The sequence below is a fragment of the Diprion similis genome, chromosome 2, assembly GCF_021155765.1.
Source record: "Diprion similis isolate iyDipSimi1 chromosome 2, iyDipSimi1.1, whole genome shotgun sequence".
Classification (NCBI taxonomy): domain Eukaryota; kingdom Metazoa; phylum Arthropoda; class Insecta; order Hymenoptera; family Diprionidae; genus Diprion; species Diprion similis.
This window is the reverse complement of record NC_060106.1, coordinates 16431987-16504075: the sequence shown is the minus strand read 5'-3', so window position 1 is coordinate 16504075 and position 72089 is coordinate 16431987. Positions and strand designations below refer to the sequence as shown.

The window sequence follows — 72089 nt, the reverse complement described above, 5'->3', positions numbered from 1 at the left end:
GAGCTCCACATGTAATAGGCGATTGCTCTTGGATCTCCGGCTAGCAAACGGCTTCGGCGATGAAGTTATTAAACCAACGAAGGAGGCGCCTATGTGTCGATAAAGCAGTGAATCAAGAGTTAGCCGTGACGGCTGCTACGAGTATCGAGTTAGGCCGCCTTCACAACGATCGTTCAATGCCACTGCAGCGAAATTTTGCGAATGCTGGATGTTTGCCAAGATTTTCTGTTATCCATACATACACCATGTGCCCAGTGCAAGTCGATCGGTGTGGAAGCAGCTTTCATCCCGCGGTGATTCTGTCCAGTGGGCAATGAAAATTTAATTGAAACTCTCTCATGGTTTAGAAACGGAGGTTCGATTATTTATGAAAACGCATTAAACAGAAGAGAATGAGATTGAGTCTGAGTAAAATTATAAACTGAGAATGAGAAAATAACATAAAGAAGAATGAATTGAAGAAGGTGTCGATTATCGAATAATTTCTCATTCTTATAATCACGTTTTGCTTCTCATACCGTTCGTTAAATTCACACTTTCAACGTTGCAGAAATGCAGAGAGGTAATAAAATACTTGGAAATATGCTTGCTGATTTAGTAGAATAAGTGTGGCATTCACTTGTACAATTATCGATGAAATATTAGACCCTTTTAATTGTAAAAGACATTACAATCGATACGAAAGAATATCAATATTGTTCACAAGATAATATCGAGATTTCAGTTGTTTTCGAGTCGACTGTCAAAGCAACATATCTTCTTGCATTTGAAAGACCAACTTATCGTCTAAAAGAAATTTCCTTCTTGTTTCAGTAAACCCATAGTTCTGTCATGATTTTCTGCATACTTTTTCTAGACTTGAATAAAAACATATTTCTGTCCTTTGAATTGACACGCCCAATTTCTTTCTCTTACGCATGTTTATTTCGCGTAGACCTCCAGCTCACACTATAATTAACAAAATCTGGTGCAAAGCGAGTAGAAAAACGGTCGAAATACCACAAAATTTGGCTTTATCGAAAGCGGGTGCCAGATTATTTAAAATCATAAACGCTGCTCCCTATGATACCTTATCATCGGTCAATGTTCCGTAATTGATAGAGAAACGTAATTAACCGAGCACTGAATTGTGGTTAAACGATACGGATCTGGGTGTAAGGTGTAGCTATTATTACTGTATTTTTTTTTCACCGCAATTTTCAGAGCCTTTACCTAATCGCGTGCCTAATTAGCTCGTGGGATATGTATTAACGCGGTGTATATCAGGCCTAGATTCGTGCCGTGGGGTAACGGCCCGTAAAAATGTAGATTGATCTGTGCGTCTTTGTGCCCCGAAACAACAATGCATGCTCACTGCAGCGCTGCTTAAGCATCTATATAAACTTGGACATGCAGTTCGCCCCGGTTCGTCACAAAAGATTTATTTCAACAACGAGCTAACGTTTAATTTCTTCTTATTATATGACATTATAAAGCGAGACCGACAGTTGGTGGCGAACCGAAGGCTCGGCACCGATGTAGTCATGGGAGCCGAACGCATTGTCACCCCGTCATGTCTCTCCGACTGTTCAATATAACGCCCCATAAAACAAACGATCCCCGTTCGCGCAGCTTTTACTCTGATAAGACAATTAAACATCAGGCTAGAAGAGTAACCATTCCTATTCATTATTTATCATAAAAGAACTCCTCAGGTCTTCCCGGCTAAAGTTATGCTTTGCGAAACACCAGAAGCGAGTCGATATGAACTCGAATCTGCTAGAACATAGCGAAACGGAATGCGCAAATCTTTTGCGAAATGCCAAGGCAACGCCTGGAACCGTGAATCTATTTCAAGTCTTTCTTGTAGGTATTTTTAGGCTTCACACTCAATGCCTCGTGACCAATGATTGAACAGCTTTCAAACTTCGGTTGCTTCTTTTATTCGAATGATATGGAGTGAAAAGTGGTGGTACAAATAGCTGATGAATTAATTTACGACAGATAAAAGCTCTTTAGCTTTAGCTGGGTGTTTTTCCTTATCGGGATTATTTTTCTTTGCAAGTCTTTGAGTTCCTTCGGTTCGTCAGAGCTTATTTCCGATTAGGTATTGGTCTTTTGACGAATGAAGACTAACGTTCAAAAATGATGTCAAACTGTCGGCTTGTTGAGCATGAACTCGACATCGCTAAATTATACCGAGATTCTCCTTTTCAAATTCAGATAACATCGTCGTTGAGAACAAGACTGGGACTCTGAACTCGAACCGTCCTTACCAAATAATTTCCTGAGCTATATACCGCTGCGATTCAATTGCCCGCTTGCGTTTCATTGTAGTGAAGAATTCCACCTATGGGAACTTAGCGAAGGTCATGGGCCGATTCAACGGGGGTTCCCAAGTCGACTGGTAGATGCATGCAAGTACTTGGATTGAAAACGTCCTTTTCCTTCCCTCTCGGCGCCCTCGAATTAATGATTTAGTCAAGTAGTCATTCCTGCCCGGCCAACGGATCTTGGACAATAATTTGTAAGACAAAATCCGTTAAGGGTTGACTCGAGACGAGATTAAACAAAGGAGAATCGATTCGCAGGGTATAATTCTATGGGACACTATATGTATAAACCGAATGACATGCGGCACGGGGATAAAATTCGGAGCATTTGCGGTTCGGTTCCAGGTGGAAAGGTGAACGCCGGTCGTAGAAAACCGCGGAGTGACGTGAATCCCCCGCAGGACCTCCCATTCAGGTGCATCCTATTCAGTGGCGAACAGGGACGCAGAATAACCAACCGGAAGTCGAAAACGGAGAGGAAACAAAGCGGAGAAACTCGGTTATACGCGGCGCGCCGCTCTGCGCTATGCGCTCTGTTTCATTGCGCTTTTGTCTTGCTTCCTGAGCGAGGATCGCCGTGAATAAAGTGCATGAATAGATCGGATGATCCTGAGGTAGGTCAGGCCCGATCCTACGCGAGGCTCCTTCTTCATCGCCGGCCTCCTGCGAAACGAGATCCTTTCCAACGAAATCTCGCCTCTTCCTCCGATTCATCTCGATCTTGATCTCATTTTAATAGCTCATTTCATCCCCCCCGCCAAGTTCCTTCGCCGAGCGAGACATCCTGTCGTCTTGTCTGCCGCGGGCCAACCCAAATCTTACCGAATCAGAAAAAACCGGGGCAAAAAACACGTAAAGAACCCCCAGACACTGAGAAAAAGCCATTTCTGCGAGTACAGCTCTGTGAAACGATTCCCACGCGAGTAATGAACGTTATGTACGTGCACCAATTTTTAAGTATGAAGTACCGGGTTTTAAATACGAGCTGAGGAGGCGTCTACGCTTCATCTGAACGGCACTTTTCAGCTGTCGTTGACAACCTTTGAGAAAAGATGCGTCGCATAAATTCCGGTATACTTCTTAAAAATAGTCATATTTTTACCGTCAAAGGCAATTACGCTTTTTCACTGATTTTTCGACTTTTTTTATGCGTTCAATTATGCTCTGTTCTATCTACGACGTTTCTTCATTCGCGAGTTTAGTCACCATCCGAGAATTCTCACACGCTTGATATTTTCGCTGAATTTTGCCTACTCAGAATGCTGAATACTGAATTGAAATTTCCGGTTTTGCGTTTCATTGAAGTTTCATTAAATAGCTGAAAGTAGTAAATATACGTATTCACGAAATTTTCATACCTTTTAAAAGTCTGCGAAATCACAAAATCGAAAATATATATAAAAGAAAAAAAGCGAGTTTGCAAAGCTGCAGCCTTGCGATTCCGATGAGAAATAATTTCCGAAGAACAATCGCGCTTCTCTCGTGCAATTTCTCGCATTCTCTAGTTATAGTCAGAGTTTGCTTACAACTTCGCAGCTGGTATATATAATCTACAGCATTGAAGCGAATGCGAGTATTTTGCGTGAGGTGTTCGTATTCGTGCAGTTTATACAGTCAGTTGTATGGTTCGTGATCGACGATTCAAGGCGTCTTCTGTGCTCCTTTCACGCAGCAGAGCGGGAGAGCTGAATTACTGCATTGCTCGAGGCGATCGGCGTGTTTTTTGTTTATAATTTCGTTTACCCGACATGGAATGCAATTAGTCGTGTAAGCTCAGAAAACAAACTCACAACCGGTATTCCCGAGAGCCAATCAAACGTGGTGGACCGAAAGTAGGTACAAAACGCATAAGAATCGAATCGGAATGCGATTATTCGAGCTATCGATTGCAGTAATAAGGCCGTCGCGTTTTCCATCGGGGGCGTATTGCACGAAGCTAACCAAGCATAATGCGGCACTTGTCTTGGACATTTACCAATAAATTTCTCTCCGTCAAGCATTGATTGCCTCTGCATCCGTGATCGCTCCTTGGCTCAGGCCAACCCCTGAATCAATTGTCAACCGATTGAACTGATATCCAAGTATCAATATACCTATGTCTGCATGTGTACACGTAACGAATCAAAACTCAACAGTAACTATAATTAATTTTAGTAAGGAAACGAGAGAATTATTCGTTTTCTTCCTCATAAATCCTCGTTTAGGGACCTGTTTAATGTCCGTCAAATTATAAAGTAACTAACTCAAATTCTGTACTATTGAAACAAGTCTCACCAATAGCTACAGTTGCAACAGAATTTTCAGATATCTACAGCAAAAGTATAACCATAGCGAGAAAGAGTTTCGTTGGTACTTGGATCCGTCTCTTTTATATCTTCCTGTTCGCTACCCAGCCTCCTGATCGATCCATCGGCTAGTTTATGAATGTACTTTCTCTGTCGGTGAACGTTTCGAGGTGGTGGTGGTGGTGGTGGCGGTGGTGTGGCTCGTAAAGGAGTACAACCACGGCTGGTCGAACTCACAGTGCGGGAGTAAAGCGTCGGGTGGAAGCGTGCGACCCGTTGTTGGGGTTAAGAGGCACGCTTCGCCGATAAGGTAAGACAGGATTGTTGTTCTCTTGGCTCGTATGAGTTGGATAATTAATGACTCAATTAGGCATTCGTTTTTTCTTACGCAAAGAGATCCAGGCATTCCCGAAGCGTGCTTTAATTCAGTGCAGAGAAAAATTTTATTTCTTACCGTGATTGGAAAATTTCAGTAAATTAGGTATCGTTACAACAACCCTTTGATATTGTTGGAATGACAAGAATAAGAGGTTCAAGTAACTATTTTCTGCGATTATTGTTGTCAATACTACATTTTCTGATAGTCTTAACGCAAAATCAGTTTGTTTGGTTGACTGTAATTTTTTAGCTAAATATATAAGAACTGGACATTAATTTAATGTTGCACCGGCATCAAGTTTTCGCAACAGGTATAAGAAAAGAATTAAAAAAAAGAATATAGTAACAGTTACTTGATGCTCTGGTTATAGAGAGAAAACTAATTTTCATTTTCTACTCAGAACTATGTTTTACGGTTGCGGTAAAATATTAATAGACTTACGGACTGTCTAGTAACCGCAGCAAAAAATTTCTCTAAGTGTGTAATTCGATCGTATAATAAAAATGTGAGAATAATATCTATATATTGGCAAAACGGTGAAAGGGAAAAGTGTTGGATATCTGCCGCCGATGATGGCGCAAATATAGTTTGGCGCTAACTGCACGATGACGTCACTTCCAGCTACGATTCTGCGCCTAGACACTGGCCATACGCCTTGCTGGCAATCGTACGCATTGCCTAACTTTATACCTAGAGTTAAAACTAGTCAGCCTTCGTTCGTATGTGAACGCTTCGTATGTCAAGAGTTCATCGGCGCAGGCCATTGACATTTGAGTTTCCAGTGATAAAATTTTTCTTGAGATTTTTCTGAATCAAGAATTATTTTATACAAAGTATGGTCGAAAGTAGAAAAATTATCGGGGATTTATTCTCTTACGACGTTCATAACGCTATTCTGATAAAGCGATCAGAATGAATTCAGTACTCTTTACGCGTAAGGAACTAATTACTTTTCATCAATTAACAATTTCAATTAAAAAATGTACCAATAAAAGCTTGTAGAGAATAATTTCACTGAAGAAATGTGCTTGGATCCTGTGACGTTTAACTGAATCAATATTTTTGGTACAGAAAAAATTGTCAAAGCTTTGACTTTTTCACCACCAGTTTGTGATTGTCAATACCTTTTCATGCTAAGGGAGCGTTTGCAGTTTTGAAACCTTGGTCTCATCATTTTTTCCTGTACAAACATTTTTAACGGATTTCTAATTCAAATTATTACATGCATCGTGTTCTGTTTTTTTTTCTGATTTCAAGCTTACTATTTTTTTTTTCCAAGTTTGCACGCAAGTTTTCGAGCAATGACGACGTTCTTCCTATCATTACAATAATTAATGTAGCCATGAGATAAAGTGACGATGTTGAAATCAGCAACAGCTATAATTTCAGCAGTTTCGAAGTATCATTGCGCATGGATCATTGTTGCTCACGTGGTTGTAGAGAACCTTCAGTCTGTACCTCGCGATGAAATGAACGGTGTGAACAATGACAGTATAAGAGTACAATAACTATATGAAGAGAATAAATAGCGGATGACGGCATAGGAGTTTTGCCGGGACTCACGCAGAGTTATTAAATCTTGAAATCATCCTTTATTTCGCGTCTCTTCTCGGTACGTCTCGTGAACGTTGAAACGCGGGAGGAAGCGAGAAGCGAGTTTATACTTAGCGGGAGGAAAAGGAACGCAACCGTGGCAGCGTGACAAACCGAGAAAGCGTGCTCACGCATGAGTCACGAGGAGATTAACGCGCCTCCGATTGTCTCCGATTTTCGCGGATTTTAGCACTTTTTCGCCATCTTCTCATGCGTAAAACGGCTTCGTCTTCATCCGCAGTTTTTGTACCTACCCGCGAAGAATTCAAAGCGTCAAACTTGTAGCAACTCGATGCGACGAAGTGCCGTCGACGCGATGGCAACCGGAAGTTGTTGGAAGGATGATACGGCCGTCCCTTAGCGGCGTAGTTACACCCTGATCTATCATCGAGTCGTGCCGCGTGCTCTGAAATCACTCCAGGTGTGCAAGTGGTTTATAAAGACGTGTGAATGCACGCAGGTCCTCGGATTTTTCCGCGTGTTCGCGTGCCCGTCGTTGGTTTACGACTCCAATTCCGCGGGCGCCCCTCGCAGCCGACCGGATCTCAATTACGTTCAGGGAACTTGGCCAGGAGCAAAGAATGGCAGCAGACAACGGCGCTTTCCGGCTTCCGGAACGGTAGAAGCGTTCGTCTGGCCTGGAGTTCGAAATCTCGGCGAAGGTCGTCCTGGACATGTCAGAATTAACGCGGCGTATTGCGTGGGCAGTGATTAACAGAATCGTTGGTCTGCTTCCGTGGCGCAAGGACTCGGGGCGAAAGCTGAAAGCTGAAAGCTGCGCTGGACTCCTGCGGACGTAGGAATGACAAGAAACGCTATCTCGCCGGCCACGCGATATTGTCATCAGGGCGGCGCGCGGGGCAAAGAATATACGCGATACCATCGCCTGACAACCCTCCTCGGGTAATCTCGTCCTGGCCTTTTGCTGCCGCCCCGCCAATCCCCGACTCTCGCCCTTCCCGATACCACCCTGCCCGTATAAGCCCGTTATCTCGCACGCAAATTGGCTCAAGACTTGAGGAAAGAAGGCGCTCGGAGGCGACCTGTTCTGCGACTAATGGCCGCTCGGGGGTTGAATCAGGCACAGAATTTTTGACGATATTATGGCGGCTGCTTCGACCAAGAGAAATTCGGGGTGGATTGAATTTTTATTCCTGCATCATTTCAGTCTTCAATTGATTTCTTTCTGCACTGAATGTTGGAACGTCTGATACGCGAATTCATTTAAAACACCATGGAGGCTTATAATATACCTAATATCGTATTGATCTTCTACCACGAGGTGTACGGAATTTAACCACAACCATAATTCCTGAAACCTATAATATCCGCCACATTTGAGGTTGGCTTATAGATCAAGCAAGAATCTTCGTGTTGGGATATCACTGGATGGTGTTAATTTAGTGGTGACTGGTGGTCTCCGCACAACGACGCCGCGACGCTACAAACTCATAAGTGACGCCTGTTCTCACCAGCTCATTATATTAAATTTCGTAATAATATATTCAAGTTCGCTTGTGCAAGGAGAAAACCGCATAGACAGGGTGGAGCGTAATATTTAAGTCAATCGAAACTTCTCTGATCACTATTGTAATCCGAGTTATCGTGACTGCCGGAGGAATCACGGTTTTCGGTCGTCTCATTAGACACTTTTTGCTTCCACAAGTCACTCAATTATTACCTCCAACTTTTAAAACCTTCGGTTTGAGGTTTTCTCGGAAACTAGGCGCACGTCTACGTCCAATTTCCGCGACCAACGCGCAGTGGTTCCATACCCATGCCCAAGCCTTGATTCGATTTCTCCAGAACAGTTCTAGGCACAGTCAGCTTTTGCGAAACGGTCAAAGGCTATTGGGTGTCAGACCGTTGGTCATTTCGTTTGAAGCGTGTCGGTTCGATCGTAGTGCGGTGGTGGAGTAAAGAGAGGAGAGAATCGTTGTTATTCGATCTTAGATCGTGCGTTGGAAGATTTATCGTCGGTCGTCCGAGTTTACGGCTAACTCGGTTCCTCGGTCCACCGAGCGGTCGGTTGTAAGTCGGTGAAGCCCGTGACTCTGCAGGGCAAGATGCTCGGTGCAACAGCGATGCTGTTCGAATGTTTGAGAACCGAGACGCCAGATAGCCGGAATGAGCGAGCGAGTGAGTGCCCTGCAGGCCGTAGGACTTCGGTGTTTCCCCGGATGGGACACGTCTCGGTTCCTGAGATGGCGACTCTGCCGGCCTCCACAAACACTCGCCCTACGAGGCGATAAGGTCTGGTCTAGAGGCTCACCGAGAGGTCATAGAACTCGTCGCGAAACCTCTTGACGAGTGTTCCAGCCGCGAGAGGAGACGAGCGGCTGCTTGAACTAGACGCGTTGCTTTATCTATTTAACGGTGAGAAGCGCGAGACTCGGACCCGAATTATTATCAGTCATTAGAACCGACCGACGGTGAAACCGGGCGACCACTACCGTGTACATCCAGCGAGTAGTGCCTACTTGTGGTGAAAAAAGTTGAGGGCTTAGTTTACGACCCCCTCTTCAGGGGAGACACGTTGGGAGCGACGACGCCAACGGCACCGACAATCGAGCCCTTTGTCTTCCTCTTCCTCTAGGTTTCACCCGCTGTCCTCCTGCACCCGGCGAACAATTGCGACCAGCGTTTTCCGCTCTCGCGCTGTCCTCCAGAAGGCGGTCCAATCTGCACGTACCTACCTACCTACCTACTCACCGCAGGATGTGCGTATGCTCGAGCTGGTGCTCCTCCACAACGGCGCTGAATGGCCGTAGTGCACTCGCGGAGTCGTATAAAATAGACGCAACACCCGTACGTGCCTGTAAACGGCAACACCAGATCCCCGGTTAACCCGCTGTTTACATACTTCTCTGTCACTGTACACTATAAAAAATACTATATAATTACGCGGGCTCTTGTTCGCTAGTTCGTTGACAGCATCAGCCGAGTCCGGGTTCCGAAGCTCGTGAGGTCGTATCAGTTCGATTAGATCCCGACCACGCATCTCGGGTCAGCTAATCGTTGCACGAATGGATTTATTGAATTAACACTGAAACTACCAGACCCCTCGAAATAATTGGTTTTACAATTTCATTCCAAAATTCCTACTTCGTGTTGCATTTTATCTCGGTAGTTCTAGTGTTAATATTCTTGCTTCGCAAGTGACGACGTTCAGTTAATTATATTTTGCGAATTACAGATCATGTGGCAATTAGTATCACATAGACATTAGACATACTCTCGTAGATTGTGTGCAAGCCTGTAGCGTCCGTCGTGAGAGGCTGAATGAGAAACCTCTGTTGTGAGTTGAAATTACTTTACGAGAACGCGATTCTTCAGCTCCTCTTATGCCGCTGGAGAGAGAGAGAGAGAGAAAGAGAGAGAGAAAGAGAGTGAAGGCGAGGTTTCTTTCAGGTCCGCATAAGTCCGGACTATATATAGATCCTCACGAGCCTCAGCAGCCACTCTCTGGCCGCACTCGATGTCCTCTTGGAAAGCGGAGTATTGCGCTCCGAAGATTTCCCTCCACGTTGGTAGGTACGCGCGACGTGAAATGCACACGTTGTATAACTGCCTGCTGATCATCCCTGATTGCCCGAGGCGTCGCCTCGCGGTTTGCCTCTCACAAACGATCCTACATTGCAAAGCACCTCGACGTGTAACGGTCAAAGGAAGGAAGGAAGGCAAGCTAATTACTCGCCGGTGCATAACGGCTATCGACTGGTAGATACAGACATACACGTCGCTCGCTTTTAGCTTCCACAAGACGCAACCGTGAGGCCCACAACTCTTGAACGTAGGCGGACTTGTGTCTGGCAGATTTATTGGCTTGGGTGTAATCCATGCCTCGCTAACTACCACTAGCGTGGCGGTCACGAACCGAGAATGTTACACCGGACGATATATCGGATTAGGAAAAGGCTGATAGAAAAGTGAATCGCCTGTCATTGGTTTGGGAAAAGTAGAACCTGCACTCTGTCAATTCGGAAGTGCGTCTCTCGGTCGTCTGCGTCTTGCTTGGTGTGTCAAGTTATCTTTCAAGTGGCCCTACCGAGACTTCTGGATCTCAAACGTCTCCGCTTCGTCACAGTTATGAACAACTCACAACGGTTTCGTGGCGGCTAGTTTTGTGAGCCATTGCTACCGAGTCGATTATTATCAAGCAAGTTTGTCCATGAGGACAAACAAATGTGTACCGCTTTCGATACAGCGTTAAGTAATTTACGATCCGGAGATGCCCTACAATCTTATCGCCGCGCCGAGAGGCTTTCAACCTTCACACCGCTCGCTCGTTTCTCTGATGCGTCATAATCCCGGCTGTCCCGTGGATTCGACTCTGCGAAAGCGTGACCGCTGATCTCAAATCGGGCAAAATGCGGCCGAATCATTTGCGAGGCTGCCGATCCGAGTCGGCCAGGTATAAGGCGAGAAACGCGGCATGCGGAGGGGGACGCGAGGCCAGGCGGTGCTTTCCAAGATCCAAGTTCCCACAGACTTGGTGGGACTCGTTGGCACACAAAAGCTTATCTTCTGAAAGATTCGCGGGCTTCTCGTCCGCGGCACATTCATACATCGGGGTCTTGTGAAGCGTCGACGCTCGGATCCACACCCACGTCACCGTTCTTCGTCTCTTTCTCTTTCCTCTTCCTCTTTCTCTTTCTCACTCCTTCTCACCACCCCGTATTTTTCTCCGGCTCCTCTCCTCCACCTACCGCGCGTTTGTTCTTCGCTGGGAACGCGAGTCGCGAGACAAAACCAGACGGACGAGGAACGGCTGAAGCTGGTGGCGCGAATCGGGTTTAGGACTGTGTCAAATGACAGGAGAGAGGAGACTCACTCGACGCTCTTCGCAAACCTCGGACCAACGAATAAGGCCAAAGGTCCCGTGGGAATGAGAAAAAACACATCTCCCTCACGTCAGAACAGCATCTCGAGATATGTCCATGTTCATATCGTCGTTCTCGCAGTGCTATTCTATATGCCATTTTTTTGCCTCATCTCTTACTCCATAGAACAACGAATAATTTTTACCGGAATCAGTCGAAGCCAGCTAATTATCTGTTTTCAGATGTTTCTAAGGTTTCTTTTACGAGAAAAAATATCGACAATTGAGGACAGAAGATCATGAGTATTGACCGCAGAATTCACCTTTGTTATTAACCGTGAAGAGCATAATGTGCTTTATTAAGGAGATTTAAATGTTGATAATTGGAAAGCGAGAGAGCGTCGATGCCGAGGCAGTGAAGCATTATCCAAAAGCTAGGCCTCAACCTGGATGTTATTGAGGTACCCTAGTCTAACAATCAGATGTAATTTGTGAAACAGTATCAGGAGTCAGACTATCAGCCTTGTCTAAGCAGAAGCATGATGTGCTAGAAAACGGGACTATCGCAACCTTGATAACCTTGATAAGAGATAAACTTGAATATAGCTTTCTCACCGTGAAACTTGTTTCAGTTTGGCCCCAACTCTCAAGTAAAAATTCAAGGTGATACATTCTACGTAGGGATAATTCGAAGCGTGCGTAGAACAGTGCGGGATGAACGTAAGGATCCGACCGGAGGTCGCGGTGCGTTTGTAAGATAAAAGCGAGCCCAGCTGAAGAGTCATTACACGCCGAATTGCGGGTACCTTGAGCCGAGGTTCCCGACTCAAAGTTCGTTTCGGTATTTCTTTAACTTGTTGTTTATGTGCGAGGTGTGAAGTCCCATAATCAGAACCCGATGCACTCCCCGCGCCACCCACGTGGCCACCATCCAGTTCGCTACACTCGGGAAGGCGTTGATTTTCGCACGAAATGCACGTGCGTGTATACATAATATACGAAAAGACAGATGGACGGATGGAAGGACGGACGAACGAGGGACATATGCTGGACATTACGTAATTGTAAACCACGAAGGATGTGGGCGGGTGCGTCACAGGACAGAACAGAACTCCGGGAGTCCCATTTTCTCCAGCGGTCGATCTTTCTCGGCTAATCGAGCGGTTAGTCGAACTTGGTTTGCATGAGTTGGTCTAGTCCTCGCGCAGGCAGATGTTACGTGACGTCCTTTGCTCGGCTAGTTAGCCACCGAGCTGTTATCTGGGCATCGTTAGTAGCTTCCGGAAAATTTACGGTTAAAGTCGGTTTTCCGACCGTTGTAGCCTCAGTTTTGTCTACGATAGACATCACCGGATTCACGGTTTCCGTTTTTGGCCTATAACAGAGAAGCAGCTTCACCTTGAGGAACACGAATAATTCTCAAGCACGACATGACGAGTCCTGGGAATATCCCGATTCGTCTTGACGCCGAATCACCGTTTGCCGAGCTTGTTACGGGGGCGCGTCTTATTCGAGGCGAGAGAAGTGACGCGCGTCCTGTGCACGCCATTACCAACAGATTTAGTCAATAGATGGCAACGGGCGAACATGTGTGAAATTAGCTTAATCTCTCGGCTCCGATGACAATAGAGATACAACCATACATCGTGTCCCACGTACGGGACATTGCCTCTACACGGGTGTCAGATTCAGTCACCCCTGCACCGACACTGTCCTATCCCCGCGTAAATACATTAGGGGATGATCCTCCCAGCGGCGTAAACTCGGCCGGAAATCTCGGCAGACCTAGTTCAGGGATGAAGCTGTGCTCTTATGATCGGAGGACGAGTTTTTCGCTCATCCATTCGTAGAAGTCTGTATTCTGCATAAAAAATTTTTTTATTTTAAATCTTACAATTAAGCCATCTACAATCCGGGCATTAAGAATCCGATGAGACAGTTTCGGTGTCTGGGGGTCGATTGTGTAATTTCACTTTTCACGTTTCCCCCCATCCAAGCATTCTGATTGGCTTGCAAAGTTGAAAGTTGAAGTTTGCAAATGTCAAAAGTGAAACTGCACAAGCGACCCCCTACTGAAGTACCGTCTTCTTAAATATTGGAAAATTCTACGCCGCTGGAGCAGAGATATCGGGGCAACAGCTTCACAATGAGCCAGCTGGCGCGTGCTGGGGTTGTAACCCCTAATGTAGTTATATAGTGTAGTTTGGTACGCACACACGCGTCCGTCACAAGCAAACAATGAGCGTGGCTACGAGCGAGGACTCGTATGTGCGTGGACGTGGATGCCTCAACGCTTTGTTGTCGTGGTTCCCGCGTCACTGCACCCATCCTGCAGGCATCGTTCGTCGTCCATTGCCCGTGAATTCTTTATTTCCGAGGCGACGCCGAGCAACATGTGTACGCGATTCCAAAGTTGACGACACCGCTCTGCGGAGGCTGCTAATTGAGTTGTTCGCTTTCGACGATATTATATCAAGCCGGCTTTGGCCTCCCTACCTCACCTGAAGTTATTACAATTTACTCGGTGTTAGAAACTTATTTTCTTCATATTCTTTTAAACTTCGAAAGTTTCAGCCAAGTGGCGTTGAATTCTGCGTTAAGCGATTCTTTGGAGGAATGTGTGAATTTGTAAAATTGTGAAATTGACCAAAGTACAAAATTGTCGAATAGATGTGTATCTCTTTAGGTATTCAGAATGATATTTTTAAGGTTCTATCGAAGTCATGAATTTGATGATAATAATACTTAGAAAATGATTGGTTTGAGATCAGCTGATTGTGAGCCGAATAGAAGTAAGAGTGATTTTTATTGATTGGTCAGAATTTTATTGAATCCTGGGCTACTGGAAAGAACTCGTTTCTTGGCTGTTCTTACAAATTACGAAACTAAACATCAACCTCATATTCTTTTTTTTTTTCTTCGTAATCCTGTAATCTACAGTAACTTAAAAATGCGGACTGCGAAGATATCAGAAGCGAGAAGATCCCCTGAATAATTGAAAGGGGATAATCGGTAGCAAAGGATAAAATAATCCGTGTAATTCATGATCGGGGCCCTAGATACAGATATCTCGGAGGTTCCTGGGCCCGCGATATTGTTCGGCCTCCCCCGCCGGTAGGGGGCAGGCAACCCCAACGTCATGATTAAGTAATAAAACATTTAGATCCCTCACGACCCCAAACTGAAAAACATCCCTCCGGCCCCTTTTATTCTCTCACTCTCTCTCTGTCTCTCCGCCCTTTTCCGTCCCTCCGTTTCTCTCCCTTTCTTTCTCTCTCTTCGAACGGTGAGCTGCGGGCTGCTCGGTAACGTGACTTCCCCGCACGACACGCACACCCGCAAACAAGGTGCCTTATACACTCGCACCGCATACGGGAGGGCGTGACAACAGATGCGGCCCAGCGCAGATATCTACCCTCGGTCGTTTTGCTCGGTGCGGATCCGGCGGGCTTTCCGATTTTTTAGATCTCAGATAGCACCGCGCATTATGCGGCCCGTTCTATACTTCATGTATCAGATCTCATCTGTATGGTTAGCTAGTAATTGGCCCAATTGAGTTGTCCCGGTTCGCATACTTCGTCGCATTGTCAACGCACTCATCTAAGGGTTGCTTAAGAAACCGGCAGCCGTTACGAAAAGCACGAAAAGCTTTGCTGGTCGACGAAAAAAATTACAACCACATTTCTCGGAAAAGTAAGGATTTCATTTATTCTCATAGAAATTTTCCTGTCACCATATTAATTAACTGAGCGGCAATTTTTGCACTGAAGGAAATTTTTGCCTAGAAAAGTTACCCCTTCCTTATGACGCGCCCCCCCTCCCCAAGCTCGTTCGTGGAGTGAATTATCTCACGCACGTCGCATGCGGTAAAACAGCCCCCCTTATACATGGCCTCTCCGTAGTTCGCAGCGTCCGGAAGTCAATTTATCGAGCCGCCTTAGCCGCTGCGGATTCCGAGCAATTCTGGTTATTTCGGTTGCCGAGTATCTCCGCCCTCGGGACGTGCTGCAGAATTATAGCAAGCGAGTTACAAGGCTCGTTTCGATATCCCGTACAAATTGCAGTCTGATTACGTTAAAGTAGCTCTTCGCTTCCGCACGCTTCGCTGTACAGGATTGCTGAAAACACGCCAAGTTTCCGGTTCCCGAGAACAAACCGAAACTCACCTCCATACGATATGTATGAGCTTGTGAATTCGCGGGCGAACAGCGTTTCCTCTGTTGGTGAAATTTATACGACATCTACTCCCGCCCGGCCCCCTCTTCTCGGACGAGACCGATTATTCCGTTGTGCAAACAATCCCATTGCTGTAAACGATTGCCGGAGGAGCATTGAGGCGTAGGTAGGCTTGGTAGCCACGTGATTAGTCTTCGACTGCGACCCCATTATACAAGAAGACACGTGCCGGCAGCCCCTCTGGGAAACAGTTCCATTGCTCGGCATGTCCCACATCCAGCTTACTCTTCGCCCACCAATATTACAACCAAACGCACGATTCTTAACGACGATGGGGTTCGTATGCAGCAGCATTGACTTATCGTTAGACATTTAGGGTTTAGGATTACACCGTTTACCTGGAAAAGGGAATGGATAGAATTAAAAAGGGATGAAATTCGTGGTTCGTGGTGTGAAGTGTATAATGCTTACGAGCGGATTCGTTTTAAAACTGTTTCGAAAATTGATTAGAATATACAAGAATGATTATAGATTTCTTCATTATTTTCGTCTCCGTGCACTTTCGGCGTTTATTGATTTTTGTTTGCGATCCGAACTCGAGTGGCAGTTTGTAAGACGACTTGGTGCCTTCTGCGAGACAGCGACGAGGGGCGTGGAGAGGCCCCTGAAGGCGTATCTTTCTCTTCGAAATTTTTACCGTTACGCGTAGGGGTGACGTTGGCTGGCATGAGTTTGCGCTAAGGATTTCAAGGCGTAGCTCAAGTGGCATCCGACCTCGTGTAGTATGTCAAGTTATAATATGAATAGAATCTTATTATTGTAGACGTAACGGCACGCGACGTTCGCATCACCCACACGAGAAACATACGTGTGCGCATGCATCTGCAGGGGTGCGCGTTAAACAGAAGAGAGAGAGAGAGAGAGACAAATGGGAATAGTGGAAAAACGGAATTTAATAGAGGAGAGAATCGTTGCTAATGCATGGCACATCGGAAATAAATTCAGCGAAAACACAAGCTCGATACAACTGCTGGATTCGTTTCGATGTGGCTTAAGGAGCACGCGAACCTCTCCGACAATAAAGCTGATTGGTCGGACCCTCGGTCGAATTGCTTTTCACTTGGTAAGTCGTCTTCTCTCCTTTCCGAGTCGCCGGTTCACCGAGTCAATAACGGAAATACACCCTGGAAAGACCTTTACGGAAATATAATCAGCAGATAGTAGATATTGCTGCACGAGAATGGCGTGAGTCGTTTTTCCCCCTGCAGAGATAGACTGACGCATAATTTCCGGTTACGGAGGATCCATCGATCAAACACTTCGCCTGATGATGAGTGCCTCCTCGAAAGGAGAGAAGTTAGCCGCTAATCGCAAGACACAAAGTGCAGTCTACTACCTCCTATCGGGATATAAATAAACCTGACTTTTCTCGCTTATACTCGATACTTGTCGATTCACTGTTTATTTATTTTCTCCTTACCCGTGGTCATAAACTATATATACAAGCCCAGAAAGTTCGACGCTGACGCTGGGAGAAGGGCCCGAGTCTCCATCCACCGAAAAGTATAACTTCGGGTTTTAATTTTCCTCCGTTTCACTTTCGGCCTGCGCGGTAATTATCCTGTAGATTAGACAGAGCATTTCATCCTCAGAAATCGGCGATCTTCGGGTCGGTATTTATCTGGAACCCTTTGATGGACGACCTCCTGGGCGAGAAGTCTGTGGGCCGGTTTCAGGTTGCCCCATAAAGAACCCGGAGATCGCAAACCTGAGCTTCTGTGTCACCGAAAGAACTCGGCGGTCGTCTTTGCCGAGGCATGGATTCATTTCACGCCTGCTTGAGTAAGACGAGCCTCGACTCATCGTCTCGCTCACGAGCCCCAAGACACCAAGGACTTAAAAAATTTACAGTTTATATAAATCACAGGAGTTATGGTCACCACCTAATTTCTAAACGTGTAGGTTATTCGGTCGAAGTGGAGAAAAAATATTGAGGGACAAAAAGTGATTGGAAATAGGAAAATCCACAGAGAATATACGTTAAGTAATTCGTTTCTTTACCGGCAAACATATTTCCAATATTATTCACGCTTGTTTTCGGCTGCTCGCATTTCATGTAATATTATATCATCTCACTCGAATACGAGGACAGTGTCAAAAAAAATGTAATAAATTATCTGTGCAAACGTAAATATAGTTGCGAAGATTATAAATTCCGCCCAAATTGTGGACGTAGAATTATCTCAGAGTTAATTTTAATCATCGACCAACTTCCTGCTGACGATACCGAAATAGGCTGCAGGAATAGTCGAAAAATATTCGGCTACATTTACAATTATACAGATTTTGTCAAGATTTTTGATCGAGTTATTCAGGATTAAGAAGTGTTCTATTTCGATGAAAATTCTCCGCAATCGGTACGTGCGAATGAAATTTTTTGAAAATTCATAGATAATTCTTTGATTTGACATTCAAGTTTCAATTGCCAATTATCGTCAGCTGCTGGGTCTACGAAGTTTTTTGAAAATATTTTTTTCGGGGAAGTTGAGAAGCGGCGAAACTACTTGCGTGAATTGGAAATAGAAATTGGCAGGATTTTTCCGCGTCGAATCGATTGCGGTAATAAAAATGGTGGAAAACCAAATTCCATGGACTTTTATACCCCATAACAACGGAACGCCCCGATCTGGGTCACGAGTGAGATATTTTTTGATAAAACTAACGACGTTCTGGCGAAGCATTGATAAGACGCGGGCGCCGAGACCCTCGGTCTCACGGTTCTCGCCCTTATCCTTACCCAATCCTGCTATCGTGCAGGAAGTAGTAGGCGGTCTGTATCTCTGCGTTGTGATACTTCACCCAGGTCTCCTTCCAGCCCATTCGCATGCCGGGCACGTGAAAATCTGAAAATCTTCTCTCCGGTTATTAGGCGCGCAAAATTCTGCGACGTTTCTTCCTTTCCTTTTCTCATGACGCTGCTTATTTCACGGTCTCCAAAAAACTGCGATTATTGAAATTGCTCGAAGACTTCCGGCGCGCGGCAACTGACGAAAGTGAACTAAAAAAGAATGCGGAGAAGTTGATACGAGGAGCGCTTCGTGTGTAAGCCGATCTTTCCTCCTCCTTTCTTTCCTTCCTTCCTTTCTTTCGTGTATCTCGTCGGCCACGATGCCGCCTTAAGATAATTAGAAGAAGCTGTCCAAGGAACAGCCTACATTCGCGCGTTATCTCCTCGCGTCTGCCGGTTGTTTAGACTGTCGTAGACCTTTTTTGACACCGGGAAGATCTCACGCGACGCAGGTGGCCGTGAGGAGGAGATTAGGAGCGAGAAAAGGGATCAGTCTTTTCGTTCTTCCGCCACCTCGAGCCGCGTTATCGCGAATAACCGAGATGAAACGAAAGTATAACTGCGGTCTTACAGGAGGCGAGAACTGGAATCTGAAAGTGGAAGTGGGAAGTGAGAATCCTCGATTCGTCGCGTGGGTAAAAACGGAGGGTATTTTCTCAGCTGCACTTGTAGACACATAACGCCTCTGCAAAACGCCGCCTCGGCTAAGGCGTGAGAACCGAGTGCCATCCACTGTCACTCAGTCATTATCATATCTTCACTCATTAGCGCCATCGCGCGATACGGCCGAGAGGCTGATGGCTGGTTCACGTTACAATATCGTTCCTCAAGCACCCAGCCTAGCCGTACGGTGCGAAGCAAGTGCAGCCTCTTTCCGCTGATTCGATCCGATGATCGTCCTGCTGCGATGCGGCCGAGCCGAAATAATCGTCGATGCAGATCGTAGCTGTGGGAGCAGTCTGGACCGGGATCTCCGCGGGCGCTGTTCTCACCCAGGAAATGACCTTCGCGGGTAAAAAAGGGCCCCCCGAAGGACGGACGCAGGGCGTGCTCGTCGTGCTATCTCGGTCTTGACGCCACGCCATGGGAATTGATGCGATAATAGCGAAACGCACGCCGTCGACGACGGGACGAGCCGCGTTATGTGTAGTATTGTATGATAATAATATATATACAAACTGTTTACGAACTGATTATGTTGTAACTAGATCGGTATCGCCGGCTAGATACGGGGCTATTAATTTCTCACAACTAAAAGCCACTTCGGCAAACGCGCCAGCCTCGTATGCCGATACACGCATAACGCGACTTGCCAACACAATACAAATATCACAGGAATGATAATCGTCCGCGATGATACTATACGATACGATTTCCCCACCGGACAGATAGATAGCCCGCAATATTTCTCGCTCAGAAGGAGCCGGATTCCGTGCAGTTTGTCTCTCGACTCGGGAAAAACCTGCTCCATCCGCATGGATCGCTAATCGAATCTTCCTTCTCGTATTCACCTGCGGGCTCATCTGATATCGGATACAACGAGACGCTTTCTTTGTCGGTAAAAGACAGACGACAACTACTCCAGGACACTGACGTATATGCATAAAACGATGATCTTCGACGCAAATCGTGAGTATTGTTCGATTCAAATATGGATTTGTGACAATTTCCACACTTTCACTAGTCATAAGAATATTTCATTTCATTTACACCTGTCGATTGATTATTGGTAGCCTTCTGAATTACACTTGCTTGCGTTATGTGTTCGTTCGTTTACAATTAGCAAGACAGAAAACTTGTCTTTATTTCTTACTTTCTTGTTTATTTAATCCATCTGAAAGAGGTAGAAGAAATTTAGATATGTCGTTTGTGTTTAAAATTTATTGTACAGATTTGAGAGTGTCAGTGTTGAACAAATATTTCTACAAACTTGAAATACCCAGCCGGAATGCAATTCTGCTTGCGAAGTCTTTCCACTGAAAATTGGATGACAATTTTTGTTCTTAAATACACTAGAGTTTAGAATATTTGAATTTCTGTATAAGAAATTGGATGTCGCTGAAAAAATTTTTACGTATTTTGCTGAAGGCTAAATAGTCTCTAGGCATTTTATCATTAGTGGTTTGAGTGGATCAACACCAATATTCACCCATTTCTCAGCCACTCGATACAATCAAAATCGTTTGATTTGGAATGATGTCTGCTCACTTTTGTCGAGTAACAGCATTGAAGCCTGAGAATTAAATTATTGTATTTACTTACAACTATTTGAATAAATATTCACAAAATCTTCGGTATATTTCATCTGACAATCAATGCAACGGTCTATTTAGCATTTTTAGCATAATTTCAGAGAATATGGTTCGATATGCCTTATGTATGCTCTAATAGAAGAAAAAGAGAAATTAGTTCTATGCATATACGTGTATTAATCATGTTATATACATACATATACATTTTAGTGATTAATTGTGAGTCTGATTCAATCAATTTAGATGCAGTGTTTGCGATTAAAAGTCCATTATGCCTTGATACTTACAATTAGTCAACTTCTAATGCATTATTATTTTCTCAAATTGATTACTAATCATCATTTTCAAATCACCTTCGGAATCCTAATCTGAAATTCAATGATACAATCTCCATTGGTACCTAATTAGGCTCTGGTTATAGGTTTTTGCAATAGTCAGAATATTTTTCAAACAATCTTGAAATATAGTATTAACAGCGAGTCTCGAGTTGGAATAAAATTGTAAAAATTCATCATAACGTCGACAACCTCGAGCTCACAATGTTACTGATTGTCAAAAGATATCGAACGCGATAAAGAGTAACAACTATTTTTAGATTTTTAACCATAGCTTTGCGATGTCTCATACATTGAAACTTGACAAAATGCATGCTTGAAAGATCAAACGCGCGATTTTAAAAGGGTGTTTAAAAATTAGATTTCAAAATTTGCCGAATTGATTAACCCTGAAATTCTAAATGAAGAAAAATGCGGCATAATGCTTTTAATATTTTTGAAAACGAAGCGATTTTATGAGATTATTCCCCGAAAGGTATTCAAGATTAGAGGTGTTTAAACTACGAAAAGTCTCTACGAAAATTCTTGGCAACTTGTCAAAATTTGTACGTATTCGAAAATAAAACAAGTTTCCGTGTACATTTTCCGTGGAATGCGCTCATTTCCTTTAACGGGTCTTCAAAATAAGGAAACAAGCCAACTTCGTCCTGTTTACTAGATATTACGTCGTATATTGTTTGCAAAATGTTGCGCAAAATTTCGAACAAAAGAGTTTTACTCAGTTTAGTCTGCATTTCATTACCGCTCGAAAGTAAAGACAGTTGAGAATTTTTGATCGAAGAGATTTGGGAAAAAGGTTTCCTTCCCTAATTTTCAATTTCTTATCATTACGCATGTGACCATACTTGGAGTGGTTTTCAATGACGAGAGCTTAAGCTTAGCGAGCTCAGCTGTGATTGCTTTGTGGGGGTGGCCTTAGTCACGGAAGGGATGGTCGAGGAAAGAATTCATACTTATGGCGATTGACAACGAGGCGTGCCTACGTGACAGTACAAAAATATCCACACGGGGCGTCGCCGTATACCTGCGTATGAATAGAAGAGCGAGATAAGGCGAAGACGTAGAAGTGGCCCGAGGGGGTTGACGTTGATATCACTTATCGGACCAAACTGTATCTTAAAATCATCAAGTGAGTCAATTCCCGGCCAACCAGCTGATCAGATAGGCTTAAATTTCTAGATAAGATTAGAGAGAAGTGCTTGAATCAGGAAGTCTCGATGATCCACTAATTAAATCGCCCCGTTATAGGCGATATCTTCAAATTTTGATTGTAGGCGTCGATAAAGGTTTATCGCTAAATAGCGAACATGCCATGGATATGTTGTATTCCATTACGGCATCCGCTCGTGATATTAGTTCACCGAATACTGACAATAATTTGTCGGGAAGGTATGATTGTTATCGGCATTGAGATTATTGGATTGAAACGAAAATCGTTTTCAATGTTTTGAATGTCAATTTGTACAACAGCAATATTTTTTTCCGGAGCTTTTGGCCTCGAGTAATGATTTCTTTTTTTTTTTTATCGAATATCGTTATTTCACACCCAATCACAATTATTTTCTGATAAATTCACCCGTTCAAAAGTTGTTATATTCTAGGTTGAATGTTAATTCTTATGGAACATAGAAAAGTGCGACATGCAACCTGTTAATGTTAATATTAAGAACTAAAATTTTAACAGGCGAATTTTTATACCTAAATGGAACTTTATAATTTATTTATATTTTTCTTTTTTTAACACCCTAATGCATATGCATAAATTTAATATCAATATTATCATGGATCACGAGCTGAGTTAGCTGCACTGTCAATTGAAACAAAGAAATGTCGGTCACAAGTTAAATACCCTAAAGTATGCAAAAATCTGTGAGTGTCATACGTAAGGTCAATTCGAGTTTGCAGGCCTTACGTAAATTGCCGAATATTATACAAAGAAATGTTATTCCCAAAGGTAACGCATGATGTATCACCTAAATCAATATAAGCGATAGCAGTTCATGAGCTGATGTCTTCAAGCGCTCATGAATCACGAATGCTCATTGTACTTGATAGAAATGATTGTCGGATGTTTCAATTTTGACCGATGAGAATTCGCGCCACGTCGCTCGTTATCGAAAAAATGAAAATATTCCATGCAGTGACTCTTCAAAAATGAAACCCTAATTGGACAAAACATTTAATTTTTTATTCAAATTGGTGCAAAAATTAAATTCCTTGCTTCAATAGTATTATATATTTATATGTCTATATATATATAATTGTGCGAAGACAGAAAAGTACAGCCAACAGATAAATAATTAGACGTGCATTCCAGGTGTTTCATTACTATCGAGCTGGCCGAGGCTATAATCGGCGGTCGTAATTAAAAAATGTTCGGGATGTATCGATAAGGAGAGACAAGCAGACTGCAGGGAGATAGGTAATCTATGAAGGGGTGATGTACGAACGCGTCGCTGTCGATCACTGAGACGCTCGTTCGATGGTCAGATCGTTCAATCCCTCTCGGATATCGCAACATCGGTCAATACTCGCTGGCTATCTCTTATCGCCGAAATTGCGCCCAGCAATCAGTATCGACGGTTCACCACGATCCTCACAATATGACACCCAGGATCGGACACACGTAACTCTAATCTCTTAATCACAATATATCTATGAGACTCAATGTCTTATAACATGATTACGCCTCTATGTTGCCGAAAAATTGTTTATAAGCAGAAACTGCGAGCGCCCCCTTATCAAATTATTCATCAGTTTCTTTACTAATAATTATGTAACTCAATCACAGCTTTGACTGGTCTGCAATCACTTCGCAACTATTCACTGTACAAAAGGAAGAGCTAACGAGTTTCTTTGAGTTCTCTTTGTTACACCCGCAGGTGTGATATTCTTTCAAGATCAACATCACTTGATCGCTGATCGTTCGATTACTTATAATCATTGTCGCCAATCTTGCCTTAGGATTATACGACAGAAGGATCCTAAAATTCTACGTGAACTAATCGTGGTCAACTAAAAAGACTCACGTATATGACCAATGCGAAGGATTTTTTCAGGATTAGATTGAAATTTTTCTTGTGGGTCGTGATTCTTCTTTCATCTAATCGAACTTCCATCCCTCTCTCTCCGCCACCGTGAGGCTGGGCTTCTCAGGTTTCCGAATACGAGAGTTCCTCGTGTACATACATTCTGTCCGTTGGTCGCGTGTCTCTAAGCGTACGTCATTTGCGCATCGATAAAACAGAGGAAACCGATTAACCGCCATTCCTGATTGAGGCTCAATTACAACCCCGTCCTGCGGTAATGTTCGAGGGTTGTGCGATCGCCGCATAAAGCCATAGGAAGTCGAAGGTGTGTCGTACCGTGTCTGAATTCGGTTAGGATTGAATCTAACGTGGCGCGTCCCCGAGATTAGCATCGGACTTAGGTACTGCAGGGTTCGAGGCTGCAAGCGTCGCTTTGCTTCACCCTCGATCATTGACTTCCGGAGTTTTCCTTTGCGGGAGGCGGTCGGCTGCCTCTCTTGAATCCAAATCGAATGAACCTAACCGGGTAGCTGCAGCCTCCCGGCATCAGACGCGCCTCCCGAAGACCGAGGATCGCGGATCGAGGATCGAGGATCGAGGACTCGGGTCTCCGGGTCTCCTTGCTGCGAGGAGGGTGTTGGCGTTAGCGATGGGAAGTCGGGACGTCGGGATGTCGAGGGAGAAAAATGAGTGAAATCCATTAGAGGGGATTCTGCGAGCCGGATCGAGGGGGTCACTGTCGATACACGCCGCCGCCGCCGGCTTCATCGTCGAATCGCCTCGCTCCTGTCATAATCTGACGATAACTATATGTCACGTGCATCGTTAATGCCTTTTTCAACTTTTTTATTGCGATCCGTCTCGCTGCAGCGCTGCTTAGAATAAGACGTCGAGTCGCGGCCTCGAACTCCCGTTTAAAATTTTATGTCCACATTGTTTTTTAGACTCGATCAAGATTGGAATGAAGGAATGAGAAGCTTTGGGGTCATTTTGTTAAAATACAGGATCAGGTGAACGAACAAATCAAATCCGAAATCATCCGATTTTTGTGCTGCTGAAATTATGTCATGCTGCACAATCTATTTTCAGAGATTGTGAAGCAAACGAGGTGTGTTGAGTTGTTTTCTTTTGGCTACATCCGGCGATAATGCGGATAACCTCGGCCAGAGCTTAAGTACTATTATCAACTTGGGAAAAGTTAAGAAAAGTCATGAAAATATGAATGAAAGTTTGAAATCGATCGCGTTGAAAATGTTTGGCTGTTTACGATACCAAAGAATTGTTAAGCAAATGCGAAATGAAGGTAGCACTCGTCGGGAGGTGGATATTCTAAGGCCTTCCGAAGGCGGGGTGTAAACGGCATAAAACAAACAGCAGCTTCATGGTGAGCATATGCGGTATGGGTATAATAAATGATTAACAATCGGCAACGATTACGATTGAAAGAGAGTAGAATGAAATCCGGCGTGCTCGATAGTATACCTTCCTACCTACCCCAATTGAAACGGTCGTCACGCCCCCTCCTCGAGAGCTCGTTCGACCATTATCGAATTGTTTCAACGATTGGCCCCGCGCCTCGTTTCGCTCAGGGATCGCGGTTCTGCCCTGTCCGTGTGTCGTCGAAGGCATATATCGAGAAACCGAGGGGTGTTTGGACATGTGGGCACGTGCTGCGTCCCACTCGGACTCTCGATTGCCACGACGAGCCGTTTGTCCGGTAATGCGCGAATTGTGAGGTCGATCTTGAAACAAAAACTCTCGCGAAGGGTGCCATCTGTCAGCGGGGGGTTCGGCAAAAGAGCATCCGCGTGCCGCGCCGCGTTTAACCCCTGAAACGGGGGTGAATAGGGCGGAATCCGCACACCGGAGTACCTTGCATCGCATCCAGGAACCTCGGGGCCTCCCGCATAACCGCGTATACGAGTACAACACACTCCGCATTGGTGCTAGACTCGCGAGGCGGGGGCGCGGATCCTAGCAATTACACGCCCTGGAGTGCTCTTGCGGACGGATCCCCATTAGGGACGAGTGTAAGGGGGGCGAGGAGGCCGCGGAGAACAGGGAAGCTCACTTACTTAACCCCGCGCATGTGTCGAGGCGCCTGTGTCTTTTCAGACTTTGTTCAAACGGTCCGGCCAACCGTGAATTCCGTTTGCTGATCTCTCTTCCCCGATCCAATTCACCCACTCTGCACGCTTCGACCCCGCTTCAAGGTTCATCAATTATCATTAGGCGGATTTTTATTATTATTATTATTATTATTATGCAACACCGACAGGGTAACCGATCGCTCGATCGCTCCCAATTACCGATTTTTTCATTTTCCAAAGGATAAATCACTCTCGAATTAATCTAATCTACTCCTTTTCCTGAAAATATTCACACATTTTCCGGCAATATTTTACAAACTCGATCCAAGATTTTTCTAATGTTTTTAATATTTGACAAAATCCCAAAAAATGTTTAAAAGCGTCTCAGAATTCGCCGGCATCTGACTGCTCGAACAGTTGACGAAAACATCTCACGATGTTACTTGCGGGCTGATTAAATTCGTCATTCGGTATGAATTCCATAGAAAAATTGTAAATTTGTCAAACATACTAGACAGTACAATGGCCATAAATAAGGAAAAATAAATAGTAAAATAACCATAGATATCCTAAGATCCGTGACTACCAAGAATGGCTACGACTAGAAGCAACTTGAGAAATATAAATAAATAAATAAATAACTGAAAATCGACTTTACAGGATCCCATTCGAATTCTGGAGTAATCCTACGGCTGTCCACACAAAATATGCTTTCAAAATTTACGCTAACTGTAATAAGTCCAATTAACGCTTCCGCCCGTCGAGAAATGAGGAAAACATAATGCACCCACACAAACCAACACGCGACGCTGTACAATGCATAGCGTCATTCGAGCCGCAGAGCGTTGCATGTAAATGGATGAAGGGTATATTTACAAGTGATTGGTAACCGATTGGATTGACGAAGGTGCGCGAAGAGAACAATCACACCTTCATGCCACAATCGCTGTGTGCCGATGTATGGAATCTTGGCTCTCCAACATTCTCGTAATAATATTATATATCAGTGTATATGTATATATACATATATATGCATGTGTGTCTGTGTGTGTGTTTACATGTATGCTTACCCATTCGGACCAATTATCAGGATAAACTGAAAAGCACGCCCCCTCGGTGATTGCGGCTAATCAGACTGAAAGGCGTGATTTAGGATCATTAAAAAAATTATTCATGCAGGACACGGAGTCGAGTTTGGCTCAATCTATTCTGATCGCTGATCAGCACTCGGGCCGTGCGGTTTAGGATGAGGAAAATCGGTTTGCGGTTGATCGTTTATCACCGAGGAGATCATCGGTTTCTCGATCTCTTGACAGCTGGACGTACGCGCTCCTATCGCATTCTTTGTTTTTTCCTTTTCCTTCGCTCCTTACGTTGTTTCGTCACTTATCGGGGAAAGAAGTTATTTAATCTCTTGAGCCGGCTGCGCATGGTGTGACTCCTCCCACAAGACGAAAATACCAGTAGACGGTATGAGATAAGGAATCGCTTGACGGTTGTCTCGTGTCCCGTAAATCGATGATATATATGTATGTATCTGAATGTCCCGGCTAGTTTCGCCCTTGAATGTGTCTAACAAGAAACCGGGAAACCCTTCGCTCGAACGGCAATAAAAAACGTGTTATTCAATACCCTGTACTAATGTCAATTCGGTCCCAGGAAACCAAACGATCTTCACGGAATCTCCCTACCACTAGACACGTGTCGACAGATTTCTTTTTTATCGATTTTTCTTTCCGTATTTCGTGAGGAGAAAAAATTTTGTACCGCGTAACCTGAAAAAGAGAACAAGACGCTTCACCGAGCATTCTGCGGTGACGGGTGGAGCCTTTAATTGTGAACGAGATAGAGACAGTTGACTAGATTTTCCCTATTTTGCCTTTTTCTAGTGAATATATAGCTCATGTTTGTTATTTTTTTTTTTTAAACGTAGACGCGTCTAGTGTCGAGGCGTTCGTCGAACCGCATTTGCGCTAGTGTGCGTGTGGTTTTTCCCTTGAGGATAATCAAAGCCCTGTCATTCGAGGTCAAGAACTCGATTAGCCGCAGAGAATAATAATTGTTACGCAAAAGGGCTTCACGCTTTCTCCAACTCGGTTCTTCCTCCTCCCACTGTTTCTCGCAGCGCAGCGATGTTGCGCCAATTATCATTATGACGATGAAACGGCGGTTTCATTCCCTACGAATCGCGGCAATGCGTGCACAGAGGCGATTGGCAGCCTTGCAGATATGGTGGGCGGTGAAAATCGTGCGTGTATATGTGCGTGCGTGTAGGCTGTAAGAGCCATCGCAAAATGACAGGGTTTGATCAAAGGACAGAGGGTGTTTGATGTCTGTTGCAAGCTGCGTGGTTTCACGCGTCAGTTCTGCCCCAAATTTGGCTACAAAGCGTCACGCCAAGTCGTAGAATCGTTCAACCAAAACGCAACCGAATATCCAGTGACAAATTTTTACCCGAGGTGTCCCGCGCCGATTTTTTCTTATCAAAAAACATTGGACTTGAATTTTTTTTACCTGCGTATCGATTCAGCCGTTCAAAGAGTGATAACCACCTACAACAGGGATGGCCGACTGATAAATTGATTTTTTTTTACGATTTCTAGATAATAAAGAGGATTTTTTCGATGAAAGCAGTTAGACATTCTGCCTCTTCGATAGCGATAGTTATATGGGTAGTGTTTTCACCCACAGGGGTTGCATCCCTCGATTTCTAGGATTGTAAATTTTATGGGTGGTTTTAACCTCTTGAACGATTAAATTAGCTCGTGACGAAAATAGATTTCTCAATTTCTTTTTATGCACTACCATACGTCACAGAGTAAAAAAAAAATCCGGGAGGCGTACCTCGGGTACTTAATTTTTAATTGCAAGAAAATCCGCCCCCAATCGATTAGCGCGTGGAAACCATCTGGTTTGGATATTCACAAGGCTCGAGCGCGGTTCTAGTTCATCCCAAAATCAGCGAGGCGTGCTGCGGGACCAATACGGTGGCAAGCAAGGAATAAAAAATATTGAAACTGTAAACAATATCGCGTTGCACTCGACGTATCGAAGGGCGGATATATTCGAGTGTGCGTTTCCAGCTGGCGCGTGGATCGTAATTCCGTTGACTGCAGGCCGTTGTGTGGCGACGCGGTGCCTTCGTTATGCGGTATCAAAACCGCGGGTGCGGTTGATATTGCACTGCAGCTATATCGGAGGACAGCGTACAAATATTAGTGCATTAACAATTCAATCTAATTATGTTTTCGTTCGAACGGCAGCTTCGCGGGCAACTCGGACCCGCTGCTGGCACTGCACCAATGCGCACTCTCTATTGTAATCCAAGCCGGAGTACACAGCCGCAGGCGAATCGCCCGAACCGTTAAATTAATTTTATCTCGCATCTGCATTAGCATTGAAATCGCGCTTCCGTTCGCCATCTAGCCGCGATTCCAAAATTTCGAATCGTGGGCCCAACTTAATTGCATCGTCGCGTCACCGTCTTCTGTACAATTGTATGAGGCTACCTTCGCGAAGATTCATGGATTTCATTCTGCCCTCCTTTCGCCGTTGTTTAAATTTCATTTTCATCATCTCGTAGCCCGGAGTTATTTGTCCCGAGCAGTGCTGCTCATCCCGAATCGTTCCTTTCGCCCCTCGGTTTCCGCCCGTCTTCGTCACCGCTTAAAACTCAAAGACAACCCCTGCCGCTCGTCGTTCACCCCTTAGTCAGCGGGGCCCCCGGGCCGCAACCTTGGAAGGGGAACAGATGTTTTTGAGCGCAGGCTAACACGCCATAATCTATGTTGCACACCGTTGTAATTAGTTAGAGATTGTCTGCCTCGGTTATACATTTTTTCACCCCAGCCCTCCAGGGAAGTTGCTGATTAGCCTCATCGTATCTTCGATTATCGCGGGACATTGTAACGATATCAAGAGTAAATCTGAGCGGGAATGTGTCTATTTTTGAAACGAGATGTGCGCCGTTGATATTTCAAAAGCCAACACCTTACCTCGCGTGTTTCACAAATGCTCAGGTGTCGAGTTTGATAAAAACTTCGGGCAAGGAGATCGATCGTAGATCTCGAGGCTTATCTCTCAGCGGCGAAGCGCGTGGAAGGAGGATCGTTATACTTCTTACTAGAGGCGGCTGATCGAACTACTCCTAGTATAAGGAGAGGAAATCCAATCAACCGTTTGCGATCGCACGCCCCTGCAGTAAACAAGAGCAACAAAAGACTGACCGTTTCGGTCTGACGATCGCGGCCCTGGTTCATTCTTTCCCGCGAGAGCCAGAAGCGTCTGCGAGATAAAGTTTACTTTAAACTTTGAAGCTGGAGAGCCACTTACGCGATAGCGATCCAGGTCGTTCTCCGTTGGCCGAATGGAAATAGCGAATCGAGCCGGCATCCCCGGGTTATTTCGCGGACTCCATTTGCCCACCTTCTTTCTCTCTCTCTCTCTCTCTCTCTCTCTCTTTTTATTCCTCCCTCTTTGGCCGCCGTGATGACGCGGTGCCCGCCATGCATCGTCCGGGCAGTAACATCCCTCATTCGGACAATCGTCACCGAGTTTAACTCGAGTGAGATAAGGAAGCGATATCGGAATCACTCGCTCGATCACGAGGACACAGAAGGAACGCCGGCTATTCAAACCGGGGAATAATAGAGTGTGATTCTATTCAATTCGGAATGGAAGATCGAACTTAGCATAGCGCCGAACGATCTGCGAAGGGTTCCTGCAGGGATATGGGAATCGAATATCTCCGATCCAACGGCGCGACGTTCTATCCGCAATTGTGGAAGAAGCCGAGATAATTGACGGACAGTCGAGCTGCAAGGGCGCGACAAAAATCAAAGCCTCACCCTTTCCGTTTTCAATTTTTGCCTCTTCTTGGGGAAGCGTTTTTTCGCTCGTTCGGGTTACGCGCCGTTGTTGCGTGTACCGCTTTCGCCATTCTCTTCTCCATTGATCTGAAAGGGGGATGAGATCGGTTCGTCGAACCCCAATTTCTTCGCATTGTCTGCGGCTAACCCATCTCCGGATTTTTCAAATTCCGATTAATATTTCGACAATAGAAAAATTACTGCGGGTCGAAAGGCGTGAGAAATCGCAAGGAGAGCTCTCACCTTGTAATAAGCTCGGTGGGCTGAATCGAAAGAATCATAATTCACTTGTAATTGGTTGGGGATCGTCTGAGTTCGACTCGCCCCGTTCGTCTCGGCTTCTAATTTACTTTTGATAAGTGTCACGTCCGCCACCCGCCGCGGGGAAGAAGAACGCCGGAATTGGCGGAAAAGTAATGAAACCCATAAATAACTGATGAGAATCGAAATGCAGCTCGGCGGCGTGGTTCGAGGAGTCTGGCCCAACTTTCAAAACAAAGGGATTCAATTTCGATCCGACTCAAAACAAATGCGCATCAAATATGAATCAGCGATACGAAGTAAGTTACGGGGGAGATGAAGCCGCTTTCGTTCCTGAAAAATTCTCCCCCTGCCTCCCCCTCGTGCCGGGCTTCTCGATATCAAATTCGATATGAATATTACTCGGCTAACGTCGCGCGGATCTGTGACTGACAGGCTTCTGCCTCGATATTCAGCCTCCACTGACAATACATAATCTTATCTCGCGACGTGCAATATTTCTCAGTCAACAGATTAGTTACCGCCGATCGCAGAACCACCTGACGCTAAAAAATACGTACATACCATTCTGAGGCAATTCTTTTCTGATGACGTATAACCTCGAACAAAGACGCGTGGCGTGACAGGTTCATTTGCTATTTTCAAGATGTATAATAATTATACATGTATACATATACATACACACTACATTCATTTGACTCTAATCTGCAGATATGTAATTCTACAATTTCGACACCTTTCTTATATACGTTATTATGGTATAACATGAAATGCGGAGAGGAAGAAAACCTCGCGTTTTCGCAAATATACGCACCATGTATTAGACAGGCAATTAACGCCGCTGGCGATTGCTTATTTCAGGGAGTGGTTTAACCCCTGAAAAAGACCGTGTTTTTGCGGCCTCAGGCGGTATAAGATGCAGAGTTTGAAAACCGCTTGCAGCGAGAGAGACAGAGAGAGAGAGAAAGAGAGAGAGAAATTGTTTATTCGATCCTGGGACCTATGCTCCCCAAGACCAACAGCAACACACTAATTACAAAATTATGAAATTGAAAATAATTACAAATCTTTAACAGAATAACAAAGTTGAAGTAGAGAGAAAAAAAGAGAGAGAGCGAGAGAGAGATCTCGTTCGTTTTTCTACAGCTATCTCGTACAAGGCTCGAATGTTTAGGCTGCAGTAAATCACGGCTCAGTCGAGAATTACGAGGGATAGATAAGGCGTTGAGATCCATTAAAAAAAATACACGGGCATACAGCTTGAGTATTTGAAAGATATAAACATCCCGAGGCGATTGCCGGAAGCGAGGATCATAGGCGATGGGGGAAAATTAACGAAGCCAGAAGGCGCCTCGCCGGTCTGACGGAGTGAATCGTATTTACAGACAGGCGCATTGTCCCATTATCCCGCCTAGTAGGTTATTACGGAGAGAATCAGGAGCTGGCCGGGAAGCTGCGCGATCGATTCTCGAGGGGCGGCCTGCCTCCGAGTCTTCCGTTACGTCTTCACCTTCCGGTGACTTCCGGTGGCTCGGCGGCCGGACAATGAGAGCACGGCGCACGCGGCGCCCGACAATTCCGTCTCGAGTTGCACCAGGCGGGGGTTCCGCATCCCCGCCCCCCTCGAACGCATTAGCAACGCTTTAAAGGCACTAGACTATAAAGCAACTCGACTCGACAAATTATAGACTTCTCCTGCTTCTCCTGCTTCTCCTGCTTCTCCTGCGCGTCCGTTACACGCAGTCATCTGCTTAGAAATATACGCAATGCGCGCGGAAGAAGCGAGGAGCAAGGGGGCAGGGGGAGGGGGGAGGGGGAACATTCGTTGATATGAATGTCTCTCTTTGTCTGTGCGGCGAACAATCGCGCCTTGGGTCTGCAGATCAAGGAGCCACTGAATCGAGATTTGGTACAGCGGCGCGCAGGGCGAGAGATGATTGTTTGGTGACTTCGAGAGAGGATTTTTTTTCATTCATTCTCTTTTTTCATCTCCCTCGCTCTCTCTCTCTCCTCCTCGGAGCTCCATCGGGCATTCCTATGGTATAAGTTCTCGAACGACGCGGTGCCCACTTGCCTTTGAAAACGGTTAACGGTCGATTGGGTTGTCTGCATCGCGCAACCTCGAATCTTGAGATCTCATAAAACGTGCATAAAACGCGATCTCTACATCGTCGTCATCGTCCTCATCATCTTGATCAGAAATTTATATCCGTCACGAGTATTTTATTATTGGGACATTTCGACCTGCACTTCACCTGCACCCAAAGATTTTTCACCAACTCTTTTAACGCGCGGTGAAAAATACCCCCCGAAGGTAGGTACTCGAGAGACCCGGTTCACAGGTACCCGTAGATTGTCTGCACCGATCTCAAACGATTTTCAACGACATCTTCATCCCGCCAGCCCCACTTGATCGGATCCGCGTTTCTACCAATTAGTCATGCTTTTTGAATTGAGAAAAATCTTTTTGCTCCACTCGGCAGAGCCTGTATCTTCTGATCCTGGCTCGCTAGTCTGCCATATATATATTCGTTGTCATTGTGCGTACGGCGGTGTGCGTGACTTTTTGTGTCCTCGCCTCCGTACGTTTTCAACGTGGAAAATTAAAGTTTGATACGAAAGATCGGAGAGGCGGGGGAGGAATTTTTTGAACCATACAGCATTCACCGCGGCCTCCGCAAATATTCGGTCGCTTTATCTGTCCGGGAATATATCCTTTGACCCGCGCGTCAATCGCAGGCCTTGTAAAATTGCTTCACAGCTGCAGCGACGATCTTGTAAAGAAGAGATAATTTGGGGTGGGGGACAAGAGGAAAAAAAAGGAAATAAAAAAAAAAAAAAAATTCAACATCACGCTATCGTATCTGCCCTTGTGTGTATAGATATTAATAAACGTGTTACAGCGGGGATGAGGAGGCGAGGGAGAAAGGGAGGAAGGAAGGGCTTCGGCCTTGCCGAGGGAACACGACCCGGGCGGGGGTGGCAAGTGTTTCTGTCAGTTTAATAGCTTCTCGCCCCTTCTTCCCACTGATCCACACCTCGCCTCCACCCTTCGACCCGACAACACTTACGTTCCATCTAGCGCAGCTTCGTCGTCACTCCGAAGTGTCAAAAGTCACGCTCTCCGCCCGGGCGGTCTCATGCTTCGATCTGATAACCCTTTGATACCATCCGCGCTCCCACAGCTTCCAGTCTTCTTCAAACGCTCGGCGTAAATGAAAATCCTGGAAATCTGGAACGGACGTTGCTGCTTCTCCTCGTTGTCTAGCTACTTTCGATATGCCATAAAAAAGTTACCCCATCGGCAGTATCTGTCAGATTTTTTTTCTCCCTGGATAAAAAATGTCTTAAACAGGGAATGTCAATAGCTCGAAACATCGAATCTTCGGATTTCATCGCCTCTCCTTTTTCTCTTGTGTAACCCAACCACAATCGTCTGGCTCCATGGCGATATTTGAACACAGTAGCTTCGACACACAAAGATATCGTCTAGGACACGGAGCACAGGTGCCTCTACCTATATTACGGTATTGAGCGGGTGGCTGCTCGTGATATTAGGACGTTTTTACGCAACGGTATAAATCAGGAGGCCAAAGTATTATACGGCATTTCGTAGGCAGGGGTTGGCATTGACGGGGGTGGCGGTGGCTGCAAGGAGAGAAAGAAATAAATAAGGAAGGAGAAAAAGTAACGCTCCGACAAAAAGAGAGAGAGAGAGCGACCGAGCTGCACTGGGTCATAAAGAATGATATAACTACGCGACACATGTCCTCCGCACGTTGAAAATACACTTGGCACTGTGCGTGCCCCGCAGTTATGAGCTCGTTTCGCAAACTGAAATGAAGATTTGTTTGAGGTTTCCCTTCTCCTCATTCTTCGGTATTTTTCAAAATTGTTTTCTGCGTGTACGCGTCGCGAAAATCGGCGACGAGTTTCATACTTTCCATGATGATTTTTCTCTCTTTGTTTTTTTTTTAGGCTGAGCGAAAAATTTACGCCACGAAATATGAGCATCGCATAAGTCACCGTCTCATATTTCAAAATGCGAAAGAACGAGTATCAAAAATCCGCGCCGCTTTCAACCACCCTAATTTTTTGACCGTTGAAATTTTTTTCTCTCCTCTTTCTAACGATCAGGTTATCATTTTCCACAGAATTTTTTTTTTTTCTTTTTTTTTCTGCTCCAGTTCTAGCTGCGAACGCCTTTTCAAAACTGGGTTAAAAAATCTTTCGGTCCGATTTTTACTGTAATTTTTTTAAACGATTTCTTCTCACGGGCATGTTCGAGTCAAGAATGGATGTAAACGAGACGTTGACGTCCGATCCGGGAAATCGAAGCGCCGAACGGACGTCCAACCGCAAGACGTCAAAACACGTTGTCCGCGAAGTGGTTGACAGAGGAATACGCGTCCCGTGTCAGGGTTCACGTCGAGTGGGGGTCGTCGGTTAGGTCGCGTCAAAAGCCAGAACCAGGAAGGCCGCCGAAGGCAAACAGTCGAACTCCTGATTGCCTCCTTGGCTGTACTGACCGTGACTTGACGGGGCACCCCTCTTTAATAATATTGAAAAGCCACTTTTCAATTGAGCTCAGGGTTCGCTCTGGCAAAGAAAAGGCAACGAAAAAAATTTGTGATCGCAGTCGTTGGATCGTCTCACCTCTGCAAGCATTCACCATTGGTCAATGACCGCTGGTGGTAAGGTCTTGTCGCGGTGCGAATACTTTTCAAATCGCAGTGTTAATATGGCACGCAATTCTTCGAATATTTATTAACAATAATCGTGCCACTAAAAATCATCTTCTTTTTAAGTCGGTTTGATACCTTATTTATTATACCAAATTCCCTTTAATAGGTCGAATATAGATGGTCGTAACATATATCGCATCCTAAGAGTATTAAATTCAAATTGGGTTTACGTCAGACTCGATTTTAATTTATGTGAATTAACAAGTGAGAAAATACATTCCGAACTTTAAGATTTCATTTTGTATTTCGTTAAAGAGACCGTTAAAAATTTTATCAAATTCAGGCAAAACAGCGCGAGATTTGCAGTTTCCTGTTTTTATGATGTAATCAAAGCGTCAACTCTTTCGCATGACAAAGAAAAAAATAAAATAATGAAGAGAAACACAATAAAATGGTGGACATTATTACGATTCCTTCAGCATTTTGGTTGTCCAAAAGTGAATAATCACCCTATCATCACTGCAACGTACAATTCAGGTCAATGTGTTTAAAATTTCTTTGTACGGAAATAATTTTTCAACTGATTAGTTTCATTATAAATTAGGATTTTATATACGTATATAAATATATATGTATATACATATATATCTGTGATAACGGAGTCACAGAGTAATTTTCATTAAATCATGATTAGTCCAGTTTCAGAATTTAAAACATTCAGTATGCGATGCAGCGAATTGATTATAGTGAAAAGTTTAATGCACAAAGCAATAATATCACAAAACATCCATGAGTCAGTAGTCCCGAAATCCGCTGACAATTAGTCGATTCATTTTTCATAAAAACTCACGTTGCATACATACGGTTAGAAATTGAGTCGCTATCACTAACTGCACAAAATTTTACCTAAATGCAGCGATAAAATTCTTATTGCTGTTTAATAAATAAAGTATGATAAAAATTGAATGAAATTAATGAACGCGTGGAGAAAACCGACGCCCCTGCATGCGTTTCAGTCAAATAATCATCAAGCGACGCGACGATACGAATTGAGTAAGAAAAAGTGGTGCGAGGCGATCAAAGCGTGCGTAACGATAATTTTCCACGTGCTGCGTTTGCCTATCGTATAAAGTTCGCCGTATCGAAGTCGTGGGTCGCGAAGGAGAGGATATTGGTATCAGTATCCGGGTGTAGGAGTGCGCAATAAGGAGGCAGGCGAGCATCGATTGTTCCGGGCCTGAGGTCTCGTCGTCCTTCGTCCCGGGTGGCCTCGCGTTCTCCGTCTCCTTCGCCTCGCAACCGCCGAGATACGTACGTGGTCCAGCCACGAGGCGTCCGTCTCGCTCGGTGACAGGGGATGCTGCGGCGGTGGTGGGGGCAGAGCGATAGGGGTGGCTCCGCCCGCGGGCCAACCAGAGCCGAGACCGTCGACTCGCCACTCCCAGGAATTGTCCGGGCTCCCCCAGGAACCGTGCCATCCTCTTCTCAACAGATTTCGGATCTCTAGTCTCGTAAGAGCCGGCCGACACGGCGCAGCTCGCACAGCACATGCAGAGGGACGGACGGCTCTGCGCGCTCGTCGGCAGCTCTTCGCAGTATCTGTACACAGCTGTAAAAACCACCCCCGGGGAACCGCGAGTTCCTCGATATTCGATACTCGCCATCGCAGTGACCGCGATCAATTTTACGGGCTTGTATAATATTTCGGGAGAGAAAGAGAGAGAGAAAGGGAGGGAGAGAGAGTTTGTGAATACCTGTTGTTGTGATACTGCCGAACTTATTCGACTAATCATTTACGAGACACGCTGCATTGGATCGAGAATTGTTTTTGCCAGTGACATGTGTTGACGTTTTGTGACTCTTGTGACATCTCGAGTTCATCCGATATTTTTCATGAAGGGTCTCGGCTCCGACTCGCCAATGGTTGACTACAAAGCATCGAGCGGTGGTGAGTTGATCGCGATGAAAGTCGACCGTATTTGTTGCGGCTTATTTTCATTTTTCTCATTATTTTCTTTTTCACTGGTTCTTATTTTTTTTTTTTTTTTTTTGGGCACATGCTTTGATACCAACGGATAAGGGATCGGAAACGATTTCTTGACCGCTTACCGAAACAATCGCCTAATTAACGTGTGTTTTGTTCAACGCCGATTACACGTCTCGGGCTTTTTCCACCTTGAATCGAAACAAACCGAATATTAAAGCAGATCGGCGTAATACGTTCGTATATCGTTTCCGTTCTTACGGATCTAATTAACGTTTCAGATAATCATACAATCGCGTATTGTGATTAATACACATACGTGTATCGTTCAAATATTGCGTCGTTTTCGAGTAAACCACGCGCGGTCCTGTTATACCCGAAATATGCAAGCATTGTCGATTGCAGGTTTTAAAGTACATACCTACTCGGGCGCGGATTTTTATCAATATTATAGCTCGTTCTTCCGTGTACAAAACGCGCGTCAACTGCAGTCAGCGAAAGTACGATAAGGGGAGAACGCCAGACTGAAAGAGCTAATCAAACTGTTGTCCCCTATACCGGGAACGCATGATTTGGAGTATCCTCAAATTTCCGGAGTTTAAATTTCCGCTTAAAACACAAGTCCGCGGTGAGCCGAGTCAAAGACCACGAATTGTCACGATTCTCGGTTAGCCGTTGTAAACCAACGATCAGCTGCACGAGACTCACGCTGCCTGCGTGCAGGAGATTTTTTTCGTAAGTACGCGATACGCATCCAATCGTATCGAGGCTTTAGATCGACGGTTCCGAGGGGTGAAACGGGGGGCGATGTATTAAAAGCTAACGGGACTGGTTCGTAGTAGGTGTAAGTCTCGTTACCATTACGACTGTGCAATATCGCGCCGGGACGGACGTCCTGTAAAGTGCGGTTAAACTGCGGTTTACGTCCTCGTGCAAGCAAACGCGGCGGGTGCGATCGTCGCCTACTCCGTGCAGTACTGCGCCCTTTATTTTCTACCAATTTATTATACTTAATTATCTCGGGTTTTCCGGGGCTCGACGACGGCGCTGAGCGGGCTTCTCGTCGCGATATCCCCTCCTCGCCCCCGGGCAGCAGGAGAATTCTCCTCCAGGATTTCCATCTCCCTTTGGTACAGCTTTTACAGAATCTCGAAACGGGAGCCGCGGTGGGTGGGCAAGTCCGCGATCTGTTCTCACTCGCGATCTTGACCTCGTCACCGCGAAAGCTTCTCCTTCGCTGTGCCCTGCCGCAAGCTCGGAATTTTCTCATCGAGTCATTTCGATCCCTCGGCAATCCCTATCGACAAAGCAATCATCCCGGCTCTTCAGCTCGGCTCGTATAGTCAAGAGCAAGGAACTTACACGCCGCGTGTAGTTAATCAGCGGAGTAGTTATATGGTAGTAGCTCCTCTTGTAGGTGCAGACTGCTGCTGCCGAGCCGAGCGGGTGGCGCGTAAAACGATGCCACGGAGTCAAGTGAGGCTCACCGCGTACACGTTACACTGCCGCAAGCACGGCACTCGAGTCACCCGGGAGTCAAAGACCCCCGAGGGTTTATAAATATTGTTACAATATTGAGAGGAGCTGTAGAGAAGTGTTGTGATAGCGCGAGGGGCATGCCGATTGACGCGTCGTCAAGGATCAGCTCTCGTCTTTACGATCTTCACCCCCGGATCAGCGACTGCTCTGATCCTGCCAAACTACTACCGACAATCTGTTTACCCCGGCGATTAGGACGATTTTCTATACACGGAAGAGGCTGCGCCGAGCCAAGTTCACGATCATCTCAATACTTGGCTTCCAGCTTGTATGCCCGAGTCCATCGACGGGGTAAGTTTCATCCCAGGATACGGGATTAGCTCGAGTTTACTGAAACGAATACCGATACTGTCGATAACGATTTAATCCCCCCTACCCCCGATTTTTCTTACTTCTTTCTTACCGCGTTCAAATATCTCTGTTCGAAATTCGTCCCGTTCCACATTATGAAACGAATCGACGTCCCTCTTATTGCCGTCGGATAGAAACGTGGATTTGAAGCGATATTTCCGGCGTTTAGGAAAGATAATACACGTATAGCTGTTGCCTGTATTATAGCCATAACAGACGGAGTGGGTAAACAGTTGTTCGCATTGGCCATGGATCACGATTGGAATTCGAGATTTTGGGGTGATTTTTCATCCCGTTAATAACGATGTATTTTGAGACAGGGTCTGCGAGGGGCAGGGGGTTCCCTTTGTCACGTGGGGCTGTGGGCTAGGGGCGTGTCGGTACAACGGTACTCATATATATATATATGTGTGTATATATATATATATATATATATATATATATATATATATATATATATATATATATATATGTGTGTGTGTGTGTATACACATACACACAGGCATACCGTTCGACAATAGTCATCTTGCAGGCGCCCTTGAGACGTCACGAAAACAATTATAGGTATATCGGCGTAGGCAAACACGTTTATTAGAGCGTAGATGCATAATGTACGCACGGCTGCGTGCATGATCAACGCCTTCTCGTGGCTTCTCGGCTCCTCGCTGAGGAGAGATAAGGATTATAATTCCTACCTGTCAACCATCGAGACGCTTGTCAATAATCGAAATTCGTCACGTTTAAGCCGTGGCGCAGACTCTGAGCTGCTGCAAATTAACGAGTTTGAATATTCTGATTTTCAAACATCGTATTGTTCATTGGGTGTTACTTCGATAAACAAGTTCTCATGTCTTGCACTATATATGTGTGTAAGGCACCCCGAAGCTCGAGTAAATGAGGAGAAGAACACCTGTTCGGTACGGTTACTAACAAGCGATTACTATCTTTCGGCGCGTATATATACGTATTATAATCGGCTCGGTATCTTACGCGTCTATTATCTAAAGTATTTGCTTAGTTGTCAATTCCCGCGTGGAGTTTGCTTAGGATTCGATTGCACAGGTTGTTTTATATCTCCGGATAGACACTGCTGTTTGTCCGAGAGTAATATCTGCGCGTGTGTGTGTGTATGTGGATGTAGATGTGTGTTTATCTTTGTGTGCGTAGGTAGGTAGGTGTACGCACATGTACCGTTGCAGCCGTGCGAAGTTGACGAGTGCAGGCAGGGGTTTCAGGGTGTGAGCGGTCGACGGTGTCACTGCGCAGGGGGCTGGAGGGGTGAAAGCGAGAAAGAGCGAGAAAGAGCGAGAGAGAGAGAGAAAAGAGACACGGAATATGGTTTGCTTGAGATAAAAAGATACGGCACGGATATCTCTCAATTCGGCGATAAGCTCTGTATTAAACGGCGCGTCTCACATCCGGCCTTGCCTTACACAAACAAATCCGTACCTACGCACGTTTTGGCCGTCAAGCCGGCCGTGCCGTGGAACCTCTCGAGTGTGCAGAGTAGTCGTGGTGGTGAATCCCATTGAGGACAAGACGCGCGTCGGGACCACCGCAGCATCAAAACCGCCGCCGAGGTCGGAGCTGCACGGCCAATAAAAATACTTAAATAAAATCTTATCGTTCCAAACACTCTTCGTTGCTTGAGGTTCGGGTGTCGCGAGATATCTCGCTCGCAGACCCGCCGCTTCGCTGCTACCTCGCGATGTGTGCCTAGGATTTGGGTCCCGCTTTGCGGCTCTTTGGGCGGGTCCTAACGCGTAGATTATATTATACGTCTAGTCGTCCTGCCCATGGTAATTCGGACTGTGGGAAAAACGTGCGAGACTCAAGGTTACGCTTTGCAGACTCCGTAATGTTTTTTCCCCGTTTCAGGAAGCAGCGACGAGGGCGAGACGGCCGAGGGTGTCGGCGGAGGTGGAAGTGGAGGTGGAGGTGGAGGTGGAGGTGGCGAGGACACGGATCTCGAGGAGAAGTCGGGACGCCCCAGTGGCAGCCCGCTTTATCGGGATATCCAAAATCCACGCCACGCCACCAGCGCCCACGACGTTCCCCAGGAGTATCCTCAGGCCAGGCCCGCCTTTCAGCAAGACTACGGCAATCCAGCCGCGATGGAACGGGCCCCTTTTGACAAGCAGCCACAGGCGATGCTCAGGGAAGACGAGCTCAAATCCTGGAATTTGGAGAAAGATGCACGGAAGGATTTTCTACAGAGCGTCGCATTCATTCACCGCGACCCATCCTTTCACAGCGAATACCGCGAGTATCGTGAGTATACCTGTCACTTCCTCTTAGAATCGCGTCAAGGAGACTCTCAGCTGCTTACTTATCTTATCTCGTTGCTCCGCAGGTGATATGAAGCCGGAACCCCGTGGGCCCAAGGAAATTCCCTTGAGAAAGTGGGACTCCCCCGTACCCGATGTCGAAGTCGGCCGATCCTCGGTCAGCGGATCCCAGGTCAGGGCCCGCAGAGACATCGCCAGGGGGACCAGGTTCGGGCCCTTCATTGGAAAGTGGGCCCACGAACCAGCGAATCCAGACTACGCGTGGGAGGTAAGTGAGAGAATGAATATCGTTCGCGACTGCAGAATGTCAGCGAAAAAGTGCAAGTCTGCAGTGTCGTGCGGTGGAATCGGCACCTGAACGAGACGCTTTTGAGAGCAAGACGAATCTTGAGGGATATTTGAACAAGACTTGGACAATTCACACGCGAATACACGTGCATCTTCAGACTTAACTGTACGAGAGTGAGGAGGGAATGCAGATATCATCTCGGTGGGATGCATCGAACCGTTTTGAAAGATGATCGATCTGTTTATAGTTGAGATTCCACGGGAATATGTCCCGGCTGTATGTCAGGAGACTCGGGTCCGTGTCCTACTGTTATAATCCTTCGGCATTATCCGACAGATGCCGACGACAGAGTCGTCGCCGCGATGCAGCGGTAGGAATGACGCCGAACCACCTGGTCGGTTCGAGGTGTCATCTATACTGACGGATCTGTCAATTGTCGCTTATACCCTCGCCCGGTCTTCGATCCACCTTTCTTACCTCGGCGATTCCTATGGAAGATAGGTTTAATGTCGGCATTGAAAATCGCCAGGACTGCAGTCACCGCGGTATACATATATGTATATGCAATCCGCATCTTCCCATTGGCATCTGCAGCACTGTGTGAGCGCGTGCGTACGTTTGTGCCGTCGTATCTTCGTAAGGAAATCATCCGTTGCTGTGTTGTCCGTGACACAAAAACGTTGACATTTTTCTTAGAAATTTTATTATCCTCCTTTGAGAAAAGATGGAATCGATTTGTCCTTTCGATTCGGCTAATTCATTCCCTTATTATGACATAAAATATATGTACGTTAGGGTGGTCGTTAAATGGTTTTTTATTTGGATTTCAAGTCGAACGGTCACATATCGGCCTTAAGTATTGAAAAAATAAATCTCTAATTTTTTCAAATTTTTATTTTGAGCTCTGAGCTCCTTGCTGGCTTTTTTTGTACTTAATTCTTGAGCACTAGAATGGAATTCTACACATCTTCTTATACAATGGAAAATAACTACGATTTAAAAGTCGACGAAGATTTAAAAAAAAAACATATAAAATTCGACTTTATACAGCTTGGAAAATGATTAAAAAATAATATACTAAATTAAAACAACCACGACTCGTGTGGAATATACGATCCACAAGGAGACTAAGGGCTGAATATATAAATAAAAATATGAAAAAATTAGAGAGCAATTTTCTCTACATTTATGACCATTCAACATGGCTTTCCATTTAAGGACTAATATACACCTACCGAGATATATTTCTTTTTTTGTGAGTTCAAAAAAGTCTCAGTTTTTTATTTTAAGTGCGATAATCGAAATGGATTCCGATCGCGATTATCGCCGATCTGTATTTCGGTAGTAGCTATGGTATTTTGACATAATTGGATACCTATTGGTTTATCGGTTCACGCATCATTGAAAACGTCAATTGCGTAATAGTGAAAGGTGCGGTAACGATGACGTTAGTGAAATTGCATACATCCTTTCTCTACCTGCAGTTTTCCGCGTCTGCATTCTCTTACTCCAACTGTCCTCACTTCGTAGGCCTTGTAACGCTTCACATGTGACATAGATCCAGAGACATTATTTTCTCCACTTGCGGGTATCGCGTAACCGCAGCCATCAATTCTAGTAACCTTGAAGTTCCAGACGATGCTTAATGCTCGTGTAGTATAACGAGCGATGCAAAGTCAATATGTCAGTGAAATCGCAGTTTAAACGCTGGCTCATATGGAAGTGCGCAGTTCGACGATCCACTGGGAAAGTGGTTTCCGGAAAAACGGTCATTTTAGCGGTTGGACTGCTTGAAGCAGAGCTCGATTAATTTCATAACGTGTAACTTAATTTGCAGTAACGTCGTTGGCTTCTTCCGTTTGACGTCGGTTATCGCGAAGCGTACGCATACGCTTCGTTACGCGTTATGCATACATATACGACCGTCGAATGTGTGTACGGACGAACGCGAGATGGGTGACAGCATTCTTATCCTGCGTAACTTTCGAGTAACCGCCTCCGGTGTTTCTGTCTGGTGAAAAAAGAGCGAAGTCATCGGTCTCGGAACTGATATATTCCAGGACTGAGAATCGACGCAGAACTCGTGGTCAATTTTCGGCTCGTGCTGCGCTGCGGGGATGATAGATATGATAGTCGAAGGGGTGCAGGGTGCGGTGACAAAATGTAAATGACACCATCCGTCTCGCGGATACAAAAAGCTGACGGTAGTCCGGCCAACTGTCGACCGGCGATTACCGAGATCGATTAAATCCAACTACCGAACTGCCGAGCTACCCCTTCGTTTCATCACCCGATCCGTCAACCCCGCTGTTGCAGAATGGCGGGTGAACGCCGAGATGTGGAAACTCGCCGTCGCCTGCTGCACTCCGCGGATTCTCACGCAACCGATTTTCCCAAATACTGTCAAGAATAACATCAGGGTGTTTGTCTCGCCGCACCCCGATCTGCGGATATAGATATGGGTTACGTGCCTATACAGGCACTTTAATCCTTTTCTCAGATTCGTGGAAAGAAGTACGTATATACTCGAAACCCCGTAAGCTCTCGAAAAGAATTGAAGAATGAAGCGGGGATGAAGAAGGTGAAAAAGAGAAACATAAAGAAAACGAAAAAAATTCAGAAACGTAGGAACGAACGTATATATCACCCCAATAAAAATTTGATCGATCCGGTAAATTCACCCCTGTTAAATTTTGCCATGTTTATTCATACAGCTAACCCAAATCACAGGCGGGAAGAAAAAAAATTTCATATGAAAAAAAAAAGAGAAACCTTCTAGCCGGTAGATCCGCGCGATGAGGCCATTGTGTTTCGTGGGTTCTGGTTGTATTACAGAGGTATCACCCTACCTGCGCGTCGAGCGATCGTTTTGGGGTTGCTTTAGAGGGTGAGTGAGCCGTCCCTCGACCACTCTCGAAAATGAGAAAAGGCGAGAAGAGCGAGCGAGCGAGAGAGAGAGGGACAGAGAAGTGGAAAAACGGTGAACCAGCAAAGGGGGTTATCCACTTTTACGGAGATGTTTAGCGCAGTGACGCGTAATCAGGGTGTGCGGTGTGCCGCTACGGCAACTAAGCCAATCTTCCGCTTAGCCGTTCGGGTACGAATTCACCATCCCCTCGTATACATCGGACGGCGCTCAATTTGGTGGAGAAAAAAATCAGAGCATCATAATGTCGAGTGCGACCTGTCGGAATGACCAGTCCGTTCACGAAATGTAATGCGAACGAACAAAGCCGCCATTGTTCTTCCGACGTTTGTTCCGCAAGCCAAGTATTCGACGGTGTCTTACATAAATCGGGGTTGCAAGCTTGTCTTATCATCTTTAGATTCTATACATATAATGTGCAGCTTGCAAAACTCAATTCGTGCATGCGGATTCTATTAGAGTATTCTGGAATAGGATTTGTGGGAGCTTGAAAAGCCAGCTCTGACATATTGGCCAGCCGCAGTTTCTTCCGCGTCACTAATCCCTGACCGAAGGGAGCTGGAGGAGTCTTTTGCCGGGATCCGAGTCGGAAAGCGTGGTTGTTTTTCATAAGCCACACGCGTCTATTTTTTTGTCAAATCGTGCGGAAGACTGCTGCGGGGATTGTAACGTGCGAGTGTGGATGACGAATTGAGCAAACGGAAAACTGCAGCGTTGCGACATGCGAATCGACACGAATCGACACAAAGCGACGGACTGACGCGTCGCTGACGAGGCGTGAAAGACGCGTTCGAGCTCACAAATTGGGAAAAATTAGACAATAAGGAGCCTGGACATTGTCCAGTCGTTAGGGCGTTGCGCCGCCCCGGAAGTCTCGGACAATTTTGAATCCGAGTTGCGTTGCCAGTGATTGGCAGTCGATGCCGGTTTTGTTGCCGATCAAAGGGCATTCCTGCCGCTCTCGCAGAGGGACAAATCGATTATATTATGCCTCGGCTGCGAATTAACGCCTGCAAGGTTCTCAAGGCGTGTATGTATATCGAGTTACGCGTTGAATTGCGGGCCTCGGGCCGATCATTATTATGTACCTACATACCTGTACCTGCGAGGAAGACGCGGGTAGTGAGAAAGTTCCATATTCAAATTTCGGATCGGCGAGAATCGGCAGGAAACAAGTGACAATCAAACCCGCGGGGATCTTCATTGTCGGCTCGTCACCTTTCCGTGACAACCGGGCAACCTTTGTCGTCGAGGGTCTCGCCCGATGGTCATCTCCGACGGACGGTGGTCAAGCCGGGACGATCTCGACGAACGAGAGAACGAGAACCGCGAGCTCGGTCACGGAACCTGCGGCGCGACCCGGAAAGCAGTTAAACAAAAACGGCAACAAATAAAGAGTGACTGACAACCGACCATCGCCCCAGGGGTCGCGGTGCAGGAACCCCGACAAAACGCTTCACGCTGCACCAACTTGGACCTGCGATATGTGCATACGTTACACGTGCTTATGGCTGTTGGCCCCTCCCGAGACCGGCTTCCTTGATTGAGACTTTGGCGTTCAGCGCCTATCCATTGTAGTATGTTAATACAGATATGATACCTTCCTTACTGCTCATATAATAATGCCGGCAAGGGCTCATATTGTGACATTTAAATCGAGCGCCTTACACACCCGGTGCAAGGTAGCTGCAGCTACTGCAGGGTAGCTCGCCGTTTCTCACCCCTTCCACTAGCGTCGCTTCGCGCGTGTGTCTCTCACCTCGTTACCGATTTCATCCAAGAGCAGTCTCTCACTCGCCGCCTGGTCCGATCTATATGTATACTCTTGTTCACATCGCGCGGGCTCCCCGAACGACCGGGGGAATCCTTTCTTAATAACTCGCGCAAAGCGGGGCCGCGTGACAAATCGAAGGGTTCGTAAATTTTCCGGTAGGGATGGTCGTAAGAGACACGTGTTACCCGGTTCATCCAGGCTGACCCCGTCGGTTCAAACCCATCGACAAATCGCGGGGGCGACCAGACTCCTTCCCTAAGGATTTCTCTTCACAATCACAAACGGAGATGGAGGAAGCCGTTCGCGACGCTCCTTGCCAGCTACTTAATTGAACTTGTTTCACAACTCATAACGAGAAGTCGGCCAAGTGCCTCGGTTATAATTTACGGGAAACAATTCTCCTCTGCTCTGCCTTTGATCTCTCTCTTTTTCCCTACCTCTCTCTCTCTCTCTCTCTCTCATTGATTTCATGGAATTCAAACTTCGCCAACAGCTCCTTGTTCCTCGTTGACACCGAGGGTATCAACACAGTAGCGACACTGTTAAAGCACCGACACAAAGTGCGATACCTTTGATTGATCAGGCTTTCGTATGTTAGATTTCGGTTCTTAATCATTAAACATTTCTAAAACTAAATATTGACCAATGGCCACGAATATCAGCAGTCTCAAATTTGGTCTCAATACAAAGAGTCTATTATTAGGACGTCTTTTATCGAACCGCAATATTCGGGATGATATACCGTGGTGTAAAGTGGCTAATGCAATTGTGGAATGCCTCTTGAACGTGAATGTGAGAAGACAGAAAAAAGCCAATCCTTCTTCAATCCGGTGCAAATGCATTTCGAATAGATCGATGAATTACATCAAAAATCGAATGTGACAGCTGCGTCGTCATGACGATCAAACCACACAGAGTATCTGTCGACATATATTTTTCAAGAATACGATTGGCTTTGAATAGAACACGTAACCCTCTTATTTCCATATCGTCACAGACAGACCAAGATGAGCGAGTAGACAGGGTGGCTCCATTGAGTTTGGGATACTTAGGTCAATTGATCGCTCTCTCTCTCTCTGAGCGGCGATGACAGATTGCGGGCTGGAGGAACAGCCTCTTGTTGGAAGGTGAGTTTCTCAGTCCCGTGGCACAATGCCCTACCTAATCTGCCACGTCGGTCCGAGTGGAAGGCATTATCCGAACCTGAGGCAGGTACGTAGGTACACACGCACCGCAGGGGCGACGGCACCCCCGCACTGTAGGTACCGTGTGTTCTGGGCTATCGCCCTGCATAAATAAGGAGGAGTAGGTACCGGCCCCGAGGAATCGCCGGAAGGCACTCTGATTGTTTCATACGCCTATATACAGCGGAGAAAATTGTTCGTGTTTATTGTTTCAAAGAGCATTGACTCAGGGGCGGTTTCGTTCCGTTGCGCGGTAACCTGGCTCCGTAAGCGGATAGATCACGCGTGCCGAGCGGGTCAATATCACGTCAAAAACATCCCCGTCAGTCGAGTCGCGTCCGGGTGAACGGTCCGGAAAAACAATTTTAGCAAAATTTTCTGGCAAATAAGCGTCTAATGATCGATCATAAGAAGCTGCGGCTGACGCGCCTTGGCCATAATTTATACCGTCAGATAGAAAGGAGGGTAGCTGCTCTTCATCGAGGGAAGCCCTGCGGATCGCCGGCTATCGAGGGGGTCGGTGGGTGGCATCTGCTGCGCGTTAGACACGGGTCAGAGGGCACCGCCGTCCATCACTTTGTGTCATTACGCTTTTGGTCCCCGAAGCTCGGAGTCAACTGGGTCAAGTACGGACCCGCAGAAGGTACAGCCGGCTGCAGGCGATCATCGCCGTGCCCAGGCTCTTGCTTTCCACCTACACATGCGAGGTTTGGCTCAATTTTCGCCCGGGCAATTTCGTTTAATTGGAAAATATTAGCGGAGTCGAGAGGCGTCGGGCTGCGCGCTCACTCAATACTCAATTATCATCCCCTAAATTACGGGCTGTTTACGAGTCGACTCTCCTCGCCATTTGCCGGAGAGTTCGAGTTACTTGGCACATTCAAGTTTGGCGTCATCTTTCCTTAATCTCCTCCGTCCTCGCCCCCGCTTCGTAGCTTCGTATACCGGCAAGGTGACTGAATCACCGAGACCTGACCCGGTGCTCGATTGTCTGACAACCCGCCGGGTTTAATTAATCCTTAATTAATTTCCAAGAAATTTATCGTCGCCGGGGCAGCCAGACTTGTCTGCGCTTAATCCTGACTGTCGCGCGGATTCCGCGTCGACGTGAATTCGACGTGTAGGTAGTCGCTCGACGCGGTCGAGCCGAGGGCATCGCCGCCACCCCCGTCAACGATCAACGTCGACCCCGAGCGACCGCTGGGACGCTAAAAGCGTTTTTGCGTTAACCATCGCCGGGTTATCATCTCCATCGATCGCGTATTCATAACTTTTCTGATCCTACCGCTCCCTTCCGGGTCCGCCACTCGACCTCTGACGCTGGATGGACGATATTTAACCCCGTCTGTCATACAATGCTCCACTCACAGCCCTTCGACGCTGATGCATTAGCGAAGACGACTACGAGCTGTTTGATTCAACAATGAATCAACCGATCAGAACAGTAATTTGCGTTATTAAGTAAAACCGCATTTACATTAAACAAGTTTATTTTTGTGTTTACATATGCTATTTCGTTTTATTTATTTATTTTTTTTTTTTTTTGCAACAAACTGATAAGAAGAATACAAACCTAGTCCTTGCATATTTCTGCCGTTGCTATAGTAGAGCAAATTCGGTTCTCTTAAGTGACTAAATAAAACTAGCAGATCTGAAACGATAGATGAGCAGCAATTACTCCCATGTTCTTCGTTCCAAATTTCTGATTCTTCGATCCTCGCAGCTCCCGCCTTTTGCACACCCAGGAATATCCGAAGCTGATTGAAAGCTCGAGCTGAGCTAGACGAGAGCGAGATTAAAATCGTCGCCCGCGTGTCCAGCTCCTGCAGATGCACAAAGATGCGCTGCGTGAGCGGGAACGTTGGTGATTATGGTACCCATTGAGGCGCTACTCCGTTTGTCTGCACCGGGTTGTGTTCGAAAGAAGACCTTAAGTCGGACAGTCCCTGACTGCCTTTGGGTCCTCTCCCCGAATACAGTACATCGGTTTATTGTCCGAGGTGTGAGGTTACAAAGGAGACGATCATCTGGTCCGTCCGTCGCCTTGCAGCCTACGCGAACCCCATGCGGCGCAGGATCATCCAGCCGCATGTCCTGCTCGTCCTTTTCGATCAGTAAACATCTTTTTTTCTTCCTCTGAACCGGGCGTGTCTTTGACGCAACTTGAGAAATTTGGTTTACGATCGTTATGCCGCTTGTCGACTTAACGGAACAAAGCTTTGTGCTTGCAGGATTCTTAATCAGTGCGGTTGAAGGTCGAATTCCGATGCGTTGGAGATTGTTCATTCACTATTTCACACTTTGCTATATCACAGCTCTCATTTAACTGTTATCTTTACGGGTAATTGTGGTTAACAAGCTTGGCTCTTCGTTGCAGTTGGAAGTTGTTATCCTGCGTATGTTTTACAATTTTATTACGGACCACGAGAGTCGTGCAATCGAAGGAACAATACGCATGAAGTTATACGCTCTTTGCTAAACCGCGACACAGTTGAGAGAACGTTTTATAACTGCAGAAAAAATAAATGCGAAAGTGGCCTAGATTCTAAAAGCTTGTGAGTTTGGAGCAGCGGTCGGTAATCTTTCCGTGTAACAGTAACGACGAGCCGTAATGTAATTAGAAGAATATCTTGGTTTCAGTGGGATGTGGTTTACCCGAGTTTCCGATCTGTCAATTTTAATTGCCACCCGTGTCCTCATCCGCATCTTATGTACACTTATTATATACAGTAGAAACGTGTATGAACCGAGTGCGATACCGCATCGGCATATCATACGTGGCTGTTCCTCGCCAAAGAAAAAGAAACGTCAATTACGCGGTGTAACCGTCGGTCTAGCCGAGCCAAGCCGAGCCAAGCTAAGTATCTGCAGGCATCGTTTGCCATTTCATTCCTCTTTAACAACGTCGGAATTTCAATAGCGCAGAGATCATACAGCAAAACATTTTCCACACACATGTAAGGTGAACGCTCGTTAAGCTTGTTATACATAGGTATACATATATATATCCACGTACGCGGAGATATAATTATTATTCACGTTGAGTTTGAGCTGGAGGTGCATTCCTACATTCAGTATGCACATAGCAAGTGAGCACCGGCAGTTTATAGGTTTAAATCTGACTTAATTGAAATGGTGGTGCAGTTTCTGCCAATTTTAGCAATTCCCGTTTAGTCTGCAGGTCGTTTTTGTGCAAGGGCCGTGCAGAAGTGCATAATTATTATTTATACGCAACTAACTGAACTAGCCAGCGTTGCAAATGCTTTTTTTGCTCATCATTTTTGTTTTTTAAATTCATTTTGCAAATTTCCTCTGCCACGTTCACGTTCGCCTCTGTACTCACGGGCATCAGTCTTTAACTTCGCTTTCCGCTTTACTCCCTACTACCTTCTTTTCTTTTTCAAGTGTAATTTTATTTTCTTCCTTCGTGTAGTACCGCAACTCACTAGCGTCACGTTTTTGTATAAATAATTAAAACTTTCTCCCAAAGCTTTAGAACTATATTGCCAAGCACACGACACCACTCGAGGCAATGTGACGGATAACTGCTCGGCCCAACCAGTAATTCAGCACGACGTAAAACGCACCGCAGGTCTTGTTGAGAGTCGCTCTGTGGATGAAGAAAAGAAATAAGTAAACAAACAAATAAACGAGAATGAAGTGTGATAAAAATTATAACATCTCGTTGCGGCGAACGTGCTTCATCCGCGCGATAAGCCTCCGCGGCTTTTATCCCCATCGCGGAAGAGATGCTCGTGCGGGACTAAAATTTCGGAATTCGGTAGGACGAGGAAGGAGAACAGAAAAAATAAAAATGAGTGAAAACGATTAGAAGACCGGAGGATTCTCAGGGAGACAAATCTGTGTCCCGGATTGTTCGCACATGCGCCTCGTGCCGACAAAGCGAAAATACGCCCCGTTGTGAGGGCAATGGCGGAGCGGCCGTTTCTACTTTTCCGCAGGGCCGGAAACCCCGAGGACAAGCGATGCGGCCGCGGGCCGACGCCGCTGGGTCCTGAGTTAACACGTTATTGTAGTAGGTGTGACGGACTTGCGATCCTAATCCCAGTTGACACCCGGCCAGGATACTCTCTCCGCATTGTGACTGCTGTCGCGAGTCCTGTGCGTGACCAGCTTCCTGGAACGGTCCTTAACCACTGCCCGCAGCCGCTGGCTCGATGTTCCAGGACCCAAAATCGGCCGAACATCTCTGACGATCTCTCCTCAAGTTATTGTCGAGATTAACACAAAGGTGCGCCGAAAGCAGCCGAGGAACGGACGCTTCTCGAAGCCTGAGCAAGAGAGAATTTCGAATTTTACTCGAATTGTCAACGGAAGCTGTCACGACATGCGGATGTTATCAGAGCAGCGTAGTCAGGCTGCTTGTCTAGTTTCATTTATGAAGAAAAAATTTCAAGGTGAATCATCATCCGTGAATGAGCGATGTTAGCGGTGCGGTGGTTTCCTGCTGCGGGGATCAGCCGCATCTAGCTCTTCCAATCCGTGTCTCAGTGTCCTTTGGAAGCGTCGATCCGTGCGTAAGTCCGCCAGATTATCCTGCTGTTTTCATTACCCGACAGGTTTTTCCCGCCAGTGGGAAACTCTTCTTGCGATTAGCTACCGCACAAAGAGCAGACGCCAGTTAATTGTTATCGCTCAAGAATTCTCAGCGCATTCTGCAGGCATCTCGATGTTTAGAATGGATGATTGCAATGATCCGGTATTTGCTTGCAACGCCTTGTCAGGCATTAAATGCTGTTTACTTTTAATCCGTTTACGCCCAGTATGTTCAAAAATGAGAAGAACCATTTTTTTTTTTTTTTAAATCGACAGGGCTAAACATTTTTTGGCTTCAATAAACCATTGGCGATTTTTTTTATCACATTCAAATTCCATTCTTCAAAGTTGTCGCGCATACCGAATGGAAAATGTCTGAACCATACGGGTGACCAATTAGTTTTCGTTTAAGGATCATACAATGCACGAATTGAAAATGATAGATCGAATTATCTGCACTCAAGTATGTTTTCTATAAAGATGAAACACCGTCAAACACCAAATATTGTACCCCGTATGATTGAGCGTTGTACCGACGCGCTGGTATAATAATGTAACGTAAAAAGTAGATGCATCAACGGATCGATGGGCGAACGGTAGCCACTTTTCCACCTGCAGGTCGGTTATCGATTTTCCAAAAGGTGAGCAGAATTACCCAGGGGACTGACAGGTGGGGTGAGCGTGTTCGGCGATGAAAAAAGCAGTCGAGCTGATCGGAGTTTTCTGTATTACCGACACCAGCGAAGGTTCGTTTCGTTATTTCAAGCATTATGTTTATATTGCCCAATGTAGAAACTTCGACGAGACGGCAGTGGGTCGATCTCACTGCAAGACTCGTTGCTTTTTCGAGATAAAAAATACATCCGAGTTTCCTCGTACGGTATTTTTGTATGCAGTGTACAGTACATAAGTATATCTGCGGTTAGCCTCGCTCGCAGCCTGATTTCCCTCGGTTAGCTGATAAACTATTCGAGGAGGAGTCTTTCAGCTCGTGCAACACGAGCATTGTACACGGAGGAAAACAAGACTAACATCATGTTTTTTATTTTATCAACTTAAAAAGTTGTTGCTCGGTTGACTTGCGTGTAAAACTGTGGCCAGACACAGCAAATGACACGGTTGATTGACCAATCAAAAGTTTATATACACGTGGTGCAATAATGATTATTGCAAAGTTATTTTCATCTTCACTTATACGATAGTCTTGATTCTCATTCGGTCTATTTCGAATCTTGTTCTTACATTTCCATAATATAGCTAAAATTATTTAATAGAAAATAATATCTCTCCTCAAGCTTAGACAATATAAATAAAACTCATACTGAAATTCTCGTTTTTTTTATAATAATTACTATAAAAAAAATTTACCCACGTAAAAATGGTGTATAAAACGGGACGTTTGACGAGCGATTGATACGCGCGAGGGTTTCAATGGGGTGGGAATGGCGATAGTAAAAGCTGTGGGACTCGGTCTGAGCGTTGCACTTGCTAATGCGATGATGAAGCGAGGCTCCTGCGGCAAGAAAATAACGCTCGCTCCTCCGCGGGGTGCGATGCTTGGCTTGCCACGCGTGACGGTGCCAGGGGTTGAACGCCGCGTGGTTACGCAAGGGTGCGAACAGGGCGTCCGCGAGACAATTGGAAAAATCACTTCTCCCAGCCCCCGAAGGTCCGCACGCTGCTGCACGCCGAAGGCGGAAGGAAAAGCTGCAAGGTGCTGCGGTGGTCCAGATGCGGGAGGATCCGTCGCAGGGCGACGACACGCCACGTCGATTCGGCTCCACCGGCTTTCCCTTGAATGAGACTCATTTAGGGGGGCGTCGTGGTTTCCAACGATGCCGAAATCGATCGACCTCGGAAACAAATTTTACAAGTGCCGAATGCACGGCGATTCAACATTTATTTTTATAATTCTGCGAAGATACTGGCTCACTCTAGAGTGTTCTCCATCATTGAAAAAATAGTTATACCTATATTGCTACGTGGGAACGTCAAACCATGACTACCAAAATTTCTGCAAATGATGAGAAAAGCGTAATCGTGAATTTTTTTCTTTAAAGAGTACCTAATTATTTTAAGCATCTCAGAATTGATTTAATATTATTGTCTTATTGATGAAGAATTTTTTTTATATCGTTGTTTATCGTTTCTAATTCAAGCTTTTTTTTTCCCTCACGAATTGCAGATACGAATTGCTGGAAGCGGTGTTAGAGGATGGCTCGACGCATCTCACGAAGCGAGTAATTGGCTCAAGTATGTCCGGAGTGTGCGCGGTCCTATGCACGCCGTCAACATGCGTCACGTTCTGATTGGTGGACAGGTAAATTTTTTCATTTAACAAGGATTCAAGTTCTCTGTATAAATTCATTACGCTGGACTTGCGTTTCTCGTGTCTTCGAAATGCCAGATTGAACGAACTACATTGTCTTATTTAAATTAGTGCACGAATTAAGATTAAAAAAAAAAAAAAGGAAAAAAAATCGAGATATTACGTATTCGAGCACCTGCAAAATACATAATTAGAAATCCTCATTTGTTGTCGACCTGCCTTACCCTGTAATTATAAAAAACAACAGACTCGGCGTCAGTTGCAAATACCAATCGATTCGATGGAATTGAAACTGACCAAACAAACGAGTTAACTCCATTTAGCTCTCGTTCCGACATATGTTAGTATCGTTAAGCCGTTAATTCGTCATGAAGTATCCCCGCGCCCCTCGGGGCAATTCACTCCGCGATAACCGGCTGCGACATCAGCTGAAAATGATCGTCATATTTGTTGTAAAAAATGAGTTTTACGGCTCTCGCAGTAGCTGCATTATTCGATGCCATTCGCGCGTCCATTTCGAGGTCCAAGTGACTCGGGGGTTGCTTGAGGTCACTCTGCAAGCTTGCAGGGGCTGCAGGATCAAAACCGGGAAACGACGAACCGAGACCGGATCAAAAGCGACTCACGGTGCGAACGGAGACACATGACACTCGTATGCATGTGTTATACGAGAGCAAATTCAACTCGGGGTGTTTGGTTATTAAGTCGTCGAGCCCCGGCGCCTTCATTGCCGCGGGAGCCAGGGGTTCTATCCCCAATTCGTGAAGAGAGGGAAAAGTGACTGCCTATCACGACCCAGAGTCACTGCAATCACCCGGCTCGTCAACTACTACTCTGATTGATTTATTCAAGGGTAACTCGGTCGATGTTGCGAGTTTTTTTTCATCCGCTACACCTACGAATCGGAAAATGTCGGGATGGACGGGAAAAAAACGATGCGTGTTAACGCAATTTGTGGATTGGACAAATCATTGATCCTTTATGCGTTACGCTTGGAGAATACTGATTTTACACCTTTAAACCTATTTCAATCTATTTCTAGGCAGGAAAACTTTTTAGTCGTGAAAAAAAATATTAAAAACAATCAAATAATTTCTCGAAGAATACGAGAAGATTTCAAGTATAGCTCAGTAGGTTTCGATTTTTTATGATTTTTAGGTCCTAGAGACTTTGCGCGTCAGATTCAATTTATACGATCAGTTTTATTCGACTATTTTTTATTTCGACAAATCAAAAAATATACACCGGAACATAATCGGATCTACTGCTGAGGAAATACAAGACTGTTAAATTTTTTACCGAATATTTTCAACCATCTATCATAGTGATTTGAGACTATTCTGAACGAGTCTGTTATTAATAATGTAACACATGCTTATATCGTTATTTAATGTTGAATCTTGAAAAAAACATCATTTCGCAACCTTTACAAAGTGATTTCAATGCGTGGATTTGATTCCGCAATCGCAACGGAATTTTGCGTATTATGATGTCAATATTTTTTGTTGAAACACCCTTATCTTACTATAAAAATATTTAAAATAATATTTTTGATCGCTTCAGCGAATTTTTCTGAGTTCATATCTGTCACGTTTTTCATAACAGATCTCAGGTTCAGTATTATTCTTTGACCAATGTTTACGTTGTTCGATTGTTGAGAGACATCTAAATCTTATCAGACGAAATTTTGAATAAATTCAAGAAAATATATCAACTAACGATGAATAGAATATGACCAGGTTCTATAGAGATTCGGTCAAGAAACTAACAGTACTCACAAGTGAATAAAAAGTAGAAATCGTCATCGTTCAAACTACACCAGTCAACAATTATGATTTCGAAAAATTTTGACAATCGCTGAAAACCCAGGAACTTTAGTCACGCACACTTTCTTGCGTAAACGTGAAAACGAAGGTTACCCCAATTCCCAGGATCCGATTTTTCGAAGACGATCACATCTCTCCTAAATCCGCTTCATCCCCGTCATAAGTACGTAACATAAACCTTCCTTCCGATCGCAGGTGGTGTACGAAACGATTCGAGATATAGCAGCGGGCGAGGAGCTGCTTCTGGGTTCGCGGGAGCCGCTCCAGCTGCAGGATATGCTTGGTGAAAACACGGTGGAGGACAGGAGCGACAAGGAGACCGGTAAGTGCGAAACTCCACATAACATATATATGTTAAACACATCGTTCCGCCCTTGTGACCCTTGCCTGGAAGGATACGCTTCGAATCGAGTCTCGTGCGTACGCCATTAGTCGACGCAACTCAGGGCAGGTATGCATATGCAGGGAACAGAACTGCAGGCAGGTGCTGTGCAGGACAGGCGGACGGGCAACGCAAGGGTAGATAGGCCCAGATACCAGGTCCTGGGGGTCAAACGTGATTGGTGACTCGTGATTCGCACCAAAGTCGGGTCGCAACCCGGCCCAAATAGTCGCCGCTCGTAGCAGGTCGTCACGCCTCGACGAACTCGGCGTGATTCACCTGGCCAACCGTCTCTCTCATTGTCAGTACCTACGCTTACCGATTCTTTTTGTCTTTCGCCGCACGCGTGTCCGCTGCACAACAGATTCGGGGAGCAGTAGTAAATTCGAGTTAACATCGTTTCCGCCCATATAGCGTCGAATCATGGATTCGTATGTGTAAAACTCTACGTCGAAGAAATAATCATCGAATACACTGTGGTATCTAGTTTGTCGTTGATGTTGGTTAAGGATGAATGAGGAGTCTGTCTTCTTCTGAATCGAAAGTTAGGTGATGGGACAAAAACCGATTAGGAAATTTCCGGCCATGTTGTATGCGTCAACGTTAGTGAATACGAATGAAATCACATCCATGGAATTATGAAATCGAAATGAATTTGAGCAAGTTGTTGATTGATATCTACGTCTTTGAGTGCATTGAGCAATTTTGCAATTTTACGGTGGCCAGATTAGATTTTAGTATAACTTTCTATAAGTTGACAAAGGCAAACAGTTTTATGAACAGATAGAGAGGAATACCTTAAAACGGTTGAAAAGAAGATCCAAACAAAGAATCGTCCGATGAATGAATTGTACGAAAAATTGTTCGAAATTCGTTCTCATCGTTCGTCTGAACAGGATGAAGTTCGATTTAAATTTATTGACAGTAATATTGTATAAATTTGATCGTAACTCTGGCACGATGGTTGACAATACGACTGTATAAGGCTGAAGAAGAGATTTGGAAGGGTGTATAGAGTTTCGCCAAGATTATGCGAAGGCCGGATACCGGGTGGTTGTAATTAAAACGGTGCTAATTATCAAAGTTGAATCAAATTGCACGCGCGCCGAGGCAACTGTTGCGATTTCGGCAATAATTTTTACAACGCTGTTCTTTACCTTCGGCTTCTCCGTTCATTTAATTTTTGTCGACGGTTTACCCTCCCCATTCTCTTCTACTTCTGCAAGCACAAAACACCGAAAACTTTTTTAATCAACTTTAGTTTCGCAAAAATTCGATTCTGATTATTCTCGGGACACTCGTTTGCGTTTGATGGACTCCGAGCGATACACATTCGTTAAAAATATCGATCAACCGACACTCACCCTACAACCCTGCAGGGGAGTCACGAGTCAAGCTGTGCCGGAAATGGACGCCGCTAGTTCCGGTCAAATGTTTATCCGTAATTACTCGAGCCACGTATCAGAGAGTATAAGTGGCATGGAGGAGCGGTACAAGTCAGCGGGGGTTTGGGGGTGAGTCGGAGCCATCGTAATGCGACCAAAACAAATCCCCCGTCCCTGATTCTTTTAAAATCATTCGCCATTCTTCGCCACCCAATGATGTTCAGTTTTAAACGATGGTTGTTGTTTTCTTGACCTCAGTGTTGATGTGAATGGGATTTTTCTTGGATATAAAGGTCATATCAAAAAGACAACTGTAAAGTTGACGTTTCGGCCCAAGTGAGGGCCCTCCTCAGAACGACATTTATTAACAAGACATCTGTCATAGAAAAGAACAAAACAACATTGTACATTTGATCAGTATAAAAATTAAAGAAAAGAAAAACCAGGGGATAACGGGTGGGTTTAACCTAGTATTTACCTAGAGAAGTCGGAATCTCACACGCGACCAAAAGCGGAGACAAACATTATTGACACAACTGTCATAGAAAAAAAACAAACCAGGTAATTATACAAGTTGTTGAGGTGGAGATAAAAAGGGAATATAAAATTACAATAACAGAAGGGTACGCAAAAAAAGGGGCTATACCTAGTATTTACCTGGAGAAAACCGAACTCAAAAACTTGGCCAGAAGAAGATGAAACATTACATAGTTTACAACAAAATTGTTTTTTTACACTTAAATGGCACTAAAAGACCATACAACGGCGGTAGAGCAATCCTCAGCTCCCAAGCGTACATCTCAAACGTCAATTAACGGTCAAACTAAACCAAAAGGTAATTGTCACAGCAGGGGACGTGTTTACAATTGACCGCGCGAAACAAGAAGGAAGGATTAGAGCGCAAACCAAGATTACATAGACTAGAAGAGAAGAAGTAAAAGTAAAGTAGAGTGTTCGGTCGGTAATTAAAGTGTGTTCAACATCTTTTCTTCGATTTACTGAGTTTGGATGTGCGATGTTCAGTTTTGTTTGAAACGCCGCAGGTACGAGCCTTAAACGCATTTACAGGAACGAACTACTCGTCACGCAACTTCCTAGATGAATTTTCCGTCCAGTTTAGTCGCGAAAACTAGCGACCGGAGAATTCCCAAGAATTCCCATAACTTCTTAGGGGCTAATTGCGCGGGGCGCGTGCTCGGCATATCTTTAGCGGCTGCAGGGGCGTTGCAGAGTTGTTGAAAATTAAGGAGTATTTTTACGAGACACTTTTAGAGCCGGGACATGCCGTTGCAATTAAGTTCACCCCAGCGATATAAACGTTAATTTGTAAAATTAATTAAGAAATTAAAGTAGGCCTAATGTAGCGAGCAATCGGCGCCTACGAACGGTCGGAAAATATGCATCTATACGAATTAGCAGTTTATAAGCGCCGACCACGTGTCACCCGGGACGTTCTCATATCTCAAAACGCTCCTGCACTGCAGCAGAGAGAATTCAACTTCCCCCCGAGGCGGCGGCCGACAATAGAGAGCAAAATATAATCGCAATAATGATGTCAAACAGGCGTAAGCGGGCCGAGCAACCCTTGCGACGGGCATCTGCGCCCCTGCAATGGCTTTTCCCCTGGATTTTCCCCGCCTCCCCGTGCAGTGACTACAGAAGCGTACGATTTTTTTATTTATTTTTTTTATTCCCTACATACATACGTACAAACGCTCAAGCTATACACGGACCGTGTCTACATATTTCTTTCGGGGGATAGAATCGCTTTAACACGCCTACGTCGGGGCGTCCATTCGGCTAAACTACCCGACGAAAAAGTGCGGACACGCGTCCTCGCATTTGCCCCTATACGTCATAGGTTTGTGTATACATATATAGATGAATTCAAATCGCGGCTTAACTTCTGATATTATATTATGTCAGATCGCCATTTCGTTTTACATTCTGCACTATATGGGCGGCACGTGTCTCTGCTTTGTGAAACGGCTTCGCTGTTTCATAAGCGATGTTCTGTGGGCATTTTTTTCCTTCTTATTATTTGGTTCTTTACTTAGCGACGTTTATTTTGAATTTCACCCATGGTTCTGGAGTCTTTTGTATGGGATACGAAGCGATTTGGATTGCTGATTAACCTAATCTCGCCGTTGACTGTAATGTGGAACTGACTTTTAATCAGTGACTTTAAATGGTGCCGCATCACAGTTTTAAGATTACAGCGTAGTTTCCGGGAAGACTGTAGTGTTTCGTAACTATGTATATATATAATTAAAGTTGTATATGCGATTACACCGCACGAGGGTGGCAAACCGCAAGAGATCGTCAGGCCGGATTCTACCATCAGGCGCGTAACCACGGATGGGCGTAAACGCGTTCAGAAGGATCCGTGCTCGGTGTTAACGGGTGTGTGAGTTATTATAGTTCCCGAGACATATTCTCTGCTACCCACTTTTTAGCAAGCCATTAGTTTTTCCCTCCACGTCTCTATTAGGGGTTTCGATAATTTATGACGCGCTTTGTCGATTAACACGCGCGTAACCGGGTCCAGGATAGAAAAAGGAAAAAAGGAAGCAAAGTCGGAGCAAAGAGTGAAGTTAAAAAAAAACACACGCAACCCAAAAAAGGGGTACGCACAATGGGGCACGCGCCCAGCGGCGGTACACGCGCAGCCCTATCTGATCCGACGCCTCGAAACTAATGACGCGTCTATTTGACTTTTGGCTCGAACGATGATCGGCGCAGCGATGCAACCTCGATATTACACGCGTTTAACGACGCTGCAAGGGTAAGAGGAATTTTTTTTCCCCCATTTTCTTACATCTTTACACTCTTTTGTCCATCTTTTCCTCATCAGATTTCACGATTTGCGGTTTTTGTCCTTATACGCAATTTGAAAGTTATTTCTTATACACACAAAGATCCTCAGAAATCAAATTCTGAACGTATGTTAAGTTTAATATTACATTTTATGTACAACTTCAACTTCTTATTGTTTTCTCTCAGTTACGCAAATTCATTTCCTCGTGAACACGTGTGGATCATGAACCCGCAGATGCGTATCTTATTGAACCAGACGTTGCATGTGTATATATATTTATATACCTCGACCGAGGAAAGTGGTAAATTTGATTATTGAGCCACTATCGTTGTTCTCGGGTTTACTTCTTTTTTTCCGTCGTAATTCACATCACTTCTACCCTTTGTCAGCCGGCCGATGCGATTCCCCGCAAACGTATGCAGAGAGTCACTTGAATTGATTTCGGTTACTTTTTCCCAGGCCGCCTCCTCCAGGCTACCCGGGTGTTCCGCAGTCCAACGGACTTCGCTACGCCGGTGGATCCCACCTGTTGACTTTCCGCAAGGCTACCTCGCCGGGGGTCCATCGGATTCCCAGCGTATTATACGTTAGGATTACGTAAAACATATACACGCCTATCTGTGGCTGGCTACATTTCATTATTAGACTCCCATGTTAAGCGTTTAGTCCATTTATTTTTGTTACGGTTTGCCGGCATGCCGCAGCGGGAATTTCCCATCCAAAGATGTGGAGGGAACAGGAAAATAATACGTTGGACAATGAATGTATTAAACTTCAACGGCATCGAGGATTTTGAAAAAAAGTTTTCGAATAATTTTTGTCTTTTCATATCCGAAGAACATTTTTATATTTCACTAAGAGTCCTCCGTAATTTTGATTCTCTTCGATTTTAACTTTCAGTGATGAAGATTCAGAATAGCTTTTTGGAAATAAAATTCATCCGGGTGTTTTCAGTAATATTATCAATGAGCAATTTTATGCACGTCATATTGAATAGGAATATAAACGGTATTTCAATTCAACAAATTTTCCTCGGACAGTCTAGACCGCCGTCATAAGTGCGATTAGATAAAGCAGTTCCTCCCGATGAAAAATAATGCATGCGTATATTTACGTTATACATTTGCGTCATAAATTCAAATGCTCGTCATTCATGTGACGATATCTTGAAAGATTTGACGGTAAACAGAACATCTACGTACATTAGGGTATTTCAGAAAAAAATAATCCACGATTTTCCACTATAGCATTCCCTAGAATTTTCGTTTAGGTTAAAAAACAGATTCTGTGAAAAGATTAGCGTTCTACGTTGTGGGAAAGATCGCGCTCGTTTAATTTTTTACTTTTTTTTACACATCGTTCTGAGTTTGTGAAAAATCACGTTGTAGTACTTCAATTATCACTTCGTTTCTGACATTTATATTCAATTCAAAGATCGAGATCTATAACGACAATAAATCAACCGGAAATCTTATTCTCCTAAATCAAAAGTGCATAGTAAGTTATAACTACTTCATTCGATTGAGTTAATGATGAAAAACGTCGTCAGATCCACTTCTCAAACATCAGCTGGAGCCTCATTATTACAAGTGTGGGTCTTCATTGCGACGTGAACTGATATTGTGATTGATATAAGTAATGGAAAAAAATTTATTGACGATACTTGATAAATTTAAAAAAATTTATAAAAATGAAAAATGAAATGAGCGCGATCTTCCACATAACGTAGATCGCTCATCTTTTGACAGAATCTTTCTTTTAGCCTTTTTAGGAGTCGCCATGGTGGAAAAAGAAATGACTTTTTTCTGAAATACCCTAATGTACATACAAGCATGGCACGGATAAGTAGTTATCAAGTAGCGACTGTACCGCAACAATAAGCATCGAACCACTGAATGGAGAAGAAAGCAAGCGACGAATTCTCGGTAATACGGAAAGTCAAAGCGATATCGTCTACGACGAGGTTGACCGCATCCCTTTTAAAACTGAAGAAATAACCAGAGAAGCGAGAAATATTCCGACGCCTCTCGGACCCCGTAAGCGGTAATTAGTTTTAGATAGACGTGCGATTAACACTCTGTTCGGGGTGCGCAGAGGGTGTAAAATACGCCGGCGACGTAGGAGGTTCCCGTACTCGGTCGTGCCCGGTTCCCATGGCGGTCCGTTGGGGGCCTTCGCCGCAGCCATATGGCCGCCAAGTGCATATAACAGGAGATTTAAATAACCGTTGAGATCATTCACGGGGCCCATTTTATCGCCGGTTTAATACGAGAGCGCGCCGATGATCCCTACCATTAATAATTATCCTGCCCGTTATCGGCGCTCACGACATGCGAAGCTATTCGGGCGCTGTCGAGCCGTTTCTTATCCCTGCGGTTATCCTCGACAAAGTTCTGACCAGCTCTCCGCTCTTTCACAATCAGTCCTCGCGTCGAGTGCGCAAGTTGAGGCTCGGATCAGCTGAAGCCTACTGTACTGTGATCACTTCGCTTTTCCGTTACATTGGAGGAAATTTCTTCGTATCAGGTCTTCAGATAGGTAGGAAAGCCGTGAAGTCACAACTTTTGAGAACACAGATCTGAATTAACCTTTACTAAATTCGTAATCTAGAAGCCAGTGAGAAAATGATGTTTAAAAAAGAACAACGTACAAGACTTCGGGTAAAATTCTCCAAAGTTATTTTTAAACAAGAATTTAAAAATTTTGGGTATCGGGTTCTGTACACAATTCACCGTTTTCAACTTCCTGACGCGAGCGATCGTTGGCTGAGGTATTCCGCACCCGCGGGGGTGTCTCGGGGCAGGTTAGGATTGGACGGTATCCTGGACGCAACGGCCAATAGGAAACGAGCCCGGGCACCCCGGCCGCATCCGTTTATTCGAGGACCTGGCACTCTAACTGGAGCATCGTTGTTTCTATTGTCTTTGGGACGAGTTGTGTGTCGGATCGCAGTCAGTGCGCAGTGGCTTCTTCTCGTGGTTGTTTTGGACATCAATAGGACCCATCGTCGAGGCATCTTGGATCCTACGTGTATTAATTCAAAAGTCAGTTTTACTCAGTGTCACGTAATTCGATACATCGTTCTTTGGTTCAATCACTGGATAAGTTTTTGATTTTTTCACGTCCCCCTGCGTTTTATGGGTTAAACAAATATTGACACGCACTGTTTATTACGAACGCAAAAAACTTGGCCGACTTCTAATCCGCATTAGTTTCTATCGCAAATTCATTAAAAATTGATCTGAGTCAACGCAATAAATTTTTGTAATAAAGTGTAGCCATAATCCGACACCGGAAGTCATCGATAGCTGGACTCTTTCCAATTTCGTTTCGTTCCTCGTTCAGCGAGCTACGGCTAAGCCTCAACGCAGGCATTAGTCGTTTGGTTTAATAATTCAACTTGTGATTCCCACGACACACGATGGCGCTTCTCCTATCCGTCACGCCACTGTCGCTAGTTCTGGTTGTCCTCTATTCCGCTCGCTATTTGCACCGAAGCTCGTTGGCCTCAATCACGTGACTTGATGGCACCGAGCAAAAGGGCTGTTACCCATTTACGAATCAATTCCAAGCGATACTCATCATACCTCTAAAGCTAAATCCTGAAGTAAAAAGGTATCGAGTCAGATGTTCGGACACCGAGATCACCGGTGACTCGTTGTGATCAATCCAATTAATATTTTCCTCTCTTTGTTTCAGCTTCTCAGCACAGCGGTACCGTCGATGAGGACAGAGAGGAGGAAAAGGAGGGAGACATAAGGTGCACGGTCTGCGATAAGCCTTTCCAGGAAATCGACTCGTAAGTACTTGACAAAATCGTTGACTCAATTGTACGGTTTGAACTTTTATCAAAAATGGAGACAACTTCAGAGTTAGACATATGTTGGGCATATACTATAAATGTTTGTGTAGGATCTTTTTCGTTATACAATTCGAAGGTTATACCCATTCGGCAGATAGGCATGGACAGTGATAGTCGCATGTCAAAAGTCACCCTCTGAAACGGTGATTCGGTATTCCAGACATACATGTTATAAAGCATAAGCAAGTTATCTCGATGAAAAGATAAGTAATCGGTTATACTAAAAACTCGTAACGGTGAAACTCGATCGTCAATTATTAATTAACCGGGTGAATTCAGGTACGAGCGTGTTATCAATTGGAAATCTTTGCAGGGGGCACGCGTCGTTGATTCCATCACGCAGCCTGCGAGGGTCGTGTAGAAATTAGGTAATCCGAGGTACAGGTCGCGAGGGTCGGTAGGGTTACGGGATTGATATACTCATGTGACGAAACACCTGAGAGCCACTAGCGTGGTGCAAACCCGTGATTACAGCCCGGCGTGATGGATGACACCACGCTGTGAGGCCAGACGAGTGTCTCCCGCCTTCGCAGCGTTCAAATTCGAACTAGTTTGCTTTATAGATTTTGCCATTAGATATAATAGACACTCTTTGTTTGCGATGTGTCGTATCGCTCGATAGGCTTGCCATAAGAAATTTGCTGGTGCATTATTAATCCGAATTTCCTTCCTCTGACGCCTGTGGGCTTCGTACCAATTTGTACAGCCAAACCCAATCTTTTTCCCCCCTTCTCTGTCACTCTCTCATCACTCACTCACTTACTCACTCTCTTTCTTCCGGGACTATCAACTGCCAAGAGGAAGAATCTATGCATACAGAACTATAGAATCGGTTTTAGGCTCACTGTCGTTTGGCTCGAGTGACTTCAAAGAACACGGCTCGTCTCGACTTGACGCTACTCGATAGCACTTCTTTTGCATCAGTGATAATCGGCCGGGAAAAACCAAGGAAAACATCAGAGATAGCGAATCCCTGGTCTCTGCGGTGCACACTCGCGGCCTGTTCATCGTCCGGTGGTTAGAACAGTGGTCGCGGAGTATCCTTTCCGGGTTGACTTTCACACGTCGGCGTTCACCGGGCAAAATCAATGTCCCTATCCCCATCCCGTTCTGTGATGTCGTGACCGTTGCGTGCCCCTGCCCCGTGTCGATTCGCTATCGTGCCTCAAGTCCCCATCCCCTGGTCGTGACCCTTTTCGAAGCACCCTCTAGCTCGGCTGAAGGCGGAGGCGGCGGCGGGGGTGGAAGGTGGTTATCACGCAGTGGTGAGAACTGCTCACTTAGTCACCACCCTTGACTCTGCTTGGATCAACTCTAGACTCGTCGCATATCATTGTCGTTGCGAAGCGATCCTGTAGCCCTCCGTAGGTAGCGTTGCGAATTCTTCGACGATCCCATCAACGATAACTTCGTGTCAGGAGACCTCGAGGATGACAGTGTGTCTCATCTGCACCTTTATTTTGTTACAGACTCGATGGCCACCTGGTGACCTGCCACAGGTATCCAGCGGAGCAATATCGGTGCGAAACGTGCCACAAGGGCTACGCATGGAGGCCACTGGTCGTTCGGCATCGCGCGATCGTTCACGGTGACCTGAAGAGCTACCAGTGCGAGAACTGTCCAAAGGTAAGAGTCGATCGTGGTTCGAAATCGAGTTGGCTAAAAAAATCCCTCTTAGTCCACCATCTCGACTCACGTACCGGCCATCTTTCCCCAGGTGTTCACTGATCCCTCAAATCTCCAGCGCCACATTAGGACACATCACGTTGGCGCCCGAAGTCACGCCTGTCCGGACTGCGGCAAGACCTTCGCGACGAGCTCTGGCCTCAAGCAGCACACCCACATCCACAGCAGCGTGAAGCCATTTCAATGCGACGTATGCTTCAAGGCCTACACGCAGTTCTCAAACCTCTGCAGACACAGGCGAATGCACGCTGACTGTAGGGCGCAGATAAAGTGCGGTAAATGCGGACAGTCCTGCAGCTCGGCATCGGCTCTGTCGAAACACAAACGGTTCTGTGACTCTACGGGACCACCTGCACCAACCGGAGCCATGCCTCAACTCCCGCCCTCAGGGCCAAGTCCGTTTTTGGTCTACCCTCGGCGGCAGTGTACGCTGCCCTTTTACCCGGTTCCGAGTCTAGGACCCTACCCGGGCATGTTCCAAAACGCAGGAGGATTGTACAACACTTCGTTCACGTACCCGCCGAAGATTGAGGAGCTTGACAAGCGGTGCGAAAGCCCGAAGAAAGAGAGGTTCACGCCACCTCGGGTACCGACGCACCATAACAAGGTCTCACCCACGACAGCCGAGGAGGCGACGTCGATCTTCAGGCCGTCCCCTGCCAGGCCGCCGGTTCAACCGACTCCAGAAACCGACGAGGAGTCGCCCTTAAAACACTGCAAAGTGGAGAAGAACTCGGAGGCCGAAGCTATGCAGGAGGAACCCGTAGACCAGCCACTTGACCTCAGGGTCGAGACGAGGAGACGTCAAACGCCCAGCATTGCCGGGAGTCACAGTTCTTCTCCGGTTCCCGTCGTCGAGGAGGCGATAACCGATCCCTGGAAGATCAAAGAGGAGGAACGCATGGAGGCCAGAGTCAAGAAGTTGACTCTCAGTCCGCCATGCAGCGTCGCTGAACAACCGCCGACGAGTGCGCCTCCCCACATGGCTTATCCACGGCCAATTCACCCGATGGTACTGGACGCCATGTACCGCGCTCCTTCTGGGACGTTTCCTGGTTTTCCGGGGGGACCCCTGCCCCCCGGTGGTGGACCTGAATCTCGGCTCCTACCGCCGCTTCCACCCTTCGGACCTTCCCGGTATCATTTTTTAGGGTCGCTCATGAACGCGCCCAGTGGCGGTAGACCAGGTGGATTCGACCTCCTGGCCCGTCCGCCACTCGGCGCGTTCCCCGGCATGAAGCCGTTTCAGGAAGTGATGTCCCACCACCCCCACCACCTCAACCACTCGCACCAGCACTCTCACATCAAGACGAAGGATCGGTACGCGTGCAAGTTCTGTGGCAAGGTGTTTCCCCGCTCGGCAAATCTCACGAGGCACCTAAGGACCCACACCGGGGAACAACCTTACAAGTGCAAGTACTGCGACAGGTCCTTCAGCATTTCGAGTAACCTCCAACGACACGTTAGGAACATTCACAACAAGGAGAAACCCTTCAAGTGTCCGCTTTGCGAAAAGTGCTTCGGGCAGCAGACGAACCTCGATCGCCATTTGAAGAAACACGAGGCTCCCGATGGCAGCGTTGTCGGTTCCGCCGCCGATTCCCCCGGGAGTAGCAACGAGAACGAACGGGAGGATCCCTGCTTCGACGAGATAAGGTCCTTCTTTGGCAAAGCCACCGCGGAGGGTGACGGATACTGCCTCCCTCACCCCTACCCCACATACCTGCCGGGCAGACTTCACGACCTTCACGGGACGATACCTGAGGGCGAATACGACGAGGACGAGGACAGCGAAGAGGGAGTCTCGCCCCTCGAGGAGCCCGACGCCATGTCCCCTATGGAACAGGAAAACTCGCCGTCGCCTCAGTTCGAGCTCAAGCTTAGGGATAAGCAGGAATTGCTCAACAATAATACCGCCGAACCGGTGATAGAAGTATCGACGTAGCCTGCAACGGGGCGACTCCGACGTCGAACTCGCCCGAAACCGCCGCTCCGCTTTTCCTTTACTTAGTGATTAGTTAGCTATCCGATTTTTTTCTTCTTTGTCTTTTTTCTTTTTTTGAAACAGAAAAGGAGAGATAATTATATATATAGTTCGACAGGCAGTTCTCTGTACTTTGGAATTGCGCACAACGTAATCCAGAACTAATATATATTTGCCCTCATTTGTCTATGTAAGTACCTTAGATAGCTAGTTCCTACAAAACGCGTCAATGATAATTTAATGCAGATATGGGATACAAAATACAAACGTTAATGATGTTTTTTTTTTTTTCTTTTTCTTTTATGTAGTAACAAGTTTTCATAAGGTCTCAATGACCGTACATGCATTCAGTGTATCACGTTCATTCAGTGAGGGAAGGCTCTACCGATATTGTGAAATCTATATGCTGTATTTGAAGTAGGAGTTCGTTGATATTGATTATTGGATTTTACTGCAGATGCTTCTGCGAAGTGTTGAAAAATATTTCAGTGAAAAATTTTGGTATTTGTTTAAATTTTTTTGAGACCCATATATTACATCTGAAATATTATTTCGATCTTTTCAAAATGAAACAAGGGATGCGAGTAATATCAGAAAACTGGAAACGGATTAATTTTGACAGAAGGAATGTTTTCTCGGTAGGGTGTTCCAAAAGTGAGTCTTCGTTCTCCCCTGCACTGATATTTATTGTTATTAGCATTATTATTATTATTATCATTATCATTATTATTATTATTATTAATTATGGCTATATCGAATTTTGTATTTCAACTTCGAATTAAATTTATCATTATCATCATTATTACGATTAGTGTTACTGATTATTATTGTTAATATTATTATTATGATTATAATTTTAAGTCAAATATGTCAATCTTATACACACGATGGATGGAAATGAAATTTTGTAGTCATTGGGAAGAGAAAAGTTAAAAAAAAAAAGAAAGATGGTTTTCGAAAACGCGTTATAACCTATGTCAAAATTTGTAGTCTGAGAAGCCAAAGTAAAAGAGGAAGACAGAGAGAGGAAATAAAAAAAAAAAGTGTAATTATGGAATTATAAAAAGTTATGTACAAATTTTCATTAGGTAATAATGTTTGTAAAAATCTCTGTAATTCTTAATATATTATTATTATGATAATTATTATTATACATATTTTAGTAATTATAGTAGCGATCAGGGGCATTCGTCTCATGTCGTGATTATTAACGGAATAAAAAAGGACGCTGGGTGTTGATTGGAGAGGAAATAAAAAAGCGAAATATTGATAAATGAATGACGCCGATTTTTCGGTGCTGCGTACTTACGCTAGAGAATTGAATATGTGCGCCCCCGTCAGCTCTTTAGCATAGCACACGATCTCTAATCTTCGATTATCATTCGTTCATTAAAGCTATATATCTTATAATATAATTAAACACACAATCACACACGAGTCAAGTCACGAGATGGGGCATCACTTATTTTTCACTTTAAAATTTAACATGTTACATGTTCTACATATCTCCTCTCTTGTAGATTATATATGATATTATGAATTGATGAATTTTAATTAAGTCTAGATTAACCACGCGATAGACTATAATTATTAAGCGAAAAATCTATTATGACTCTGTCTATCTATACATACTGTATAAAAGCATCTGTACTTCATTATTACTATACTATTAAAATAATATACTTCAATTTATTAAAATCATCTTATTGCAGTCTGCATCTCGATCGTCGCATCCAGCCACACCAATTGATATTTCCAATTAAACTCTTGAAAGATTTTCCTGGACGCAAACAGTTCTGAGCAGTTCAATCACAAACGCAATTTCCATACTCTCAATCGTTGATGGCCGTGTAAGTATTAGACAAACCAGTTGTACATATTATAATCAATCTTGTAATGTTAGATTTTATTTCAATTCTTTACTATGTATATTTTTTCATTAGCTAACTAATTATCACTGGCACACTAATTCTCGTCCATCAAAAGAAGTATGTAATACTCAAGGAAAAGAACGAAGAACAATATAAATAATATTTTAGTGGATTAGAGATAGTGTCTGGAAATTCAGACTAGTATACAACATTTGGTAATGAAGCGAATAATCAAATTCTGGATTTAAAATGGTTTGGTAATTGCTCTAGAAATTCATTACTATTTTTTTTTTATTGATATTCTACTTTGTTTCAATTTGTTTCAATGCTCATAGAACTGCATCGATTGGACAGACCGACGCAGCGACGGTCGGTAGAAATCTGCAGGATTCTGTGTTACTGGCAAAAGGTTGAACAGTGAGTAACGAAATCGCTGAAATATGCCTAAATGACGCCACTTGTGCACTTGTTGAAATTATCGGTGTATATAAAATCGGTATTCACGTGTGTCATAGTTTTCCGCGTCTTTCCAATACTTGAATATTTTCTTAAAATTTGCTCACTAATCAATGTACTTTATGTTCCAAGGTGTATGGATCATCAATCCCTGCATTACCTACAGCGGTACATATGCCGTTGACGCAGCTGGTGCCGGCACCTTACGAAGAGGTGGCAAAGCATAGACGGGACATTACTTAGTGAAGTGTAATCGTGTCGAACAGGCGGGTAAAACAAGCTCGATAGCGATTCGTAACCGTGTAACTAATGATAGCCTTAATATTGAAGGAAGGCAAGACTATTAGCCAGACAATCGAGCTAGCAGTCACGGTACTTTGCTTTGTATACGCTCAGCTTTCTAAACAGCGGTAATGGATTCTACGAATCTAAATCATTGCCTATTACGAGTGATATAAGATGATGGAACCTAAAACGGGTGTCTCGAGATAACGATTGAGAAATTTTTCGAGATAATTGATTTGCGCCAGAGCAACAAGACCATGTCCGTTATATAGGCGCTATTATTTTTCACCTTGGTCGGATGTGAGGTATAAGAGGTAGAATTGGTTGGTTGACCCTGCGGGCGGTCGTCAATAATGGTCGATATCGGTCGAGATCTCG

General features: G+C 45.1%; 1 protein-coding gene across 1 annotated transcript; it reads left to right on the top strand.

Moving 5' to 3' along the window:
- The first annotated feature begins 37667 nt into the window (after positions 1-37667).
- Positions 37668-69600, top strand: LOC124415985 (histone-lysine N-methyltransferase MECOM-like). The gene is made up of 8 exons (XM_046896777.1): positions 37668-37883; positions 41688-42080; positions 42163-42365; positions 55013-55147; positions 57178-57304; positions 65267-65366; positions 66899-67055; positions 67147-69600. The coding sequence occupies exons 1-8, from the start codon at positions 37829-37831 to the stop codon at positions 69058-69060; spliced, it is 3084 nt and encodes a 1027-aa protein (XP_046752733.1). The 5' UTR covers positions 37668-37828; the 3' UTR covers positions 69061-69600.
- Positions 69601-72089: the final 2489 nt, after the last annotated feature.

Excerpts from the sequence above, each read along its gene's own strand:
- LOC124415985 (XM_046896777.1), top strand. The coding sequence starts at position 37,829 with ATGAAGGGTCTCGGCTCCGACTCGCCAATGGTTGACTACAAAGCATCG. Across the intron at positions 42,081-42,162 it reads CAGCGAATACCGCGAGTATC|GTGATATGAAGCCGGAACCC; the intron begins GTGAGTATACCT and ends GTTGCTCCGCAG. Across the intron at positions 65,367-66,898 it reads CCTTTCCAGGAAATCGACTC|ACTCGATGGCCACCTGGTGA; the intron begins GTAAGTACTTGA and ends ATTTTGTTACAG.